The sequence below is a fragment of the Marmota monax genome, unplaced genomic scaffold (genome assembly GCF_021218885.2).
Source record: "Marmota monax isolate L192 unplaced genomic scaffold, Marmota_monax_Labrador192_F-V1.1 WCK01_AAM20220418_F8-fsc00145, whole genome shotgun sequence".
NCBI lineage: Eukaryota > Metazoa > Chordata > Mammalia > Rodentia > Sciuridae > Marmota > Marmota monax.
The window spans coordinates 3,980,292-4,041,239 of NW_026695201.1; the positions used below are offsets into that span (position 1 = coordinate 3,980,292).

At 41.8% G+C, this 60,948-nt stretch overlaps 1 protein-coding gene and 1 pseudogene across 1 annotated transcript in view; both read left to right on the forward strand.

Moving 5' to 3' along the window:
* LOC124082452 (intelectin-2-like) overlaps positions 1-12,999 on the forward strand; it is a 14,456-nt gene extending 1,457 nt beyond the window's left edge. The window contains exons 2-7 of the mRNA XM_046428849.2: positions 1-26; positions 1,665-1,912; positions 2,245-2,403; positions 8,076-8,196; positions 10,082-10,185; positions 12,827-12,999. The exon at positions 1-26 is cut by the window's left edge and continues 85 nt beyond it. Of these exons, the coding sequence (XP_046284805.1) occupies positions 1-26; positions 1,665-1,912; positions 2,245-2,403; positions 8,076-8,196; positions 10,082-10,185; positions 12,827-12,979 (811 nt within the window). The 3' untranslated portion in view covers positions 12,980-12,999. The remainder of the gene's footprint in view (positions 27-1,664; positions 1,913-2,244; positions 2,404-8,075; positions 8,197-10,081; positions 10,186-12,826) is intronic.
* Positions 13,000-22,791: 9,792 nt separating this feature from the next.
* On the forward strand, positions 22,792-57,871 carry LOC124082497 (intelectin-2-like; annotated as a pseudogene).
* The last annotated feature ends 3,077 nt before the right edge of the window (positions 57,872-60,948 follow it).

Below are 60,948 nucleotides of genomic sequence, written 5' to 3' on the forward strand. Positions count from 1 at the left end.
CAAAGAAACTTGCCAGAAAGCAAGAGGTAAGTAATGAACCAACCCAGCATTCTCTCTTTGAAGAACCTTTTTTAGTGCAACACAGCCTAGTCATGGAAATCAAGAGGAACAGAATCTGTTCTGGCTCCATTTTTCACCCCAAAGAGGTTTCCAGTGGGTCTTTCTTCCTTTCTGCACTGGGGATTGAGCCCAGAGGCACTCTTACTACTGAGCTAAAAATCCAGCTTTTTTAGTTTCTTCTATTTTGAGACAGGGTCTCACTAAGTTGCCCAAGCTAGCCTTGAACTTGTGATCCTCCTGCCTCAGCCTCTGGAATAGCTGAGATTATAGGTGTGCACCACTGTGACCAGACTCTGGTGGGAATTTGAGGTATTTGTGTTCCATGCAGCACATGATCTTCTGAACACAGGGAACATGCAGTTTGCCAGTGATCTTGGGTGGTGGCAAGAACTGTGATGACCTAAGATCCTCCTCTACTTGTAAACCATCGAGTTAGTCTGCTGCAGGTTCAGGGATGATGGCACAAAGCGTGAGATTCCAGAGGCTGAGACATAGAACTTCCTTAGTCCATCAAAGCAGAAGTCAGAGTATCAATATCTTCTTGTGCCTGGCCAGGTGACATCTCTACGTGTAGTTAGTTTGTCAAGCAGGCTGACAAATGTGGCCAGTAAAGAAACAAGCTGGTGGCGGTGGCACATGCCTATAACCCCAGTGACATGGGAGGCTGAGGAGGGAGAATCACAAGTTCAAGGCCCAAATAAGAAAGAAAAAACAAACAAATGAGCTCTTTGTAGAGTCAGGTAGTTTCTTACAGAAACAGCAAGATCAAGATTAGCAAAGGTGTCAGCTTTTCTGATTCCTTGTCCTGTGGGCCGAGGAGAAAGGGCCAGTTGACGATGTGACGTGGGTCACAGGGTGCTCTGTTGCTGAGGAGCCAATCTGTGTTGTAGCTAAGCAATCTCATGGGCTGTGACGGAACCCTAAGGGGCACAGGTAAGATGAAGCAGAAAGCCTCAGATCTCCTCAGAATCTGGGAGGCAATGAGAACTGTCCTGACAGCTGAGCAGCGACAGCTTCCATGGAAGTCAGGGGGGTAGGGAGGAATGACCACGTAGGAGCCCCTCACAAGCTTCCCAAGTTGCCATGGTTTGGGGGGGAATCATGGGCTTTCTGGTAAGATCTAAGTGAGCTGCCTCTGGGGCCAAGGGAGAAATGTGCCAGGTGCTCACAGCGACTAGCCTCCTGCAGGTTGTGGAGAAGAGACCCACTCTGAACTTGGGGAATCTGAGTCCTACATAAAGAGCAGAAGCCATTTGCTCTGAGAAGTCCAGGGGCCTCATTCTGATCTCTGCTGAGATGAGGCTTCATGAGGATTTCTGGCCTCTCCTGTCCAGAGGGTGGCTGTCTCTAAATGAAGGAACCATTTTTCTCTATGTGATTTATAAATTCTTTGAGAAGATAATACAGAACAATGGTGGTCAATACCTCTGCTTTAGAAGGGAAGAAACACAAGATACCCATGGAGGATTCTTATTCTCCCCATGGAGATAAGTGTGTGAGAACCTTCAGAATACACTTTTAGCTTCCCAGGGCATTCTGGTCTTAGGACTGAGATGGACCAGGAGCTCCCAGACAGGGAGGCTCAGGGCTGGTTCTCTCCACAGATGGCCTGTATTTCCTCCTGGCCAAGAATGGTGCCGTCTACCAGACCTTCTGTGACATGACCTCTGCGGGTGGTGGCTGGACCCTGGTGGCCAGTGTGCACGAGAACAACATGGCTGGGAAGTGCACAGTGGGCGATCGGTGGTCCAGCCAGCAGGGCAACAGAGCAGACTACCCAGAGGGGGACGGCAACTGGGCCAATTACAACACCTTCGGGTCTGCAGAGGCGGCCACCAGTGACGACTACAAGGTGGGTGCCACTGGGAAAGGGTGAGGACCTGAGTGTGGCTGCGCCACAGCATGCAGGAGGGAAGTTGGGAGGGGGGCTGCAGACATGGGGCTGGAGCAGAAGAGAGAAATAGTCACATGCCTCGCATCCTAGCTTCCTCCCACAGGGCCATTAGGCAGCAGGGTGGTGGTGGGGGCATGATCTGCTGGAGGTAGGTATGTGTGAGCATGGCTGGCCATCTGTCCCCCTGGAGCCCAGAGCTGTCAGCTTAGCTGAGGGAGCCCATGTGTGTGTGTCTTTTGCCCCTGTGGGACCTTCTGAGATGGTCAGTGTCAGTGTTGGTTGCTTTCCAGAACCCTGGCTACTATGACATCCAGGCTGCGGACCTGGGCATCTGGCATGTGCCCAACAAGAGTCCCATGGAGAACTGGCGGAACAGCTCTCTGCTGAGGTACCGCACCACGACTGGCTTCTTCCAGCATCTGGAACATAATCTGTTTGGCCTCTACCAGGTACACAGACAGGGCTGTTGGCTGGGGAGCACTTAAGTGTTCATGATGGGGGGACAAATCAGCTCTCTGGAACCATGTCCTGATTGAGTGGCTGGAAAAATCAAAATTGTCACATTGCTCACGACTAAAACACTCAGGGCTCACTCCAGGGGAACTGGGCTAACTGGGCTACACGAAATAACCACACAAGAGACAGAAATACCTTTTTCTTTGGGGGTGCTATGACAGCTCCTCTGACCTTAAGGGTCCACAGAAAGAGAGAGTGAGGGAGCACATGCTGACCCCTTTTATTGAGGAGAAACCATTCAAATGAGGCAAGGGGTCAGGTTTCAGGGGGCTGAGTGTAGCTTCATGATGTCTGACATCTAGGAAGGCCACACCCAAGGGCAGAGTAAGTGAAGGGGACACACAAAGGGAGTTCCCATGGAACATTCTACCCCATGGGACTGCAGGAAGGCACGCCTATGCATGAAGACACATTTGGTTGCATTATTTCTACCCTCAAGATTGGGGCTACCGTCTTCAGTTACTTAAAAGTGGCCAGACCACTGGAAGTGACCGACAATGCCTCAACCAATCAAGAGAGGAAAAACACTGGTCACATGACATGGCAGCCTCCCACATCTTCCCCCTTTCTTAATATAAAAAAGTAACTGGGGAATTCTATCTTTCATCACTGGATTCTTGGTTCGAGGTCATCATGATCTGCTATTGAAACACAAAAGGAATTAGTAGAAAACATATCATTTTAATAACACAATCAACTTGGAAGATCCAGGTTATTATTATTACTTCACCAAACACTCATCAGAAGATTCTTAATTTTTTCCCAATTTTATTGGGAGGCATTGCATTTAGCCACAGTAACATAAACACTTTCATTGGCATTTAAGCCTCTCCATAAACCATAGAGCAGAGGACTCATTCACATTATTTATTACATTGTCTGTTAGAGCATTATAATCCAGTTCTCATCCTTCTATCAGCACTTATCTATGAAGGATCTTGAAGTAATTTAAGTCAAACATTAAGAAAATCCATACATTGTAAGTTTTAAGCTATAGCCCAAAAGACTGTAATTGAAAAAGCAAGGAATAATATTTAAAGTAGTCACTTCAGGGATCATGAGACCAGCAGCTTGCCTAGGTCTGGTTAATTGGCATGCACCTGTTTCAAAGCCTGAACATTAACTTCAGCATATTATAGCTCTGAAATATTAGCTGTCAATAACTAATGATATAATTAGTTGTATTTTTATAAGCTACAGGATATTTATTATCCTTTCTCTTAATTGTCACATTTGAGGAATTAATTAGGTCTATCAGTAATGTAAATACTCTTGAAAAAGTCTATTTTAATAATCTTTCTGACAATTGTCCAGATATAGTCTTAATCACTAAAGACCAGCATAATTGGCTGGTTTAGGTTTCTCATACATTGTCTTTTTCTCAAAAGATACTCCTAGTCAGCCTGTTTCCCACAGGATCAACATATAACTGACCATTACAGTCAGTACAATTAATCTAGTTTCATGGGTGGACTTTCTGTAATGTACATTAAAGGTGGACCTGGGAAATGGGTCCATACAAGTCTTTTCATAATTTTTACTTACCTGACAAGCTTGTGAAGCTACATGGCTATAAACTCTGTAGCTGGAAATTTACCTTCTTGTTCTAGATTTCTCAGTCATTATCATAATAACTGGTTTAAATTCTCCTTTGAAATCTGATTTAATTTACTGAATCGTGTTCTATAACATTAAGACTCTCAATATTATAATTTAAGAAAAAATTTTAAAATATTTTGTAAGACCTAGTGTGGGTCTCTGGGGTCCTATTTTCCCCCTTTTCTTTATTTAATAAAATTGAGTAAAGGCTTGGCATAAGCCATAGTATCATCAGTTTAAGTTATAGATAATAGTACAAGTATTTAAATGATAAGAATATTTACCTTTTATTGATTATTATATTTTTAAATATAGATTAGTTGATCTATTCTAACAATTTTAAAAGAACTCTTGATATCTTCTTGAGGTCTTAAAATATTTTAGAATATTATCCTTTAAATAGGTATCTCTTAATTGTCTTTTTAAAAGTATGATTAAGGTTATTTCCCAGTGTAGGGAGCAATATATAAATCTTACCATATTTTTTTTATGGATAATAGGTCCAGTTATCAATGAGTTTTTGAAGTTTGTAACCTTTATTGTTCAAAATTAACATAAGACTTTAATTTAGAGTCCTAATAAACTATTCTCGAAAATCTCATAATTATCCAACAGTGTCTTTGAATCAATCAAATTTAGTCTCCAAGGACAATTGTCAAAATTGGGATCTAAGTCAGCAGTTTAATATATTTAGTGTTTAATCGAGGATATGAATTTATTCACCAAAATTAATCCTTGCCTTAAACAGTAAGAATCATTAGGCAATAAAGATCTTCCTTTGAGGAAATAAACTCAAGATTTTAATAAGTCTTTATCATGTCAAAATATGGACAAAATCTTAGCTCACATCAGTATAGTAAAATTAGGAAAATAGCCTGAAATATCCTTGAATTAATCAGTTAAAAATTTTATAATCTGGTACATATAAATCTCTTTGTTAATTGTTTTAACTTTCTATATCATCTGTTTAGGTAATGATATAAAGATCTTTCTATTTAGCAATATACTTTTATCATTAAAATCTAGAATATAAAGACCTTAGTTTACCCAAAGATTATTTATTTCTTCTTTTTAGGACCTCCAATGTGTGCTTCCTCTCTGTTGAAGCATCTTTTTCTTCTAAGATTTTTCATGGTTATAATTTGGAAAAATTTCTGAAAACCTTAGAATCTAAACAAATTATTGTACTTTGATAAGAGGAAATATCAATGAAAATATAGTTAAAGTCCTTAGATGTAATTATATCTTTTTATCATCTTAAAGTTTGTACAATAACTTTGAGAATTAGAAATTATTTGAATGTTGTATTCTCTTGAAAGCAAATTTATAGGAAAATACATTTATCTCAATATCTGTAACTAAAAGACAGCATCAGATAAATGAATGTATAAAACATATAAATTATGGGTTTCCTGTTGAAGAAAAACAATTAAACAAATATATATTAACTAAACAATTAGACATATGTTAATTATTGTATGGAGTAACAACTATAGGTTATCGAAATACCTAGTATATATATATATATATATATATATATATATATATATATATATATATATAAAATAAGGGCATATCATAATTGTATTAGCTTTATATAACCATGTGGTTCTTAGATATTTGGATCCATTTCAATTTATTTATAACTAGGAGTGCACTCTTATATGTGATGTCAAGTGATGTAGCTGAAATAAGATCCTTGTGTATACATTTATTTCTTTCTTATAATTATATACTCAGGAATGAGAATAAGGATTTTTTGTTCATCACAGGAATATTGCCAGCTTTTGTTCCTATGGCAAGCAAATACATCCCCATAACCTCCAAACTTAAAAGCAAAATATAAAGAAGCATGTTTAGTATGTCTCATCAATAGAACATTATTTAGTAACACAACTATAGAGAAAAGTTGGGTTATTTAACTCAAAACTAACAAATTTAGGGCTACAATGTATAAACCTGTGGAATTAGATTTTGCCTGAAAAAGGATATCTTTCGATGGCATTTACAGGTGAGCATTCTTTAAAAATGCAGGCTCTGAGCAGCTCTAGTAGTAGGTCTGAAACAGGAAGTACAGGTTAGGAAGGCGGGACCAGAAGTCTTGTCTGAGTGACTGTGGAAGAACCAATGGGAATCCGGAGAAAATGCCGGAGGCGGGACCAGGAAGCCCACTCCCTGGATAGGCGTGGCGGTTACCATGGTGAAAGAAACACCATGGAATCTGCTGTCCATTGTCCACAGCAAAGGTTCCCTTAGTTTTCCTAGCCAGTTGGATTTCTTTTGGTTTTGTCTGCATTCCCCCGCCTGGTCAGGATCCTAGGGCGAGTAGCAGCTTGCTTTGTCTCTGCAACCTGCGGTGGCAGCTTGTGTCCTCCCATATTTTCTACATTTTCTTGTAGCACCTGGGTGGGTGCTTTAAAAGTGAGTTTTAGCTGCAGATGCCCATGTTACTATCAGATCATAAGGGAGTCTGCGTTTGTCATCTAGGTCATATCATTTACGGGTTAAAAGCACTGCTGACCAGGGGTCTAGTTACAGACCCCATAGAGAGCAGCGCTAAAGTCTTTTGTCCCCAGCAGCTGCATTAACAGCCATTCTGATCCACAGAACAAGAATGTAGTAAAGAGGTTCAGCATAAACTTTCTGAGTATTCACAAAAACAATAGAAAAATAAAATTTACTTCTCTCCAGGTAAAGAATCCTTGGATTAGGTCTCATTATAACATTTGTTTTTTCTTTTATTCACTTTCCAAGAACAGACTTCTAATACATAAACCCAAAAAAAATCTTTATAAAGATTCACAAAAACCATCCAAAGAAGTACATAAAGGTGCTTTTCCCATGGGAGAGGACTCAACTCAAAAACATAGCCTCTTAATCATCTTAATAACTATTTACATTTATTTAGAGTCTCTAGAATTACAAAAATCATTTTTTTTCTTTCTAAAGACAAAATATTCCCCAATATTAAAAAGTTTAAAGTCATAGACTTTCCTTCTGTCTAACTCGCTTACTTTCTACAATTCAGGCCAGAATACTCTGCAATCCTAAACAAGCTTAACTTCTGAAGAGAAATTCCAAACTCACTAAACTTCTAAAATTTATCCTGGAGCCCACCCAGGGACATCACTTGTGGTGTTGCTCATGACTGAAATACTCAGGGGTCACTCCAGGGGAACTGGGCTACAAGAAATAACCACACAAGAGACAGATAACTTTTTCTCTAGGGGTGCTTTGATGACTCCTCTGACCTTAAAGTGTCTGCAGAAAGAGAGAGAGAGAGAGAGAGAGAGAGAGAGAGAGAGAGAGAATGTACTGACCCCTTTTATTGAGGAGAAACCATTCAAATGAGGCAAGGGGTCAGGTTTCAGGGGGCTGAGTGTAGCTTTATGATGTCTGCTGTCAGCAGGTTGACTGACACCTAGGAAGGCCACACCCAAAGGCAGAGCAAGAGAAGGGGACACACAAATGGTGTTTCCATGGAACATTCTATCCCAAACAGGACAAGGGGTAATACCACAAAGGAGCAGGTAAGCGTAGCTCTACCCATGGCGCTGCAGGAAGGCACGCCTACACATTTGGTTCCATTATTTCTACCCTCAAGATCAGGCTACCTCTTCAGCTACTTAAAAGTGGCCAGATCACTGGAAGTGACCGACAGTGCCTCAACCAATCAGGAGAGGAAAAACCTGGTCACATGACATGGCAGCCTCCCACACAAGGTCACTACTATTAGAGTGATATTTTAAAGAGTTCAGTGCAATGTCATGTGTATCCCAGAAACTCTGAGCCAGGCAAGGAAGAGGCCTAAGGGAGAGCAGAGTGGGAAGAAAGAGGAAGAGACAGAGGACTTGGGACTCTTGGGGAGATCCTGCTATGGGGAGAAGGAGTCGTCATTATTAAGACTGGTTTCTGAGTAATGACAGTTGACTGGAGGGATCCCTTTCCTGTCCAAAATGGCGGCAATCTACTGTCCTTACAAAACTTTTCTTTTTGGTTCCTGCAGAAATACCCAGTGAAGTATGGATTAGGGAAATGTTGGAATGACAATGGCCCAGCAATACCTGTGGTCTACGACTTTGGTGATGCTCAGAAAACTGCATCTTACTACTCACCTTATGGTCAAAGTGAGTGTTTGCTCCCAAAGTCCAATCAGAAGTCCTTTCTTGAACTCCTGGTAAAAGAGGGAAAGAGGGTAAATAACAATAATAAAGAACTTCTAGACAGGGTCAGAGGTGCATACTTGTCATCCCAGCTACTCTGGAGGCTTGAGGCAGGAGGATTGCAAGTTTGAGGCCAGCCTCAGTAACTTAGCAAGACCCTGTCTCAACATAAAATATAAAATGGGTTGGGGATGTGGCTCAGTGCCAGAGCACCCATGCATTCAATCTCCAGTACCACCACCAAAAAACCAAAAGCTAGAATTCACTAATTGAGCTGTTAAAATATGTCAGACTCATTCCTAGGAATTTGATGTGATTTTGTGTTATTACATCATGAGAAAACTATGAAATTAGGATTATAATTTTCTCCATTTTATGGAGCATAAACCCAGCCTTCCTCCCTGTGCAGCCTCTTATAATAATTAAGAAAAGGCGAAGGCTAATATTTACAGGAAAGGACTAGAAAAGTGGTGAGGAATATTTATTTTTATTTATGTATTTATTTATTTTGTTCCTGGTGATAGAACCCAGGGGTGCTCAACCACTGAGCCACATCTCAGCCCTTTGTTATATTTTATTTAGAGACAGAATCTTGCTGAGTTTCTTAGGGCCTTGCTTAGCTGCTGAGCCTGGCTTTGAACTTGTTATGCTTCTGCATTAGCCTCCCATGACACTGAGATTACAGACATGCTACCACATCTGGCCAATATTTATTTTTGTTTTGGTGGGTAGCTATTAATTTTCTTTAAAAAAGATCTTTTTCAGTACAATGAAACCATAGAAATGAAGTTTTGGACCAGAAAAATCAAGAGCCATGTGTTTTTGGTATTTGAATGAAAGCAGGAAAGCAAGTGATGCTGGGAAAACATCCCATGGTCACTGGCTGAGAGGGGTGTAAACAGCAACAGGTAGCTGCATCGGACATTGCTTACCCTGCTCATCTTTACATAGGGATTTTTCTTTTTTTTTTTTATTTGGTGGTATTGGGAATTGAGCCCGAGGGTACTCTACCACTGATCTACATCCCTAGCCCCTTTTTAAATTTTGTTTTAGGGTCTCACTAAGTGGCTGAGACTGGGTTAGAACTTGCAACTCTCCTGCCTCAGCCTCCTGAGTCACTGGCATTACAGGTCGCACTACTGTGGTGGGCCTAGTGAGCTTTCTGTCCAGTCTAATGTATCCTGCAATTTTTAGGAAAACAAGTCTTCTGTGAGTTCCAGCCTCTTACTTCAGATGAGAGAGCTACCCTCAAGGCCAAGTTCCGGTCTGGGATTCACCAACCACTGGCCACATGGTGTGGAGCTCCATCCCTATGGCTTGGATATTCGGCTGTAGGCTAAAGTCTTGGCTTAGGGCATCTTGTTCTGGTTAAAAAAGAAAATGCTTCTAGTTATTATTATTATTATTATTAGATACTGGGAATTGAACCCAGGAGCACTGTACTACTGACCTACTGCACCAGTATTTGTTGTTTTTTTTAATTAATTACCCCCCTTTTTTTGGATGGGCCTTTATTTATTTATTTGTTATTGATTTATTTACTTATATGCAGTGCCGCTAAGAATTGAACCCAGTGCCTCACATGCTAGGCAAGCACTCTATCACTGTGCTGCAACCCCAGCCCCCTGCCCCAGTCTTTTTTTTTAGTTTTCAATTTTGAGTCAGGATCTCTCTGATTTAGAATCAGGACCTTCTACTGAGGGTCTCAATAAATTGCTGAAGCTGGTCTTGAACTTGTGATCCTTCTTCCTCAGCCTCCTGAGTCACTGGGATTATAGGTGTGTGCCTCTGGTGTCCTGCTCTAGTCACTCTTTTAATACTTGGCTCTTGTTTGCATCTTCTTTTTCAGTGGAATTTGTTGCAGGGTTTGTCCAGTTCCGGGTGTTTAATAATGAGAGAGCAGCCAACGCTCTGTGTGCTGGGGTGAGAATCACTGGCTGCAACACGGAGCACGTGAGTTTCTGGGAGACAGCAGCAGGCACGCATGCGTGCGTGTGCGTATGTGTGTGCACTTGTGTGTGTGTGTGCCTGTGTCATTGTGCATCAAACTTGCTCTCTTCCCCCCTTATTCTCTTTACTCCCCTTTCCCATTTTTATTGGTATATTATACATACTAGTGGCCTTGTTGCTACATATTCCTACATGCACATGACATAATTTGATCACTTTCATTTTATAGTACCTCTTTCCCTCCCCTCCTCCATTCCTGGTCCTCTTCCTCTACTCTACTGGTCTCCCTTCTATTTTTGTGAGATGCCCTTCTTTCCCACTTTATCCTCTTAGCTTCTACATATCTCATTACTCTCTTGATGGTGTCATATGAACAGAATTTGAATGGAGTCCATTTTATCAATATTTTAATTTATGGGGAGTATTCTTGTGCCTGTTTTCTTCCTTCATTTCTTTCTTTATTTTCTTTTTTATTTTATACTGGGGATTGAATCCAGGGGTGCTCTATCACTGAGCTACATCCCCTTTTAACTTTTTGTTTTGAGACAGGGTCTTTCTAAGTTGCTGAGGCTGGCCTCAAACTTGCCCTCCTCGTGTCTCAGCCTCCTGAGTCACTGGAATTATATGCATGTGCCACCATGCCCACTCAGCTTGTGTTTTCTTTAAGAAGTACTTCCTGTATTGAGGTCATAAGGCTACTGCAAATATAATATTAATAAAATTGGGAAAATGTTAATATTAGCATCTAGAATACTCATCTTTATGTGAGCATGTGTTTGTGTATGAGAATGTGACTTCCTTTCTCCTTGCTGAGGCTCAGGGACCAGGACTGTGGGACCTCCTGTCCAGGCACAGACATCCTGTACTGTTTAGGACCAAAATCAAAGGTTGAAGTTTCCAATGCACCATTGTTGTATTCTCAGTCTTTGGGATTAAACATTCTATTATCTAGAGTTAGGGTGAGGATTATGTTCAGGGACAACCCATGAAAGCCTTTTGAAGCTGAGAGTGCTTGAGAAACATGAGGTGTTGTTACTCTCCACCTGAGCTTTAGCTGTCATAGTCAACCTTGGCCTTCCCACCCCTGTCCAGGGATTGCATGATGGACCATGTGTTGAGACGTTACCAGGAAATTCCTGGACATATTCTGCTAAGAACCTCACTCAGGCCATCCCAACTCCCTACCACAGGTACTTTCTCTGGCCAGAGGTCACCATGGGGACTGATTGCCAGAGCAGGACAAGGCAGCTTCACCATCAAGGAGGACCCTGGGGTTATGATGGGGAATTTTCAGTATGGAAACACTAAAGGAGCAGGTCTGTTGTAACTACCTGGCTCCCCTGGCACCTCGAAGCCATGGCTTCAGGCATGTGTAATGTAGTGTGCACATGTGCCAGCACACACCTGCTCTTACCTGCCCTGGGCACCTACACTGTACTAGAACAGGAGACACAACGGTGATATATTCCTTGCTCTCATCCAACAGAGCAGACTTTCACACAAAGGTTAAATTACTATCTGATGAACCCAAGGTCATAATAGAAATATAAACCAGGGGGTGGAAATGTAGATCAGTGGTTGAATGCTTACCCAGCTTTTGTGAGGCCCTTGGTTCATCCCTCAGCAACAAAAATAAGAGAAAACAAAACAAAACAACACGACAACAACAACAACAAATAACTAGGGGCTATAAGAACAGCTAACTCTGATGAGGTGTCAAGGAAATGATTTCAGGAAAGGGAACTTCTGTGCTGAGTCTTGAGAGCTGGAGAGATAGAACTTTATGAGTTCTCAATGCAATTTAGGAAATGAATAATGTGTTCAGAATCATCAGTGTTTCAGAGGGCATGTGGCATTCAGGGGGCAGCAAGCTGCTTTGCAGTTTTGGTGCATGAGATGTATGTGGGGGTAGTGACAGGAACTGGATTATAAGAGACTTCACATCACACCAATGATTTTGAACTTTATTCTATAGGTGATGGGAGTCAATAAAGCACTTGAAAGGGAAGATTGACTTGATCCTCTTTGTGATGATCATGTTGGTAGCACAGTGGTGACAGATTCTAGTGGGGCAAGATTAAAGACCAGGAGACCAATATTGAGGTGGTTCCCCATAGTCTAGATGAAGGCCTGAAACAGGGTATTGCCAAAAGGTATGAAAAGGGGGTACTGTGAATTCCAGAGATTCTAAATTTATGTCCAGTTGAACACAGATGATGGAGAGGCAAGAAGTCTAAAATAAACTCATGATTCTCATTGGGGTAAGGGAATATCTTTTATTACATCAGGGTGTCTGGATGATGAGCAGGTTTGGGGTCAACTAAGGACATACAGTCATATGCTGCTGCATAACAATGTTTTGATCAATGACATACTGCAAATATGATAAAGGTCCCAAGAGATCATACTACTTTGTGACATCATGGTCATCTTAGTTTGTGTAACTACACTATCATGTTCACACATGTCAAAATTGCCCAAAGATGCATTTCTCAGTAAGTGTCCCCATATTAAATGATGTCTGGATGTACTTAACTGTGTTTTGGTTGGGGGGGAGCTTGAAGTGCCTTCAGAGAGGTCATTAAGGTCTTTGGGCTCACCAGCAGACCTCTCATCACCACCTCCTCCTCTCCTTGTTTCCTAGCACTGCATTGGTGGAGGAGGATTCTTCCCAGAGGGTAATCCCATCCAGTGTGGAGACTTCTCTGCTTTTGACTGGAATGGATATGGAACTCATGTTGGTTACAGCAGCAGCCGGGAGATAACAGAGGCAGCTGTGCTTCTCTTCTATCGTTGAGAACTTCATTCTACAGGACCCAGAGCTCTTCTCCCAGGGATGTGGTCCCAAGAATAGAAAACCATTTGCTTAGGAACTAGAATGTTAGTTGCACAGGAAAAAAGAATAAATCATATTATTTTAGGAATTGGTGTTTTTGTTAGTCCGCTTCGCATCACTGTGACCAAAAATCTGTGGCAAGAATAACTTAGAGGAGGGAAAGTTTGTTGTGGCTCATGGTTTCAGAGATCCAGTCCATGGTGGATCAAGTCTGTTGCTCTGGGCACAAGTGAGGCAGAACATCACAGTGGAGGGGAGTGGTGGCTACTCCATGCATGACAGTCGGGGTGGGGGTGGGGAGGAAGCGAGAGAGATAAATAATATAGTGGGAAGAAGAAGTGAACTTCCCCAGTGACCCACCTCCTCCAGCCTTGCCTCACCTGCCTACAGTTACTGCCCAGTCAGTTTATACCAATTAGGATGGACTGGTTGGTTACAGTGCTCACAATCCAGTTACTTCACCTCTGAGTATTCCTGAATTAACACAGGATCTTTTTACATAGGGAGTAAAGCACTTCAGGAGATTCCAAAAGACTGTCTATTGCTCTGAACTATTCTACTTCCACCACTTCCGTGCTTGGACTGTTAGGGCTTAGGAATCCTGACAGGGGAATATGACATCCCCCAACACCCTTCAGGTAACCCTTTAAAATAGCCAGAGGAGTAAAGGGCAGGGAGGAGGCTTTTTGTCCTACTTCTTCTTACCTTACCCAAATGGACTGCTCAATTTGCATCCTCTACCTGAAACTCCTAAGGAAGAAAATAGTCTTTTTGTGTGGGGGATTGGATGGGTGACGAAGACACCCAATATCCATATCTGGTGTCTGACAGCCTTGGTGGTGGTATTCTCCTTAGGGAAGGATGGGGCTGGAAGGCCTCTGAGGATGACTCTTCTAGGGTAGTGGCTAACCCTCCTGGGATCCCATCTTCAGGGCCTTATTTAAAAGGGGCCAAGTGACCCAATCATCCCCACTGGATTATCAGTACAGGTGGGATGGGATGACATCAGTTTTGGCCCTTGGTTAAATATTGGGCATTTTATTGTGTTTTCCTCTAGAACGCCACCATGTTTATAATCAGCACTTCCTTATCTCCACTACTCTAAGTGGAATAATTGTATTCCTCTCTGACTGAGAGACATCCTTCTTGGGTTCAATAATTCGTGAGAGTGGGTCATGGAATCCAGGAAAATAGTTTAGTTATTCTTGGCAATTAATTACAAAGTCCACACCTCCTGATTTCAAAATGTACTACAAAACCGTATGCTACTGGCATAAAGACAGGCACAGAGACTAATGGAATCGACCAGAGAGCTCAGAAATGAGCCCTCACATTATGGTCAAATGACTTGGAACCAGGTTGCCAGGACCATTCAATGGGAAGAGGACCTTTTTTTGACCAATGGTGCTGGGAAAAGAGAATATCCACAGGCAAAAGAATGAAGCTAGACCCTTGCCTAACAGCACACACACAGAAATTCGCTCAAAGTGGATCCGTAATCTACATGAAGGACCGACAACTATAAAACTCTTAGATCAAAACAGGTCAAAGTCTTCATAGTAGTGAGTTTGGCAATGATTCCTCAGACTTGTCAACAATGACACAGGCAACTAAAGAAGGAAAGGACTAATCAGACTTCATGAGAATTAAACATTTTGTGCATCTGGCAGGGCGTGGTGCCACAAACCTGTAATCCCAGCAACTGGGGAGGTAGAGGCAGGAGGATCACAAGCTTGTGGCCAGCCTCAGAAACTTAGTGGGACCCTGTCTCAAAACAAAACAAAAAAGGACTGATAACTCAGTGGTAAAGTGCCCCTGGGTTCAATCCCTAGTACCCAAATATGTGTGTGTGTTTGTAATTTAGAAGCACTATCAACAGAGCAGAACAACCACAGAGTGGAGTAAATATTTGCATATCATATATGGACTCCTAAAATTCAACAATGCAACCCCAAACAACTCAACTCAAAACTTGGTAAAAGACTCAAACAGACATTTCTCCAAAGATGGAATACAAATGGCCAAAAAGCATATGAAAAGGTGCCAAGTACCACTAATCATTTTGGAAATGCACACCAAAGCTCTAGTGAGATACCACTTCATAACCCATGAGAATGGCTACTTTAAAACAAACAAAAATGAATCCAGATATAACAAGTGTTGGCCAGGATGCAGAGACATTGGGAGCCTTGTGCGCTGTTGGAAATGAAATGGCTTAGACACTGTGGGAAAGATTTTGGAGGCCAAGTTCATAGCTGGAACGTACCAACCACTGGCCACAGGGGTGTGGCCTCCATCCCTACAGCTTGGATGTTTGGCCTAAACTTTTGGCTTAGGGCATCCTGGTCTGGTTAAAAAAGAAGATGCTCTAGTTATCGTTGTTGTCTTGTTATTATTATTATTAGGCACTGGGAATTGAACCCTAGAGCACTTTACCACTGAGCTCCAGCTCCAGTCTTTTAATTTCTAATTTTGAGGCAGGATTTCACTAAGTTACTGAGGGTCTCACTAAATTGCTGAAGCTGGTCTTGAACTTGTGATCCTTCCTCCTCAGCCTCCTGAGTCACTGGGATTGCAGGTGTGTGCCACTGGGCCTGGCTATAGTCACTCTTTTTTTTTTTTTTTTTTTTGGTACTAGGGATTGAACCCAGAGGTACTTTACCACTGAGCTACATCCCCAGTCCTTTTTAAATTTTATTTGAAGGCAGAGCCTCACTAAATTGGGTAGGACCTCACTAAGTTGCTGGGGCTGCCCTCAAACTGTTGATCCTCCTGCCTCAACTTCCTGAGCTACTGGGATTAGAGATGTGAATCAGCTGTGTCCTGCTCTAGTCACTCTTTTTAGTACTTGGCTCTTGTTTGCATCTTCTTTTTCAAGAGAATTTGTTGCAGGGTTTGTCCAGTTCAGGGTGTTTAATAATAAGAGGGCAGTCAACGTTCTGTGTGTTGGGGTGAGAGTCACTGTCTGCAACACGGAGCGCTGAGTTTCTGGGAGACAGCAGCCTGCACACATGCGTGGGGCGGAGTGGGGGCAGGCTGGCCTGTGCAGGATGTGCCATGTGTATCTAAATTGCTCTCTTCCCCACTTGGTCTCTTTACTCCCTTTTCCATTTTTCTTGATGTATTATACACACTAGTTGCCTTGGTGCTACATATTCCGACACGCACATGACATATTCGGTCACTTTCACTTTACAGCACCTCTTTCCCTCCGCTCCTCCTTTCCCGGTCCTTCCTCTACTCCACTGGTCTCCCCTCTATTTTCATGAGACGCCCCACTTTCCTCTGTATTCTCTTTAGCTTCTACATATCTGGTTACTGTTTTGATGGTGAATTTGAATGGGGTCCATTTTATCAATGTTTTACTTTGTAGTTAGTATGACTTTGCTTTCTTTCTTCTTCCTTTCTTTTCTTTTTATAGAGGAGAGTGAATCCAGGGGTGCTCTATCACTGACCTACATCCCCTTTTTATTTTTTATTTTGAGACAGTGTCTTGCTGAGGCTGGCCTTGAACTTGCTATCCTCATGTCTCAGCCTCCTGAGTCACTGGAATCATATGCATGTGCCACCGTGTCCACTCAGTTTGTGTATCTTTAAGAAGTACTTCCTTGTGTTGTCCTCATCTATTGCCAAGATAACATCAGTATTGGAACAATTTTCATATTAACATCTAGAATACTAATCTTTATGTTTTAGGGGGTTTTGTCTTCAGTTTGGTAGAAGAGTGCACCATAGCTGTGGTGACCGAAGACTGTTTTGGGGGAGGTCTTGTGACTCCGAGGTAGGGAGAGATAGTCATCAAGAACAAGGACACTCACTCTTCCCTTCCCAAGTGGCTGAGGCATGAGGATCTCAAATTCAAGGCCAGCCTCAGCAATTTCCAGAAACCCTCAGCATTTGTGGTAAGACCCCATCTCAAAACAATAAAATAAAATAAAAAGGACTGGGGACGTGGCTCAGGGGTAAAGCACTCCTGGCTTTAACCTCTAGGGACAGACAGACAAAAAAACCAACAAGCACCACAACACCTATCGCCCACAATCCACGCTGGCGATGGAATCAGGGTCACTCTGCGTCACTCTGCGTGGTTTGGGCAGGTGATGAAAAGGCCACATGAACACGAAGGTCCCTTTTTCTCAATTGTGGGAGGCGGGGCGGCTCTGCAACCTCAGGGTCAGCTCCGAACTGGACACTGACCTGGGCAAGAGCACAAGAGAGAGCGCACCCCGAACCCCTCTATTTATTAGGACAAAGACATTTGATAGAATATTCCTCCCAAATAAGGCAGGGGATGATGTTTCAGAGGAGGGGCTGCCCAATCCCGCTGGGTGACACCCAAGCCCAGAGCAGAGGCACTTCCTTGCCCACTGAAGGGAAGGCCCATTGCTTCGCACAGTGTGCGATGCCAGTTCAATGTCCTCATTACTCAAAGTTGAGGGGGTGTGCCTAGCTCATGTGCAGGGCAGCCCCCGACAAATCCTCCTCAACAAACACACCCCCAAACCATCTTATATTGCAAAAGATATTCTCATCTCACAATAAGGAATGGTCTGACCTGCAATGTCCATAGTGCTGTGGTTGAGAAACAAAGGCCAGCTAACATAGTGAGACCATCTCAAAAAAAGAGACTGGGGATGTAGCTTGGGGTCGGATGGTAGAATGCATCTGAGTTCAGTCCCCAAAACTAAAAAAAAATCTCAAGGTCAAGGTATCCATTGTGCAATACCAGGCAGTCCTTCACCTATCACCCCTTGGTCAGGGATCCTTAATCAGAAGGAGGAAGGATGATCAATGTATTTTTCTGCATAATAATTTCATAATATATTTTTGGGTAAGCAGCAGATTTTATAATGGCAACATCAGGAGATAATTACAAGGCTTGTACAAGAGCATGTAAGTCTGATTCCAACTGGCTGAGCAGAGTGGATGAGTCTGATATCATTAGCACATAGGGACCAATATGAAGGGGGATGGAAGCAAGAATATCTTGTGTGTCATAGTCATTGAAATAGCTGGTAATGAATGAGGCATTTCAGAGAGGATGATGACTTTTGCCTTCCAGAGAGGACTTAAGTTTGCTCCTGGCAGGTGCTCAGAAGTGCTAGTACTTAGGGATCACCTTAATTCTATTTTAACATTAAGATGACTCAGAGGAAGCTGGGAATGTAGTTTAGTGGTGCAGTGTCTGCAGATCAGGCATCAAGACCTAGATTTAATCCTCAGCACCAAAACAAAAACAATAAAGTCTCTGGCTCTTCCTTAATTTATATTAGTCTTAAGAACAGGACATTTCTTCACTAAAACTAAAATTTTCAGTTTTTTATCATATTTTTCGGTTATTTGTTTAAAAATATGTCTTCTGCTGGGTGTGGTGGTACATGACTATAATCTTAGGGACTTGGGATGCTGAGACAGAGGGAATGAAAGTTCAAACCAGCCTCAGTAAGTTAGCAAGGGCCTAGGTAACTTAGCAAATCCTGTCTCAAAATAAAAAATAAAAATGGCTAGGCAATTCTGGTTAAGAAAAAAAGTGCCTTCTTTTTTATTATTTTGAACATACCAAACACTTAGTCTGTGTCTGATAACTCTGTTACCTGGATTCCTGTGTTTGTTACATCATCTGTTATTTCTCTTGGTTTCTGTCATTGTTTTTTCTGTACCTTTGGAAGGTGATTTGTGATTGGGTGCTTGCCTTAGTCTGTTCAGGCTGCTACAAAAGAATATCTTAGAATGGGTGGCTTAAAATCAACAGAGATTTCATTTCTCAGTTCTGGAGGCTCGGAAGCGTAAGGTGAAGGCACTGGAAGACTTGGGGTCTGGTGAGGGCTGCTTCTGCACAGCTCACTATCTTCTCTGTAAATTCCCCTGTGAAAAGTGTGAGGGACCTTCAGGACCTCTTTGATAAGTGCATGAATCCCACTCATGAGAGCTCTGCCCTCATGACCTCATCTCACCACGTCTCTACCTCCAAATACTCTCACATTGGGGATTAGGTGTCAACACATAAATTCTGAGAAGACACAAACATCAGGCCACAGCAGGCTGGACCCTGTGTATCTAAATTGCAGACACAGTTGGAGACCTAGGATGACGACTGCTGTTGGGGGCTCAATTGTGTTCCCTAAGAAGATATGTCGAAGTGCTAATGTCAGGTACCTATGAATATGACCTTATTTGGAAATAGGGCTTTGCACATGTAATTACTAAAGAAAGAGGAGTTATACCCAGTTAGGCCTGGCCCTAACTCTAATATGATTGGTGTCCTTATAAGAAAGAGAGAAGAGACAGAGACAGAAACCTACAGAGGGCAGACAGCCCTGTGAAGATGGAAGCAGGGAATGGAGTTATGTTGCCGCAGGTCAAGAAATGCCAGATGGTGACAGTTACCAGAGCCAATGCCAGTCCCCTCTGGAAGGCAGAGGACTCCATCCCCTCTGAAATGCCCCATTCATTACCAGCTCTTTCAATGACTAAGACACACACGAAATTCTTGCTTCCATTTCCCCTTCACTTTGGTCCCTAGGTGCTAATGTCAGACTCTTTCATTCTGCTCAACCAGTTGGAATCAGATAAAACAGAAAGAAACCATTTTTAGAATGCTTCGCTATCCCTCACATTCAGAATCAAAGGTAGATGTGCACACTGTAATGTCATGGCTTCAACAAGAATTGATGATCCCATCTAAAAGAAGCCAGGAGCTGGGTGTGGTGGGGCTCGCTCCTAATTCCAGTGGCTCAGGGAGGCTGAGGCAGGAGGATCGTGAGTTCAAAGCCAGCCTCAGAAACTTAGCGAGGCCCTAAGCAACTCAGCAAGACCCTATCTCAAAATAAAATACTAAAAAAGGGCTGGAGATGTGGCTCAGTAGTTATGCACCCATGGTTTCAATCCCCAGTACAACAACAACAAAAAGAAAGTAGAAAGAGTCAATAACCCCTTTTGAGACTCTTCAGAAAGAACATGGTCCTGAGGATACCTATATTTTGGACTTCAAATCTCCAGAATTGTGAGAGAATAACTTTCTGTTGTTTTAACCACACAAGTTGTGGTAATTTGTTTTAACAACCATGGAGAATTAATACAATTGTGTTTTTTGGTTCTCATTCTCTTTTGTTTAAATATTAAATATTTATTTGCAGTTCTGGTGATTAGACACACAGTGCTCTACTACTGAGCCATATCCTCAGCTCTTTTTTAAAAATCTTTTATATTTTAGTTGTACACAATACCTTTATTTTGTTTATTTATTTTTATGTGGTACTGAGGATGGGACCCAGGGCCTCACACGAGGTAGGTGAGGGCTCTACCACTGAGCCACAACCCCAGCCCCATCCTCAGCCCTTTTATATTTGATTTTGAGACAGAGTCTTTTTAAGTTGCTCATACTGGTTGGAACTTGATATCCTCTTGTCTCAGCCTCCCAAGTAGCTGGGATTACAGGCATGTGCCACCACACTTAGCTACAATTGTGTTTTATTATTTGTTTTCTTCTCTATATGAGCTTTAAAATTATGCACTTTGTTTCTATTCTTTTAGTGGTTACTGTAGAATTAAGAGCATATTTTATGAATGTCTTCTAATCATTCATTCATAAACTTCATTTTTTTCCTCTGGTGCTGGGAATTGAACCCAGGGATGCTCTACCATGATATTCCCAGCCCTTTTTATTTTTTATTTTGAGACAGGGTCTCACTAAACCCTGGCCTCAGACTTGCAATTCTGCCTCAGCCTCGCTAGTCACTGTATTAAAAGTGTGCCACCACGCCCAGATAAATTTCATTCTTTTTACAAGTATTAACCAAGAGCCAATTACATGCCAGGTCATGTTCTAGACACTGGGGATAGAGCAGCAAAACAGGTAAAACTTTCTGCCTCCCTGGGGATTGTGCTCTAGTCCTGGAAAGCATACAATATAAATAAAGTAAATGGAATGTCAAGCTTTGACAGGTATTTTAGAAAAAAGAGAGTAGAGCAGGGACTTGGATGTGTTGAGTGGTGGCTTGCAGTTTTGAGTAGATCCCTGTGAGGGGCTGAGCCATGAAGGGGTCTGGGGTAGCATGTCCCAGGAGGAGGGAGCAGCACAGGCAGTACACTTCAGGTGGAGGTGAGTCCGCTGTGTTCAGGGAGCAGAAGGAACCCGTGCAGCAGAAGCTGAATAAGCCTGGAGCAGAGTAGGAGGTGATGATGTTGGAAAGGTAAATGGAGGTAGGAAAGAAGGAATGAGAAATAGGGAGGAGACATAAAGGAAGGACGGGGGAAAAGATTTAAATTCAGAAGTTCCCCACACTTTTCCAGGTCTGTGACCTCCCCCCACCCCCACCGCCTGTCTTCCTTGCAGACCTGCCACCCAGTTTCTTGGGGAATCTGTAAATCTACCTGTGCACTGTTCATTAACTCCCCCAATAAACAGAGTAAGCAAAGAGAGATAGGATGCCTTGGGGAACCTATAATTTAGGGACTTTCCAGCGTTATCTATCATCAGATAATGAAGACCACAGCAGCTGGAGGATCCTGAGGCTGAACAGACCACCAGAGAGATCACCAGATTGATATCATCTCTACACACCATCTCATACTCACCCCTCCTCAAGTTTCCTTTGAAAGAAGAGCTCGGAATCCCCCAAACATGCCCTTCACTCTGGAGATGGGCCACATTCTCTCTTGAATGTGTATTTCTTGCTTGATCCCCAAAGGCATCTCTCTCTTGAAATTGTCCTCGTTCTCTCTTGTTTAAATATTTATCTACTTCCCTAAATTAATCTCTGTCTATTCCTCTGTGGGTGTGGGCTGAAATTCTTTTCTATCACTTGTATCAAGAACCCAGCTGGGGGGCTGGGGCTGGGACTCAGCGGTAGCACACTTGCCTGGCATATGTTGAACTGGGAACCCCCTTTTTTCACAAAAAATCCCTCTTCACCGTGTCTGATTTGGGGACTGTCAGCAAAAGAGTCTCTGCAAAAGAGTTCAATGTAGATAAACTTCCTATTTTCATGTTGCTGTATTTTACTCAGCCACTAGCTGGGAAGAAATCAGCACTCCAGGTGCTGGACACCCCCTTACTACTTTTTCACAAACATATCCAGTATAGTACTTTGAAGAAATATGTAAACAAGGCCTCTGTCCTTGAGCTGGGCTTCACAGAGATGTCTACATTTTTAAGATAAGTTACAAATGGGCTCCATGGTAACAGCTGGCAGGGGAGGAAAGAAAGGCGAGATGAAGCTCTCCCCTTCTCAGGTGTTGTCCTTGAAGAGTTAACTTGCCCAGAACAGTGAAAGAAAAAGCTGCTTTTATGTGAACTTCTGCAGACTGTGAACTTCTGAGTCCCTCCCCTTACATGCTGGGTATAAAATTCTGAAACTCCCTGAACTCAGGGTTCAGGGGTTTGATTGATTACAGCAAAAGCTGTACCCTCTGAACCTGGCTGCAGCCAAATAGAACTGTTTCCTGCTATCTTCGGTGCCTTGCCTCATCTGTCCCTACAACGGTGTGAGGCACTGTGTTTGATTCTCAGCACCACATATAAATAAATAAAATAAAAGTCTATCAACAAATTATATATATATATATATATATATATATATATATACAAAAAAAGAACCCTGATGGTCCTAAGTCAAGTTCCCTCTTCTCTCTGTACTCCTTGAGCCCTTCTTCAGAGACATGTTTTCTTTCTTGACATCTTGGGGTCAGATTGTGTAGGGTCTTGTGAGCTTTCTGGCCAAGGCTGGAAGACATTAGGAGGTTTGATAAGTAAATTAGCCTCATTTAGCAAAATGGCTTTGGTTCTTGAAGATGTGTTGGAGACAGTCACAAGCAGAAGCAGAGAGCAGAGGGGAGCTGATTGTGGTGAGCCTCGTGATGCCTGTGACTCAGACAAGGTGAGAACCAGGAAGGTGAGAGGAGGTGGAGACCAGGGTTAAGCCTCAGGGAGGGCTGACAGACTGGCTGCGGGCAGGGGTGAAAGAGAGGCATCAGTGAGATTTTTTCCATTTCCTAGGCATTTTCCCTTATTTTTGTTCCTCTTCATCGTAAAAAAATCACAATATACTGAAAAGGTATGTAGAGCACCGAATAATCCTCTCAAAATTGTCCACATTCTTATTCCAGGAACCCATGGATACATCATTTTAAATGGCAAAAGGGATTTTTCAGATGTGATTAAGTTAATAATCTTGAGGCAGATTATTCCAGATAATTTAAGTTTTCCCAATATAATCAGATGGGTCTGTTTGTGTGTGTGTGTGTGTGAGTGAGATATTGGGGATTGAATCCAGGGGTATTCTACCATGGAGCTGTATCCCCAGTCCTTTTCATTTTTTATTTTGAGACAGGGTCTTACTAAGTTGTCCAGGCTGGCCTTGAACTTGGGATCCTCCTGCTTTACTTTTCTAAATCCCTGGGATTACATGTGTGTGCCACCACTCCTAGTCTGGTTCCTTTGAAAGGCAACTAAAAGATTTAGACACATGTGAACAGGAGATGTGATGATGGACGCAGAGGTCAGATAGGCTTTGATGATGGAGGAAGGGGCCACAATCCAAAGACTGTGAGTGACCTTATAGAAATTAAAAAAAGTGGACTGGGATGTAGCTCAGAGGGAGAGCACTTGCCTAGCATGCATAGAGCCCCAACACTGAAAGAAAGAAAAGTTGAAAAAGAAAAGGGAAATGTTTATAACTAGAACCCTCAGAAGGAAGAGCTCCAAACCCTTTTAGGGATCCATAAGACTCACTTATAATTTCTTATTAACTGATTTTTTTTTTTGCAGTGCTGGGCATTGACCCAAAGGCCTAGTGGATATAAGCACTCTACCACTGAGCTGTATCCCCAATCTCCCCATTTTATTTTTCATTTTGAGACAAAGTCTTGCCAAATTGTCCAGGTTGGCCTTGAATTTGTGATCCTTCTGCCTCGGTCTCCCAAGTCACTGGGATTACAGGTAAGTGCCAGCATGCCTGGCTATACTTAGGAATTTTAGGCCTTTGTCCCTCTGTCAAAGGACTATTCTAGGATCATTGAGACGTCTGAAATCCCAGGCTGGGAAGATGGGCTAAAACTAAGGATGAGCTTCATCTTGTCCCTGTCACTGTGGCTAAATGGTAGAACCAGTTTTGTCAGGACACTGCTGTTCCACTGTCACCATCAACCTCCCCCAGGATGCTGTTGGACTTCTGGTACTGCCACTATAGAGGCACCCCCTCCTCCACAAAAAGGGCTTCTTAACTGGGCTTCTCCAGAAATCGTCACCATGGCTGATTTTAGGACTGTCAGCAAAAGAGTCTCTGCAAAAGAGTTCAATGTAGATAAACTCCTATTTTCATGTTGCCATATTTTACTTGGCCACTGGCTGGGGGAAAAAATCAGCATTCCAGGTGCTGGAGACCCCCTTACTAGTTTTTCACAAACATATCCAGTATAGTAGTTTGTGGAAATGCATAAAGAAGGACTCTGGCCTTGAGCTGGAGCTTCACAAAATGTCTTACATTTCTAAGATCAGAGAAGTTACCAATTGGGCTCCATGATAACAGCTGGCAAGGGGAGGAAAGAAAGGGGAGACTCAGGTGTTGTCCTTGAAGATTTAACTTGCCCAGAACAGTGAAAGAAAAGCTGCTTTTATGTGAACTTTTACAGACAGTGAACTTCTGAGCCCCTCCCCTTACATGCTGGGTATAAAACTCTGAAAATCCCTGAACTTGGGGTTCATGGGATTGACTGATTATAGCAAAAGCTGTGCCCTCTGAACCTGGCTTCTGCCAAATGAAACTGTTTCCTGCTATCTTTGGTGCCTTGCCTCGTCTGTCCCTACAACACCACTCACCTCCTGTAATCACCAAACTGAGTATATGACTTTGCTTCTCTATCTCAAGGTTCAGAATTCTGGGTTGCAACTTTCAATTAGCCAAACCTGGTCTATATGCCTGCATCAAGGACTGTCAGAGGGGTGTGAGGGAGAATCAAACTTCTTCAACTTCCTTAGAACTGGGACTCTGCCTCCTTCCAGTTCTTACAAAATTGGGTGTGTGGGAGACATTTCTCCAAAGTAGGAAAGGCGTCTTGCTCTGGGGTAGCCAGAAAAGTGGCAAAGGTTCACTATAGACAGTCCCCAAAGAGAAAGATTCAAGATATTCCACAAAGGAAGTAGTATTCTGAATTAATAGCACCTCTCAACCAGGAATCACTGGTAGTAGATGTGAGTGTGACTGGCTGGTGAACTGCAAGTGAGCAGACGCTGCGTTGCACTCTTCTACCAGTAAGAGGACTTTAAACAAGGAGAGTTCCCAAGATGATTTCAAACAGGAAAGGGTCGTAGCCAGAATGCTTGTAGCTAAAGGAAATGTTCTTTTATTCAAAGTGAAAACTGAATGCAGCATATAATTCATGGGAAATGTTTCAACCTGTATGTGATGAGGGTCTGAAAAATCAAAAGAAAATACTGCAGTGATGGAATTTTAGTTCTTACAAATAACAGAATCTCACAGAATGCCAAATGCTGGAAACTTCTGGTTGGATCACTATATCTGCAGCAGATTCTGGCTCTTGTGTATATATGTATATGTTCTCTACTTCATTCTCTGCTACTCAACATGATACCAAAAGTAACCACAGTGCAGTAGGCCAGAAAAAAGAATCAGAATGTGTGGAGATTGGCAAGCTGTTAGGCAGAAAATCTAAAATAATTTGCTGATACATGATCACAGTGGGTAAGAGAGAAGAGCATGTTTGCTGGATATGAAATCAACCTGCAAATCAGTTGTATTTCTCTATATAAACATTGAGCAATCAGAAAATAAAATTTTAAAATATAGCTTCAAAAAATGTAAGATACATTGGAAAACTATAATACAAAATATGCACTTCAGATAGAGCCCTAATATCCAGAGTATACAAAGAACTCTAAAAATTAGACAATAAGATAACAAATAACCCAATCAACAAATGGGCCAAGGACCTGAACAGACACTTCTCAGAGGAGGACATACAGTCAATCAACAAGTACATGAAAAAATGCTCACTATCTCTAGCAGTCAAAGAAATGCAAATCAAAATCACCCTAAGATACCATCTCATTCCAGTAAGATTGGCAGCCATTATGAAGTCAAACAACATCAAGTGCTGGCGAGGATGTGGGGAAAAGGGTACACTTGTACATTGCTGGTGGGACTGCAAATTGGTGCAGCCACTTTGGAAAGCAGTATGGAGATTCCTGGGAAAGCTGGGAATGGAACCACCATTTGACCCAGCTATTGCCCTTCTCGGACTATTCCCTGAAGACCTTAAAAGAGTGTACTATAGGGATACTGCTACATCGATGTTCATAGCAGCACAATTCACAATAGCTAGACTGTGGAACCAACCTAGATGCCCTTCAATAGATGAATGGATAAAAAAATGTGGCATTTATACACAATGGAGTATTACTCTGCACTAAAAAATGACAAAATCATGGAATTTGCAGGGAAATGGATGGCACTAGAGCAGATTATGCTAAGTGAAGCCAGCCAATCCCTAATTAACAAATGCCAAATGTCATCTTTGATATAAGGAGAGCAACTAAGAACAGAATAGGGAGGAATAGCATGAGAAGAAGATCACCATTAAACAGGGACAAGATGGGGGAGGGAAAGAGAGAGAGAAGGGAAATTGCACGGTAAAGGAAGGAGACCCTCATTGTTATACAAAATTACATATAAGAGGAAGTAAGGGGAAAAAACAAGAGAGAGAAATGAATTACAGTGGATGGGGTAGAGAGAGAAGATGGGAGGAGAGTGGAGGGGAAGGGAGGGGAGGGGGGATAGTAGAGGATAGGAAGGGCAGCAGAATACAACAGACACTAGTATGGCAGTATGTAAAAAAGTGGATGTGTAACCAATGTGAATCTGCAATATGTATACAGGGTAAAAATGGGAGTTCATAATCTGCTTGAATCAAATGTATGAAATATGATATGTCAAGAGCTTTGTAATGTTTTGAACAACTAATAATAAAAAATAATAATAATAATAATTAAAAAATTTTGTTCCCAGGATGTAGGCTCCCGATTTACCTCTCTTATTTTTTCTCTTGCATAGAAAAAATTTTTCAGTTTGAGTAAGTCCCATTTGTTGATTCTTGTTTTTAACTCTTGTGCTATGGGTGTCCTATTAAGGAATTTGGAGCCGGAACCCACAATATGTAGATCAGAGCCAACTTTTTCTTCTATCAGTTGCAGAGTCTCTGATTTGATATCAAGCTCCTTGATCCATTTTGAGTTAACTTTTGTGCATGGCGAGAGAAAGGGATTCAGTTTCATTTTGTTGCATATGGATTTCCAGTTTTCCCAGCACCATTTGTTGAAGATGCTATCCTTCCTCCATTGCATGCTTTTAGCCCCTTTATCAAATATAAGATAGTTGTAGTTTTGTGGATTGGTCTCTGTGTCCTCTATTCTGTACCATTGGTCCACCCGCCTGTTTTGGTACCAATACCATGCTGTTTTTGTTTCTATTGCTCTGTAGTATTGTTTGAAATCTGGTATTGCTATACTGCCTGATTCACACTTCTGCTTAGAATTGCTCTTGCTATTCTGGGTCTTTAACTTTTCCATATGAATTTCATGATTGCTTTATTGGCATTGCATTAAATCTATAGAGAACTTTTGGTAATATCGCCATTTTGATGATGTTAGTTCTGCCTATCCATGTACAGGGTACATTTTTCCATCTTCTAAGATCTTGCCGCTCCCGGCTGGCTGGGCCAAATAACCGGGGGGGGGGGGGGGGTGACGAACAACTAGTGTACGTTGATACAGCAGGAGTGGGAGCCGTTTATTGCAGGACAGGAGCAGTATTTATACATTCCACACAGCTTATCTAATTAGCATAAACTAGATACATCAGTCAACCAATAAGAGATCTCCACACTTAATGGCTCACTGGTGTTACTTCACAAACCACTCCCTCTGGCATTTTGCCAGGCGCCATCCAGACTTGTTTACAGACTCTAACAAGATCTTCTATTTCTCTCTTTAGGGTTCTGTAGTTTTCATTGTATAAATCTTTCACCTCTTTTGTTAGATTGATTCCCAAGTATTTTATTTTTTTTTGAGGATATTGTGAATGGGGTGGTTTCCCTCATTTCCATTTCATAAGATTTGTCGCTGATATACAGGAATGCTTTGATTTATGCATGTTGATTTTATATCCTGCCACTTTGCTGAATTCACTTATTAGCTCTAGTAGTTTCTTTGTAGACCCTTTTGGGTCTGCTAGGTATAAGATCATGTCATCTGTAAATAGTGATAATTTAAGTTCTTCTTTTCCTATCTTTATGCCTTTAATTTCTTTTGTCTGTCTAATTGCTCTGGCCAGTATTTGGAGAACTATAGTGAATAGAAGTGGTGAGAGAGGGCATCCCTGTCTTGTTCCAGATTTTAGAGGGAATGCCTTATTTGGTGCATACATATTGATAATTGTTATGTCTTGTTGGTGAATGGTTCCTTTTAACAGTATATAGTGTCCTTCTTTATCCCTTTTGATTAACTTAGGTTTGAAGTTGATTTTATTCGATATGAGTATGGCCACTCCTGCTTGTTTCCGAGGACCATATGAGTGGTATGATTTTTCCCAACCTTTCACCTTCAGCCTGTGTATGTCTTTTCCTGTCAGATGAGTCTCCTGAAGGCAGTGTATTGTTGGGTCTTTTTTTTAATCCAAGTTACTAGCCTATGTCGCTTGATTGGTGAGTTTAAGCCATTAACATTTAGGGTTACTATTGATATATGGTTTGTAGTTCCAGTCAAGTTTATTTATTTATTTATTTATTTTAATTTGGCTTGTTTTTCCTCTTTGGTTATTTCCCCCCCCCTTTACTGAGTTACCTCCCACTGTTAGTTTTGGGTGCTGTTTTTTCATTTCCTCTTCTTGTAGTGTTTTGCTCAAAATGCTTTGCAGTGCTGGTTATCTGGCTACGAATTCTTTTAACTTTTGTTTATCATGAAAGATTTTAATTTCATTGTCAAACATGAAGCTTAATTTTGCTGGATACAATATTCTTGGTTGGAATCCATTATTTTTCAGCATTTAAAATACGTTGTTCCAGGATCTTCTCACTTTCAACGTCTGTGATGAAAAATCAGCTGTTAACCTAATTGGTTTACCCCTGAATGTAATCTGCCTCCTTCTCTTGTAGCTTTTAATATTCTCTCCTTGTTCTGTATGTTGGGTATCTTCATAATAATGTGTCTTGGAGTTGGTCTATTATGGTTTTGTATGTTTGGGGTCCTGTAGGCTTCCAGAATTTGGCAGTTCATTCCATCTTTCATTTCTGGAAAGTTTTCTAAGATTATTTCATTCAATAGGTTGCTCATTCCTTTGTTATGGACCTCTATACCTTCTTCTATCCCAATGACTCTCAAGTTTGGTTTTTTTACGGCATCCCATAACTCTTGGATGGATTGCTCATGATTTCTTAGGATCCTTTCTGTGTTGACTATATTCTTTTCAAGTTGATAAACTTTGTCTTCATTATCTGATGTTCTGACGGCCCCCTATTGTTTTTTTTTTTTTTTTTTTAAACTTTAATATTTATTTTTTAGTTTTCGGCAGACACAACATCTTTGTACGTGGTGCTGAGGATTGAACCCGGGCCGCACGCTTGCCAGGCGAGCGCGCTACTGCTTGAGCCACATCCCCAGCCCCCCCTATTGTTTTGATTCCCTCCGATAGCCACTCCTCCGGGAGCTGGCAAGACAGGTTTTGTTTTCACAGCTGGTGGGATGGGGGAGTTGGAGGTCAGGTGCCTTTACCTTTCCCCACGCCTCTATTCATGCTCACTCCGATAATCACGCCCCCGGAAATCCGGGGAGAGATTTTATGCGATTTCCCTGCTGTATGGGAGAAGGGCTAAATGTCACACACCTGTTCTATTGCTGAACTAGCTGCGATGGGGTCGGATCTGTCAGAAACTGGCGATGGTGACGTCAGCTCTCCAAGATGGTGGCCACTGGCTTCCTTGGTGGGGTGTCTGGTGTGGAGGGCAGATCTGGACTGTTTCTCTCCCCCATCTCAAACCCAGAACTCAGCCTGGAGCACTGTGAGGGCACAGTTGGCAGGACCCCAAGAATCCATAGCACCGTTTCTCTGCATTGCTGGCACGTCAGCGCACAGGCTCTGGCTACGGGGCGGGCCGCTGATCAATCAGCCTGAATCTCCAGGTGCACGGTTCAATCGCGATTGAGCCGCAGTAACTGATCCTCGGGTGTTGAAATCCTTCCTCTAGGTTTCAGTGCACCCAAATTTTGCTGGAAATTCCTAACAAGATAGCTTCTTGCCATTCTAAACTCACTAATCACCTGTGCAGTGACGTGGTACAGTGGGGGGGATGCACTCTATTCACCGCCATTTTCAAGCAGGTCCTACTTTAAAATTTTTTTAAATTTTCAGACAGAGTCTCATGAGGTTGCCCAGATTGGCCTCCAACTTGAACTCCTACTGCCTTGTCTACCTCAGTAGTTTTGATTACATAAGGTGTGTGCTACCATGCCTGGCTATAAATCTATAATATCTTTCACAGTATGGTGAGGGTTCAGAATCTGATTGTCAAAAGAATTAGGCACATGATTATTTTAAGGTGGAAGGGAGAGGTTTTTATAATCTGGAAGGAGCATATGGGAAGCTCCTGGGGTACTGACAGTTTTATTTCTTGACCAGAATAATATGATACAGGTATTTGCTTTTTTGTAATTCATTAGGTTCTATATTTCTCTCTCTCTCTCTCTCTCTCTCTCTCTCTCTCTCTCTCTCTGTGTGTGTGTGTGTGTGTGTGTGTTGTGTGTGTGTGTGTAGAAAAGCTTACTTTTTTAAAAATAAGAAAGTATAACCAAGTCACTAGAGACAGATGCTGGGCTGGAGTGAGGTGGGGTGGAGCTTCTCTCTTGGTGGACACACATACTGTCAATTTCCTGTCTCAGGTACATTTTGAATTGTTTTGACATTCACTGGCCAATGATGATGAATCTAAGTTCACCAAAAGCAATATTCTATTAAAACAGTCATCTTTTCTTCTTTGTTTTTGTAGTGCTGGGAATTGAACCCAGGGCCTTGTGCATGCTTAGGCAAATACTTGAAGTCTTTCCTATACCTACCAGCACTCCCTCACCTCCCAATAACTTTCAGCTTGTCACTGCAGCTGAGAGCTTGGATAATTCTGTGTTCTGCCTCAGTCAGTAGGTTGTGTTATTCAAACTTGGGGGTGTTCCACTACACCCAGGGATGCATAGTGACAGGACTCAGGAGAGGAGCCCATAGGCCATGTTTCTAGTTCCCAGAGCTGTCCTGGTCATGGCACTGAGATGGCATGAGCTCCCAGATAGGGAGGCTCTGGGCTGGTTCTCTCCACAAATGGCCTATATTTCCTCCGGGCCAAGAATGGTGTCATCTACCAGACCTTCTGTGACATGACCTCTGCGGGTGGTGGCTGGACCCTGGTGGCCAGTGTGCACGAGAACAACATGGCTGGGAAGTGCACGGTGGGTGATCGGTGGTCCATCCAGCAGGGCAACAGAGCCAACTACCCAGAGGGGGACGGCAACTGGGCCATTACAACACCTTCGGGTCTGCAGAGGCAGCCACCAGTGACTACTACAAGGTGGGTGCCACTGGGAAAGGGTGAGGACCTGAGTGTGGCTGGGCACAGCATGCAGGAGGGAGGTTGGGAGGCAGGGTGAGGACATGGGGCTGGAGCAGAAGAGAGAAATAGTCACATGCCTTGCATACCAGCTTCCTCCCACAAGGCCATTAGGCAGTGGGGTGGTGGTGGGGGCATGATCTGCTGGAGATGGCTGTGTGTAAGCACGGCTGGCCATCTGTCCTCCTGGAGCCCAGAGCTGTCAGCTCAGCTGAGAAAGCCCATGTGTGTCTTTTGCCCCTGTGGGATCTTCTGGGATGGTCAGTCTCAGTGTTGTTTGCTTTCCAGAACCCTGGCTACTATGACATCCAGGCTGCGGACCTGGGCATCTGGCATGTGCCCAACAAGAGCCCCATGGAGAACTGGCAAAACAGCTCTCTGGTGAGGTACCACACCACAAATGGCTTCTTCCAGCATCTGGAACATAATCTGTTTGGCCTCTACCAGGTACACAGGGCTGTTGGCTGGAGAGCACTTAAATGTTTGGGATGGAGGGACAAATCAGCTCTCTGGAGCCATGTCATGATTGAGTGGCTGGAAAAATCAAAGTTGTCTCATTGCTCACTACTAAAACAGTCAGTAGTCACTCCAAGGGAACTGGGCTGCATGAAATAACCACAAGAGACAGAAATACCTTTTTCTTTGGGGGTGCTATGACAGCTCCTCTGACCTTAAGGGTCCACAGAAAGAGGGAGTGAGGGAGCATGTGGTGACCCCTTTTATTGAAGAGAAACCATTCAAATGACGCAAGGGGTAAGGTTTCAAAGGGCTGAGTGTAGCTTCATGATGTCTGCTGTCAGCAAGTTGACTGCCATTTAGGAAGGCCACACACAAGGGCAGAGTAAGGGAAGGGGACTCACAAAAGGAGTTTCCATGGAACATTCTATCCTAAACAGGGCAAGGGGTAATAACACAAAGGAACAGGTGAGCATAGCTTGACCCATGGGGCTGCAGGAAGGCACACCTACCTGAAGAGACATTTGGTTACATTATTTCTACCCTCAAGATTGGGGCTACCATCTTCAGTTACTTAAAAGTGGCCACATCACTGAAAGTGACTGACAGTGCCTCAACCAATCAGGAGAGGAAAAACACTGGTCACATGACATGGCAGCCTCCCACATATTCCCTCTTTCTTAATATAAAAAAGTAACTGGGGAATTCTATCTTTCAGTCACTGGATTCTTGGTCCGAGTTCATCATGATCTGCTATTGAAACCCAAAAGGAACTAGTAGAAAACATTTTAATAACACAATCAACTTGGAAGATCCAGGTTATTATTATTATTATTATTATTATTATTATTATTATTATTATTTTGCCAAAAATTTATCAGAATATTCTTAATCTTTTCCCAATTTTATTGGGAAGCATTGCGTTTGGCCATAATAACATAGACACTTTCATTGGCATGGCATTTAAGCCTCTCCATAAACCATACAGCAAAGGGCTCATTCAAATTATTTATTTCATTGTCTTCTAGAGCATTATAATCTAGTTCTCATCCTTCAATCAGCACTTATCTGACTATGAAGGATCTTGGAAGTAATTTAAGTCAAACATTAAGAAAACCTGTACGTTGTAAGTTTTAAGATATAGCCACAAAGACTGTAATTGAAAAAGCAAGGAATAATATTTAAAGTAGTCACTTCAGGGATCATGAGACCCAAAGCTTGCCTAGGTCTGGTTAATTGACATACACCTGTTTCAAAGCCTGAATATTGACTTCAGCATATTATAGCTCTGAAATATTAGCTGGTAATAACTAATAATACAGTAAGTTATATTTTTATAGGCTACAGCATATTTATTATCCTTTCTCTTAATTCTCACATTTAAGGAATTAATTAGGTCTTTCAGTAATGTAAATACTCTTGGAAAAGTCTATTTTAATAATCTTTCCTGCAATTGTCCAGATATAGTCTTAATCACTAAAGACTAGCATAATTAGCTGGTTTAGATTCCTCATCTGTTATCTTCTTCTCAAAAGATACTCCTAGACAGCCTGTTTCCCATAGGATCAACATATGACTGACCATTACAGTCAGTACAATTAATCTAGTTTCATGGGTGGACTTTCTGTAATGTACATTAAAGGTGGACCTGGGAAATGGGTCCATACAAATCTTTTCATAATTTTTACTTACCTGACAAGCTCATGAAGCTACGTGGCTATAAACTCTGTAGCTGGAAATTTACCTTCTTGTGCTAGATTTCTTAGTCTTTATCATGATGACTGGTTTAAATTCTCCTTTGAAATCTGATTTAATTTACTGAATCGTGTTCTGTAACATTAAGACTCTCAATAAAACAATTTAAGAAAAAATTTTAAAATATTTTGTAAGACCTAGTGTGTGTCTCTGGAGTCCTATTCTCCCCCTTTTCTTTATTTAATAAAATTGAGTAAAGTCTTGTCATAAACCATAGTATCATCAGTTTAAGTTATAGATACTAGTATAAGTAATTAAATGATAAGAATAGATTTACCTTTTATTGATTATTGTATTGTTTAATATAGATTAGTTGATCCATTCTAACAATTTAATAGAGCTCTTGATCTCTTTTTGAGGTCTTAAAATATTTTAGAATATTATCCTTTAAATAGGTATCTCTTAATTGTCTTTTAGAAAATATGATTAAGGTTATTTCCCAGTGTAGGGAGCAGTATATAAATCTTACCATATTTTTATAGATAATAGGTCCAGTCAGAGAACTTATATAATATCAATGAGTTTTTGAAGTTTGTAACCTTTATTGTTCAAAATTAACATACAACTTTAATTTGGAGAACCTCAGTCCTAATAAAATATTCTCCCAAATTTTAATTGTTTTAACTTTCCATAAATCTCATAATTATCCAACAAACAAAATACGAAAGAATCAACAGTGTCTTTGAATCAATCAAATTTAGTCTCCAAGAACAATTGTCAAAATTGGTATCAAAGTCAGTAGTTTAATATATTTAGTGTTTAATCGAGGATGTGAATTTATTCACCAAAATTAATCCTTGCCTTAAAAAGTAAGAATCATTAGGCAATAAAAACCTTCCTTTAAGAAAATAAACTTAAGATTTTAATAGGTCTTTATCATGTCAAAATATGGACAAAATCTTAGCTTACATCAGTATAGTAAAATTAGGAAAATAGCCTGAAATATCCTTCAATTAATCAGTTAAGGCCAAGCAGCAGGAAGAACAAAGAGATCGAAAAGGAGACGCTTGGCTCCTGGACACTTTGCCGCTCAGAGTCTCGGGCACTTTGCTCCCATCTGCTTCCTCTTTCGCTTCGCTCTGGGCAGAGAAGCTGAATGTGTAATCAGCAGTGGATTGTAAGTACCCGAAGCAAAGAAAGCTCAGTGCGCCACAACTTTTTTTTTTTTTTGAATATTTTTTATACAGGGAGAGTTTGTGGATTGGGATTGTTGGCTGGGCTGCGGTTTCTGGGCCGAAAATCCACTCCGCGGGAGCCGCCATTTGCTCTCTGCTTGCTGTCTTGATGGCTATATCTACACTGTCCGGCAGCCGCACCTAGAGGTTGGAGCTGGGCTGCGTGCCGAGCCCTGTCCTCCGAAGGCTGGACCGCAGCCTTGAGCACCTGGGTCACCTGTTCGCCGCTGCACCTTCGGGCAGAGCCTGCTCTGGGGTCATTCTGTATCCCCCTGCGAGGGGACCTGTGCTCCAGAGGAGGGGGCCTGAGAGCCACGGAGGCAGCCGCTTGGGCCCCAGGGGCCGGGCACCGGGCGGCGGCGCAGCTACAGTCGCAGATGAGCGCGGCGCCCCTGAGCGTGGCCCTGGGGAAGAAGCGACGGCGGCAGGGTTTAATTTCTAGAAATCTGGAATGGAAACAGAAGCAGCAGTTTGTATAATCCCAAGAACTTGCTTATGCCAGGAAGCTGTAAGGGTAACATGAATATCATTGAGGAGATCTAACATGGCAGCGGGCGGGGAGAGATCAAGTCTCTGACCTCTTCAACTGCGTGGGCATAGGGAGATATAAATTGTATAAATGCTGATTGCTCAGGATCACTAGGCAATGCTGAGCTGACGTGGATCTGGGGCGTACAGTCTGGGCCCCTCAGAACACACACACTGAGCCTGGATCGGCTGCATTCAAGCTCCGGTTCACCTGCTTCTCATGACTCAGCACTAATGATCCTGCTGAAATAACTGGTTGGCCCTTATGAACTTACAGAGGTAAAAGCCAACCGAACCTTCATAGGCAGTGGCCACAGGATTGAAATGGGGATTGGGAGAGACAGTCAGGACCCACCCATTGCATTGGTCACCGGGCAAAGGGAACGAATGGTCACCATTTGCATGGGATACCACGTTAGCAGAGAACTGACATCATGGGCGGAGGAGATAACTGCATTGAAACCAGCACGACAGGGCTCCCAGGAGCAGCAGACCTGGCTGCTGTATTGTGGTGAGCGTCACAGGTGAGCGCGGCCTGGCTTGAGGAAACACAAGAGAAGGCCCTAGGCACTCAGGATTGGAGACCCGCCCAGTCTGTGAGGAAGAGCTGCTGCACAGTGATTGGTTCCCACCTATTGAGAGGAGAAGCTTGACCCAGTGGGCACAGCTCCACCTACTGGAAGAGAAATTAATCGAACTCTATGACTGCATTTATTATTATTATCATTTTTTTTCTTTTTCTTTTTTTTTCTTTCTTTCATTTTCAATTTTTTTTGTTGTTGTTCTTTAACTTTTTAAATGTTTTTAATTTTTTAATTTTTGTATTTTATTATAATTATTATTTTTTTTAATTTTAATTTTCATTATTTTATTATCATTATTATTTTTGTAAAACATTTTTTTTCTTTTCTTTCTTTCTTTATTTTCTAACTTTTTTGTGTGCGTTTTGTTTCTGTTTCTTTTGTCTTTTCATTTCTTTTCAATTTTCTTATTCCCCCTTCCTTGAATTCTACCTGCCTACTCTCATTCTCTTTAGTGACTTCTTCCCTTCCCTTCTAATATCTTTCCTCCCAAGCATCAAATAAATTTATAAGAGTAAACAGTAACTCAGCAGTCAAACAGAACAAGAAGTAACATGAGCAGCATAAAAAAGCAAGGAAGAAAAGGAGTACAAACAATGAAGGACAGCCTAAATATTCAGGAGGACCTAGAGTCAGCAGAAAAATGGTCATATAAAGAACTCAAGGAATACCTTAGACAGATGTAATGGAACCTTAAAGAGGATACGAGACAGCAAATCCAAACAGTGAAAGAACACTTTGAAAATGAATTACATAAACAGATAAAAGAAGAAGTTAAGCATCTTTATCAGGAGATAGAGATTATTAAAAAAAAATCAAACAATAATTCTAGAAATGAAGGAAATGATAAACCAAATTAAAAACTCAATTGAGAGTATCACTAACAGAGTGGAGCAAGTAGAAACCAGAACGTCAGATAATGAAGACAAAATATATCATCTTGAAAAGAGCCTAGCCAACTCAGAAAGGCTGGTTAAAAATCACGAGAGAAACATCCAAGAGATATGGGATAACATAAAAAAACCAAACCTATGAGTCATCGGGATAGAAGAAGGTACAGAGATTCAAACCAAGGGAATGAGTAGCCTGTTGAATGAAATAATTACAGAAAACTTTCCAGAAATAAAAGAGGAAACAGATATACAAATTGTAGATGCATACAGGACACCGAGCCCACAAAATCACAGTAGACCAACACCAAGACACATTGTTATGAAGATATCCAATATACAGAACAAAGAGAAAATATTAAAAGCTACAAGAGAAAGGAGGCAGATTACATTCAGGGGTAAACCAATAAGGTTAACAACGGATTTTTCATCACAGACGCTGAAAGCGAGAAGATCCTGGAACAACGTATTTCAAACACTGAAAGACAATGGATGCCAACCAAGAATTCTGTATCCAGCAAAATTAAGCTTCAGGTACGACAACGAAATAAAAATCTTTCATGATAAACAAAAGCTAAAAGAATTTGCAGCCAGAAAACCAGCATTGCAAAGCATCTTGAGCAAAACACTACACGAGGAAGAAATGAAAAACAATAACCAAAACCATCAGTGGGAAGTGCCTCTATAAAAACAGAGGATGGGGGGGGAAAGCTAACCATGGAGAAACAAACTAAATTAAATTACAAAAAAGAAGATAAATAATCAAACATGGCTGGAAGTACAAACCATATATCAATAGTAACTCTAAACCTTAATGGCTTAAACTCTCCAATAAAGCGACATAGGCTGGTAACATGGATTAAAAAAACAAATCCAACAATATGCTGCCTCCAGGAGACACATCTGATTGGAAAATACATACACAGGCTGAAGGTGAAAGGTTGGGAAAAAATATACCACACACACGGTCCTCATAAGCAAGCAGGGGTGGCCATCCTCATATCGAATAAAATCGACTTCAAGACTAAGTTAATCAAAAGGGATAAGGAAGGACATTATATACTGTTAAAAGGAACCATTCACCAACAAGACATAACAATTATCAATATTTATGCACCAAATAATGGTGCTGCGATGTTCATAAAACAAATTCTCCTCAAGTTCAAGAATCAAATAGACCACAACACAATAATTATGGGTGACTTCAACACACCTCTCTCACCATTTGACAGATCCTCCAAACAAAAGTTGAATAAAGAAACTATAGAACTCAATATCACAATCAACAACCTAGACTTAACTGACATATATAGAATATATCAACCATCATCAAGTGGACATACTTTTTTCTCAGCAGCACATGGATCCTTCTCAAAAATAGACCATATATTATGCCATAGGGCAACCCTCAGTAAATATACAGGGGTGGAGATAATCCCATGCATTTTATCTGATCATAATGGAATGAAACTGGAAATCAATGATAAAAGACGGAAGGAAAAATCCTACATCACATGGAAAATGAACAATATGTTACTGAATGATCAATGGGTTACAGAAGACATAAAGGAGGAAATCAAAAAATTCTTAGAGATAAATGAAAATACAGACACAACATATCGGAATCTATGGGACACAATGAAAGCAGTTTTAAGAGGGAAATTCATCGCCTGGAGGTCATTCCTCAAAAAAAGGAAAAACCAACAAATAAATGAGCTCACACTTCATCTCAAAGCCCTAGAAGGAAGAGCAAAACAAAAGCAAATGTAGCAGAAGGCAAGAAATAATTAAAATCAGAGTGGAAATCAACGAAATTGAAACAAAAGAAACTATTGAAAAAAATAACAAAACTAAAAGTTGGTTCTTTGAAAAAATAAATAAGATCGACAGACCCTTAGCCATGCTAACGAAGAGAAGAAGAGAGAGAACTCAAATTACTAACATACGGGATGAAAAAGGCAATATCACAACAGACGCTACAGAAATACAGAAGACAATTAGAAATTAATTTGAAAACCTATATTCCAATAAAATAGAAGATAGTGAAGACATTGATAAATTCCTTAAGTCATATGATTTGCCCAGAATGAGTCAGGAGGATACTCACAACTTAAACAGACCAATATCAATAGATGAAATAGAAGAAGCAATCAAAAGACTTCCAACCAAGAAAAGCCCAGGACCAGATGGGTATACAGCGGAGTTTTACAAAACCTTTAAGGAAGAATTAATACCAATACTTTTCAAGCTATTTCAGGAAATAGAAAAAGAGGGAGCTCTGCCAAATTCATTATATGAGGCCAACATCACCCTGATTCCGAAACCAGACAAAGACACCTCAAAGAAAGAAAACTACAGACCAATATCTCTGATGAACCTAGATGCAAAAATCCTCAATAAAATTCTGGCGAATCGGATACAAAGGCACCTCAAAAAAATTGTGCACCATGATCAAGTAGGATTCATCCATGGGATGCAAGGCTGGTTCAATATACAGAAATCAATAAATGTTATTCACCACATCAATAGACTTAAAGATAAGAACGATATGATCATCTCAATAGACGCAGAAAAAGCATTCGACAAAGTACAGCATCCCTTTATGTTCAAAACATTAGAAAAACTAGGGATAACAGGAACTTACCTCAACATTGTAAAAGCTATCTATGCTAAGCCTCAGGCTAGCATCATTCTCAATGGAGAAAAATTGAAGGCATTCCCCCTAAAATCTGGAACAAGACAGGGATGCCCTCTATCACCACTTCTATTCAATATAGTTCTGGAAACACTGGCCAGAGCAATTAGGCGAAAGAAATTAAAGGCATAAAAATAGGAAAGGAAGAACTTAAATTATCACTATTTGCGGATGACATGATTCTATACCTAGAAGACCCAAAAGGGTCTACAAAAAAACTACTAGAACTAATAAATGAATTCAGCAAAGTGGCAGGATATAAAATCAACACGCATAAATCAAAGGCATTTCTGTATATCAGCGACAAAACTTCTGAAATGGAAATGAGGAAAAACACTCCATTCACAATATCCTCAAAAAAAAATAAAATACTTGGGAATCAACCTAACAAAAGAGGTGAAGGATTTATACAATGTAAACTACAAAACCCTAAAAAGAGAAGTAGAAGAAGATCTTAGAAGATGGAAAAATATACCCTGTTCATGGATAGGCAGAACTAACATCATCAAAATGGCGATATTACCAAAAGTTCTCTATAGGTTTAATGCAATGCCAATCAAAATCCCAATGGCATTTCTTGTAGAAATAGAGAAAGCAATCATGAAATTCATATGGAAAAATAAAAGACCCAGAATAGCAAAAGCAATTCTAAGCAGGAAGTGTGAATCAGGTAGTAGAGCGATACCGGATTTAAAACTATATTACAGAGCAATAGTAACAAAAACAGCATGGTACTGGTACCAAAACAGGCGGGTGGACCAATGGTACAGAATAGAGGACACAGAGACTAATCCACAAAACTACAACTATCTTATATTTGATAAAGGAGCTAAAAGCATGCAATGGAGGAAGGAGAGCATGTTCAACAAATGGTGTTGGGAAAACTGGAAATCCATATGCAACAAAATGAAACTGAATCCCTTTCTCTCGCCATGCACAAAAGTTAACTCAAAGTGGATCAAGGAGCTAGATATCAAATCAGAGACACGCCGTCTGATAGAAGAAAAAGTTGGCTCCGATCTACATATTGTGGGGTCAGGCTCCAAATTCCTTAATAGGACACCCATAGCACAAAAGTTAATAACAAGAATCAACAAATGGGACTTACTTAAACTGAAAAGTTTTTTCTCAGCAAGAGAAACACTAAGAGAGGTAAATAGGGAGCGTACATCATGGGAACAAATTTTTACTCCTCACACTTCAGATAGAGCCCTAATATCCAGAGTATACAAAGAACTCAAAAAATTAGACAATAAGAGAACAAACAACCCAATCAACAAATGGGCCAAGGACCTGAACAGACACTTCTCAGAGGAGGACATACAGTCAATCAACAAGTACATGAAAAAATGCTCACCATCTCTAGCAGTCAGAGAAATGCAAATCAAAACCACCCTAAGATACCATCTCACTCCAGTAAGATTGGCAGCCATTAGGAAGTCAAACAACAACAAGTGCTGGCGAGGATGTGGGGAAAAGGGTACACTTGTACATTGCTGGTGGGACTGCAGATTGGTGCAGCCAATTTGGAAAGCAGTATGGAGATTTCTTGGAAAGCTGGGAATGGAGCCACCATTTGACCCAGCTATTCCCCTTCTTGGTCTATTCCCTAAAGACCTAAAAAGAGCATGCTACAGGGACACTGCTACATCGATGTTCATAGCAGCACAGTTCACAATTGCTAGACTGTGGAACCAACCCAGATGCCCTTCAATAGATGAATGGATAAAAAAAATGTGGCATTTATACACAAAGGAGTATTATACAGCACTAAAAATGACAAAATCATGGAATTTGCAGGGAAATGGATGGCACTAGAGCAGATTATGTTAAGTGAAGCTAGCCAATCCCTAAAAAACAAATACCAAATGTCTTCTTTGATATAATGAGAGCAACTAAGAACAAAGCAGGGAGGAAGAACAGGAAGAAAATATTAACATTAAACAGATACATGAGGTGGAGGGAAAGGGAGAGAAAAGGGAAATTGCATGGTAATGGAGGGAGACCCGCATGGTTTTACAACATTACATATAAGAGGTTGTGAGGGGAATGGGAAACTAAACAAGGAGAGAAATGAATTACAGTAGATGGGGTAGAGAGAGAAGATGGGAGGGGAGGGGAGGGGAGATAGTAGAGGATAGGAAAGGTAGCAGAATACAACAGTTACTAATAGGGCATTATGCAAAAATGCGGATGTGTAACCGATGTGATTCTGCAATCTGTATTTGGGGTAAAATTGGGAGTTCAAAACCCACTTAAATCAAATGTATGAAATATGATATGTCAAGAGCTTTGTAATGTTTTGAACAACCAATAAAAAAAAATAATTGGAAAAAAAATCAGTTAAAATTTTTATAGTTATTCTGGTACATATAAATATCTTTTTTTAAATTGTTTTAACTTTCAACATCGTCTGTTTAGGTAATGATATAAAGATCTTTCTACTTAGAAAAATACTTTTATCATTAAAATCTAGAATATGAAGACCTTATTTTACCCAAAGATTATTTCTTTCTTCTTTTTGGGACATCCAATGTGTGCTTACTCTCTGTTGAAACATATTTTTCTTCTAGAATTTTTCCTGGTTATGCTTTGGAACAATTTCTAAAAACCTTAGAATCTAAACAAATTATTGTATTTTGAGAAGAAGAAATATCAATGAAAATATAGTTAAAATCCTTATATATAATTATATCTGTTTATCATCTTAAAGTTTGTACAATAACTTTGAGAATTAGAAATTACTTGAAGGTTGTATTCTCTCTTGAAAGCAAATTTATAGGAAAATACATTTATCTCAGATATCTGTAACTAAAAGACAGCATCAGATAAATGTATGTATAAAACATATAAATTATGGGTTTCCTGTTGAAGAAAAACAAACAAATACATATCAACTAAACAATTAGGCATATGTTAATTATTATATTGATTAACAACTATAGGTTATCAAAATACCTAGAAAAAAAATATATATATATTTTTTTTAATTTTTTATTGTGGGTTGTTCAAAACATTACAAATTTCTTGACATATCATATTCCACACTTTGATTCAAGTGGGTTATGAACTCCCACCTTCACCCCATACACAGATTGCAGAATCACATCAGTTACACATCCATTGATTTACAAATTGCCATACTAGTGTCTGTTGTGCTCCGCTGCCTTTCCCATCATCCACCCTCCCCCCTCCCCACCTCTCCCCTCCCCTCCCCTCCTCTCTCTCTACCTCCTCCACTGTATAACCCTGAGGGTCTCCTTCCATTACCATGCAATTTCCCATCTCTCTCCCTTTCCCTCCCACCTCTCATCCCTGTTAAATGTTAATCTTCTTCTCCTGCTCTTCGTCCCTACTCTGTTCTTAGTTACTCTCCTTATATCAAAGAAGACATTTGGCATTTGTTTTTTAGGGGTTGGCTAGCTTCACTTAGCATAATCTGCTCTAATGCCATCCATTTCCCTGCAAATTCTATGATTTTGTCATTTTTTAATGCAGAGTAATACTCCATTGTGTATAAATGCCACATTTTTTTTTATCCATTCATCTATTGAAGGGCATCTAGGTTGGTTCCACAGTCTTGCTATTGTGAACTGTGCTGCTATGAACATCGATGTAGCAGTGTCCCTGTAGTATGCTCTTTTTAGGTCTTTAGGGAATAGACCAAGAAGGGGAATAGCTGGGTCAAATGGTGGTTCCATTCCCAGCTTTCCAAGAAATCTCCATACTGCTTTCCAAATTGGCTGCACCAATCTGCAGTCCCACCAGCAATGTACAAGTGTACCCTTTTCCCCACATCCTCGCCAGCACTTGTTGTTGTTTGACTTCCTAATGGCTGCCAATCTTACTGGAGTGAGATGGTATCTTAGGGTGGTTTTGATTTGCATTTCTCTGACTGCTAGAGATGGTGATCATTTTTTCATGTACTTGTTGATTGATTGTATGTCCTCCTCTGAGAAGTGTCTGTTCAGGTCCTTGGCCCATTTGTTGATTGGGTTGTTTGTTATCTTATTGTCTAATTTTTGGAGTTCTTTGTATACTCTGGATATTAGGGCTCTATCTGAAGTGTGAGGAGTAAAAATTTGTTCCCAGGGTGTAGGCTCCCTATTTACCTCTCTTATTGTTTCTTTTGCTGAGAAAAAACTTTTTAGTTTGAGTAAGTCCCATTTGTTGATTCTAGTTATTAACTTTTGTGCTATGGGTGTCCTATTGAGGAATTTGGAGCCCGACCCCACCGTATGTAGATCGGAGCCAACTTTTTCTTCTATCAGACGGCGTGTCTCTGATTTGATATCAAGCTCCTTGATCCATTTTGAATTCACTTTTGTGCATGGCGAGAGAAAGGGATTCAGTTTCATTTTGTTGCATATGGATTTCCAGTTTTCCCAGCACCATTTGTTGAAGATGCTATCCTTCCTCCATTGCATGCTTTTAGCCCCTTTATCAAATATAAGATAGTTGTCGTTTTGTGGACTGGTTTCTGTGTCCTCTATTCTGTACCATTGGTCCACCCGCCTGTTTTGGTACCAGGACCATGCTGTTTTTGTTACTATTGCTCTGTAGTATAGTTTGAAGTCTGGTATCGCTATACCGCCTGATTCACACTTCTTGCTTACCATTGTTTTTGCTATTCTGGGTCTTTTATTTTTCCATATGAATTTCATGATTGCTTTCTCTATTTCTACAAGAAATGCCGTTGGGATTTTGATTGGCATTGCATTAAACCTATAGAGAACTTTTGGTAATATCGCCATTTTGATGATGTTAGTTCTGCCTATCCATGAACAGGGTATATTTTTCCATCTTCTAAGATCTTCTTCTATTTCTCTCTTTAGGGTTCTGTAGTTTTCATTGTATAAGTCTTTCACCTCTTTTGTTAGGTTGATTCCCAAGTATTTTATTTTTTTTGAAGATATTGTGAATGGAGTGGTTGTCCTCATTTCCATTTCAGAGGATTTGTCGCTGATATACAGGAATGCCTTTGATTTATGCGTGTTGATTTTATATCCTGCCACTTTGCTGAATTCATTTATTAGCTCTAATAGTTTCTTTGTAGAGCCTTTTGGGTCTGCTAGGTATAGAATCATATCATCTGCAAATAGTGATAATTTAAGTTCTTCTTTTCCTATTTTGATGCCTTTAATTTCTTTCGTCTGTCTAATTGCTCTGGCCAGTGTTTCGAGAACTATGTTGAAGAGAAGTGGAGAAAGAGGGCATCCCTGTCTTGTTCCAGATTTTAGAGGGAATGCCTTTAGTTTTTCTCCATTCAGAATGATGCTAGCCTGAGGCTTAGCATAGATTGCTTTTACAATATTGAGGTATGTTCCTGTTATCCCTAGTTTTTCTAGAGTTTTGAACATAAAGGGATGCTGTACTTTGTTGAATGCTTTTTCCGCATCTATCGAGATGATCATATGGTTCTTATTTTTAAGTCTATTGATGTGGTGAATAACATTTATTGATTTCCGTATATTGAACCAGCCTTGCATCCCAGGGATGAATCCTACTTGATCATGGTGTACAATTTTTTTGATATGTTTTTGTATCCGATTCGCCAGAATTTTATTGAGGATTTTTGCATCTAGGTTCATTAGAGATATTAGTCTGTAGTTTTATTTCTTTGAAGTGTCTTTGTCTGGTTTAGGTATCAGGGTGATGTTGGCCTCATAGAATGAATTTGGAAGTTCTCCCTCCTTTTCTATTTCCTGAAGTATCTTGAAAAGTATTGGTATTTGTTCTTCTTTAAAGGTTTTGTAAAATTCTGCTGTATACCCATCCGGACCTGGGCTTTTCTTTGTTGGTAGTCTTTTTATGGTTTCTTCTATTTCCTCAATTGATATTGGTCTGTTTAGGTTTTCTATATCCTCCTGACTCAATCTGGGCAGATCATATGACTTAAGAAATTTATCGATGCCTTCACTATCTTCTAATTTATTGGAGTATAAGGATTCAAAATAGTTTTTGATTATCTTCTGTATTTCTGAAGTGTCTGTTGTGATATTGCCTTTTTCATCCCGTATGCTAGTAATTTGAGTTCTCTCTCTTCTTCTCTTCGCTAGCATCGCTAAGGGTCTGTCAATTTTGTTTATTTTTTCAAAGAACCAACTTTTAGTTTTGTCAATTTTTTCAATTGTTTCTTTTGTTTCGATTTCATTAATTTCAGCTCTGATTTTAATTATTTCTTGCCTTCTACTTCTTTTGCTGTTGTTTTGCTCTTCTTTTTCAAGGACTTTGAGATGAAGTATGAGATCATTTATTTGTTGGTTTTTTCTTTTTTTAAGGAATGAACTCCAAACAATGAATTTTCCTCTTAGAACTGCTTTCAATGTGTCCCATAGATTCCGATATGTTGTGTCTGTGTTTTCATTTATCTCTAAGAATTTTTTAATTTCCTCCTTGATGTCTTCTATAACCCATTGATCATTCAGTAACCTATTGTTCATTCTCCAAGTGATGTATGCTTTTTCTTTCCTTCTTTTATCGTTGATTTTCAGTTTCATTCCATTATGATCAGATAGGATGCATGGTATTATCTCTACTCCTTTATATTGTCTAAGAGTTGCCCTGTGACATAATATATGATCTATTTTTGAGAAGGATCCATGTGCTGCTGAGAAAAAAGTGTAACTGCTTGATGTTGGGTGGTATACTCTATATATGTCAATTAGGTCTAGGTTATTAATAGTGTTATTGAGTTCTATAGTTTCCTTATTCAACTTTTGTTTGGAAGATCTGTCCAGTGCCGAGAGAGGTGTGTTGAAGTCTCCCATGATTATGGTATGGTGGTCTATTAGACTCTTGAACTTGAGAAGAGTTTGTTTGACGAACATAGCTGCACCATTTTTTGGGGCATAAATATTTATGATTGTTATGTCTTGTTGGTGTATGGTTCCCTTAAGCAGTATGTAGTGTCCCTCTTTATCTCTTTTGATTAACTTTGGCTTGAAATCTATTTTATTTGATATGAGTATGGACACTCCTGCTTGTTTCCGAAGTCCATATGAGTGATATGATTTTTCCCAACCTTTCACCTTCAGCCTATGTATGTCTTTTCCTATCAAATGCGTCTCCTGTAGGCAGCATATTGTTGGGTCTTGTTTTGTGATCCATTCTAGTAGCCTGTGTCTCTTAATTGGTGAGTTTAAGCCATTAACATTTAGGGTTATTATTGAGATATGGGTTGTTCTTCCAGCCATATTTGTTTATTTCTGTTACTAAACATGGTTTGTTTTCCTCTTTGATTATTCCCCCCCCCCTTTACTGTCCTACCTCCCACTGTTGGTTTTCATTGTTATTTTCCATTTCCTCTTCCTGTAATGCTTTGGCGAGGATGTTTTGAAGAGATGGTTTTCTAGCTGCAAATTCTTTTAACTTTTGTTTATCATGGAAGGTTTTAATTTCATCCTCCATCCTGAAGCTTAATTTCGCTGGATACACAATTCTTGGTTGGAACCCATTTCCTTTCAGTGTTTGAAATATGTTATTCCAGGATCTTCTAGCTTTCAGAGTCTGTGTTGAAAGATCAGCTGTTATCCTGATTGGCTTACCCCTAAATGTAATCTGCTTCCTTTCTCTTGTAGCTTTTAAAATTCTCTCCTTATTCTGTATGTTGGGCATCTTCATTATAATATGTCTAGGTGTGGATCTCTTATGATTTTGCACATTCGGCGTCCTGTAGGCTTCTAGGATTTGGGATTCTGTCTCATTCTTCAAGTCTGGGAAGTTTTCTCGTATTATTTCATTGAATAGACTGCTCATTCCTTTGGTTTGGAGCTCTGTACCTTCCTGTATCCCAATGACTCTTAAGTTTGGTCTCTTAATGTTATCCCATATTTCTTGGATTTTCTGCTCATGGTTTCTTAACAGTCTTGCTGAGCTGTCCATGTTCTTTTCCAGTTGAAATACTTTGTCTTCATTGTCTGATGTTCTATCTTCTAAGTGTTCTACTCTGCTGGTAGTATTCTCCATTGAGTTTTTAAGTTGGTTTATTGCTTCCTGCATTTCTAGGATTTCTGATTGCTTGTTTTTTATAACCTCTATCTCCCTGTATAGTTGATCCTTTGCTTCCTGGATTTGTTTGCATAATTCGTTGTCGAAGTGATCTTTCATTGTCTGATTTTGCTTTTTAATGTCTTCCTTGATACTCCAGATCATCTGAAGCATGTATATCCTGAATTCTTTATCTGACATTCCATCTGCTGCAGCTGTTACCTCTTCTAACGTTGCGTTGACCTGCATTGCTTGTGGTCCTTTCTTTCCTTGTCTTTTCATACTGCTTGCGTATCTTTCCTGCAGGTGCGGGCGGCGGCTCTTCTCTCTCCTCATTGCAATTGGGGTGTCGTGGCTACCACGCCGGCAGGTCACTGGGCCTGTTCTGGGAGCTGGCGGCGGCTCTGTTCTGCCCCTACTCCAATTGGGGTGACGAGTGTACCGTGCCGGCAGGCCACCGGGCCTGATCCGCCGGTCGGTTGCAGGTTTGCCTACCCTGCAGGCGCGGGCGGCGGCTCTACTCTGCCCCTACTCCAAATGGGGTGATGTGTCTGTCCTACCGGCAGGCCACTGGGCCTGTCCCGCTGGTCGGTCGCAGATCTGCCCACCTTTCGGGCACGGGTGGAGGCTCTGCTCTGCCCCTACTCCAATTGGGGTGTCGTGACTACCCCGCCTGCAGGACGCTGGGCCTGTTCCTGGCACGGGCGGTGACTCTGCTCTGCCCCTACTCCAATTAGGGTGGTGTTTGTACCACGCCGGCAGGCTCCTGGGCCTTATCCGCCGGTCTGTTGTAGGTCTGCCTACCTTGGAGGCGCGGGCGGCGGATCTGCCCTGCCCCTCCTACCACGCCTGCGGACCCCTGGGCCTGATCTGCAGGTTGATCACTGGTCTGCTCACCCTGCGGGCACGGGTGGCGGTTCCGCTCCGCCCCCACTCCAATTGGGTTCACGTGACCACCACACTGGCAGGGCCTGATCCGGGCGTGGGAGAAGGATCTGCTCTGCCCCTACTCCAGTTGGGGTGACGTGTGTACCACACTGGCAGGCCACTGGGCCTGACCCGCCAGGCTGTCACAGGTCTGTTTACCTTGCAAGCGTGAACGGCGGCTCTGCCCTGCCCCTCCTACCACGCCCATGTACCACTGGGTCGTGGGTCTGCCCACCTTGCGGGTGCGGGTGGCGGCTCCGCTCCGCCCCCTCTCCAATTGGGGTCACGCGGTCACCATGCTGGCGAGCCGCTGGGCCTGCTCCGGGCACTGGCGGCGGCCCGGCTCCTCCCCTCTGGCTCGAGGACAAATTGAGGAGACTCGGGTGACTGTGCCTCACCCCCCCCACCAGGAGACCAACTGCTTATGTTGCCGCTGGTATTGATGAAGTTCTCTCCTCCGCCACTTTCTGCTGACATCAGATCTCTGCCATGTTGGTATCCTATGTGAATGGCAGCATTTCGTTCCCCTTGCCGGGCAACCAAAGCAACGGGTGAGTCCTGACCGGCCCTCAGCAGGACCCGGACCGAGACGCAGTTTCCGTGGGCTCCTAGCCCCGGGCCAGGGAAGTTCCGGGAGCCGGAACTCAGCTGCCCCGCGCTCGGTGTTCGCTCCAATAAGATCAGATTCTAAGAAGCACCCAGGCGCTGAACCCTAGCAATCTGTCTGCAAGCCGCAGGCGAATTGCAGCCTGAAATTACCTGTTCTATGGCTGAATGAGCTGCAGTCAGTCTAAAACAGGGAAGGTGACGTCAGCTCTCCAACATGGTGGCTGCTGGCCTCCTCTGTGGTCTGACCGGTGTGGAGAACCGAGATGGACCGCTTCCTTCCCCCGTCTCGAACCCAGAATTCAGCCCTGAGTACGGTGCTTGCGCGGCTGGCAGAAACTGCAGCGCTGTAACCCTGCGTCTCTATCCCAGCGCGTGCTGCAGACTCTAGCCGCGGGGTGATTTGCTGAATAAGCAGTGTTACCCTCCATGCGACAAACCTCTCGCGTTTGAGTCCCCGTAGCCGATCCTCGTGCGATGGAAATCCTTCCTCCAGGTTCCGGAGCACCCCACTATTGCTGGAAATTCCTAACAAGATATCCTTTAGGCGTCCTGACTTGTCATACTCCCACACAGTGAGGCAGCACACGGGGGCAATGCACTCCCCTCGCCGCCATCTTCCTCCCAGTCCGAAAAATATATATATTAAGAATAAGGGCATAACATAATTGTATTAACTTTATGAAACCATGTGGTTCTTAGATATTTGTATCCATTCCAATATACTTTTAATTAGGAGTGTACTCTTACATGTGACATCATGTGATATAGCAGAAATAAGATCCTTGTGTATACCTTTATTTCTTTCTTATAATTATATAGTCAGGAAAGAGAATAAGGATTTTTTGTTCATCACAGGAACATTGCTGGCTTTTGTTCCTGTGGCGAGCAAATGCATCCCCATAACCTCCAAAATTAAAAGCAAAATATAAAGAAGCATGTTTAGTATCTATAATCAATAGGATATTATTTAGTAACACAACTATAGAGAAAAGTTGGGTTATTTAACTCAAAACTAACTTAAATTTAGGGCTGCAATATAGAAACCTGTGGAATTAGATTTTGCCTGAAAAAGGATATCTTTCGATGGCATTTACAGGTGAGCTTTCTTTAAAAATGCAGGCTCTGAGCAGCTCTGGTAGCGGGTCTGAAACACAAAGTACAGGTTAGGAAGGCGGGACCAGAAGTCCTGTCTGAGTGACTGTGGAAGAACCAATGGGAAGCCCGAGAAAAGGCAGGAGGTGGGACCAGGAAGCCCACTCCAAGGTTAAGGGTGGCGGTTACCATGGTGAAGGAAACACATGGAACCTGCTGTCCATTTTAGGCAGCAAAGGTTCCCTGAATTTTCCTAGCCGGTTGGATTTCATTTGGTTTTGTCTGCATTTCCCCGCCTGGTCAGGATCCCATGGAGCGTAGCAGCTTGCCTTGTCTCTGTGGTTGCAGCTTGTGTCCTCCCATATTTTCTACTTTCTCTTGTAGCACCTGGGTGCTTTAAAACTGAGTTTTAGAGGCAGACACCAGGGTTACTATCAGATCCGGAGTCTGCATTTGGCATCTAGGTCAGATCATTTAAGGGTTAAAAGTACTGCTGACCACAGGTCTAGATACAGACCCCATAGGGAGCATCAGCTAAAGTCTTTTGTCCCCAGCAGCTGCATTAACAACCATTCTGATCCACAGAACAAGAATGTAGTAAAGAGGTTCAATATAAACTTTCTGAGTTTTCACAAAAACAATAGAAAAATAAAATTTACTTCTCTCCAGGTAAAGAATCCTTGGATTAGGTCTCATTATAACATTTGTTTTTTCTTTTATTCACTTTCCAAGAACAGACTTCTAATACATAAACCCAAAAAAATCTTTATAAAGATTCACAAAAACCATCCAAAGAAGTCCATAAAGGTGCTTTTCCCATGGGAGAGGACTCAACTCAGCAACATAGCATCTTAATCATTTTAATAGCTCTTTACATTTATTTAGAGTCTCTAGAATTATAAAAGTAATTTTTTTCTTTCTAAAGACAAAATATTCCCCAATATTAAAAAGTTTAAAGTCACAGACTTTCCTTCTGTCTAATTTACTTACTTTCTACAATTCAGGCCACAATACTCTGCAATCCTAAGCAAGCTTAACTTCTGGAGAGAAATTCCAAACACACTAAACTTCTAAAATTTATCCTGGAGCCCACTCAGGGACACCATTTGTCATGTTGCTTGTGACTAAAACACTCAGGCGTCACTCCAGGGGAACTGGGCTACAAGAAATAACCACACAAGAGCACAAGAGACAGAAATACCTTTTTCTTTGGGGGTGCTGTGATAGCTCCTCTGACCTTAAGGGTCCACAGAAAAAGAGAGAGAGAGAGAGAGAGAGAGAGAGAGAGAGAGAGAGAAAGCATGTGCTTTTATCAAGGAGAAGGCATTCAAATGAGGCAAGGGGTCAGGTTTCGGGGGGCTGAGCCTAGCTTCCTGATGTCTGCTGTCAGCAGGTTGACTGACATCTAGGAAGGCCATACCCAAGGGCAGAGAAAGAGAAGGGGACACACAAAGGGCATGTCCATGGAACATTCTATCCCAAACAGGGCAAGGGGTAATATCACAAAGGAACAGGTGAGCGTAGCTTGACCTATGGGGCTGCAAGAAGGCACGCCTACCCATGAAGACACATTTGGTTGCATTATTTCTACCCTCAAGATTGGGGCTACCATATGCAGCTACTTAAAAGTGGCCAGATCACTGAAAGTGCCTCAACCAATCAGGAGAGAAAAAACGCTGGTCACATGATATGGTGACCTCCCACACTAAGTCACTACTATTAGAGTGATATTTTAATCAGTTCACTGCTTTGTCATGTGTATCCCAGAAACTCTGAGCCAGGCAAGGGAAGAGCCCTAAGGGAGAGCAGAGTGGGAAGAAAGAGGAAGAGACAGGACTTGGGAATCTTGGGGAGATCCTGCTATGGGGAGAAGGAGTCATCATTACTAAGACTGGTTTCTGAGTAATGACAGTTGACTTGAAGGGATCCCTTTCCTGTCCAAAATGGTGGCATATCTATTGTCCTTACAAAACTTTTCTTTTTGGTTCCTGCAGAAATATCCAGTGAAGTATGGGTTAGGGAAGTGTTTGAATGACAATGGCCCAGCAATACCTGTGGTCTACGACTTTAGTGATGCTCAGAAAACCTCATCTTACTACTCACCTATTGGTCGAAGTGAGTGTTTGCTCCCAAAGTCCAATCAGAAGTCCTTTCTTGAACTCTTGGTGAAAGAGGGAAAGAGGGTAATAACAATAATAAAGAACTGCTAGACAGGGTCAGAGGTGCATTCTTGTCATCCCAGCTACTCTGGAGGCTTGAGGCAGGAGGATTGCAAGTTTGAGGCCAGCCTCAATAACCTAGAAAGACCCTGTCTCAACATAAATAATAAAATGGGTTGGGGATGTGGCTCAGTGCCAGAGCACCCCTGCATTCAATCCCCAGTACCATCATTAAAAAAAAAACAAAAGCTATTATTCCCTTATTGAGCTGTTAAAATATGTCAGCTCATTCCTAGGAATTTGATGTGATTTTTTGAAATCACATCATGAGAAAACTATTAGGATTATAATTTTCTCCATTTTACAGGGCATAAACCCAGCCTTCCTCCCTGTGCAGCCTCTTATAATAACTAAGAAAAGGTTAAGGATAATATTTACAGGAAAGAACTAGCAAAGTGGTGAGGAAGATTTATTTTTATTTATCTATTTATTTATTTTGGTCCTGGGTATTGAACCCAGTGGTGCTTAACCACTGAGCCACATCTCAGCCCTTTTTTATATTTTATTTAGAGAGAGGATCTTGCTGAGTTGCTTAGGGCCTTGCTTAGCTGCTGAGCCTGGCTTTGAACTTGTGATACTTCTGCCTTAGCTTCCCATGACACTGAGATTACAGACGTGCTACCCCATCTGGCCAATATTTTTGCTTGTTTGTTTTGATGGATAGCTATTGGTTTTCTTTAAAGAGACATTTTTCAGTACAATGAAACCATAGAAATGAAGTTTTGGGTCAGAAAAATCAAGAGCCATGTGCTTTTGTTATTTGAATGAAAGCAGGAAAGCGAGTGATGCTGCTTTGGTCACTGGCTGAGATGTGTGTAAAACAGGTAGCTGCATCGGACATTGCTTACCCTGCTCATCTTTACATAGGGGTCTTTCTTTCTATTTGGTGGTATTGGGGATTGAGCCCAAGAGTACTCTACCACTGATCTACATCCCTAGCCCTTTTTTTTTTAGGGTCTCACTAAGTGGCCGAGACTGGATTAGAACTAGCAATTCTCCTGCCTCAGCCTCCCGAGTCACTGACATTACAGGTTGCACCACTGGGGTGGGCATAGTGAGCTTTCTGTCCAGTCTAATGTCTCCTGCAATCTTCTGTGAGTTCCAGCCTCTTACTTCAGATGAGAGCTTCTCTCAAGGCCAAGTTCAGGCCTGGGATTCACCACCCACTGGCCACACTGTGTGGAGCTCCATCCCTATGGCTTGGATGTTCGGCTGTAGGCTAAACTCTTGGCTTAGGGCATCTTGTTCTGGTTAAAAAGGAAAATGATTCTAGTTATTATTATTATCATTATTAGATACTGGGAATTGGACCCAGGAGCACTTTACTATTGAGCTACTGCACCAGTATTTGTTGTTTGTTTGTTTGTTTGTTTAATTAATTAATTACCCCCCCCCCCCCGTTTCTTGGATGGGCTATTTATTTATTTATTTGCAGTGCCGCTTATAATTGAACCCAGTGCCTCACATGCTAGGCAAGCACTCTATCACTGTGCTGCAACCCCTGCCCCCTGCCCCAGTCTTTTTTTTTTTAGTTTTCAATTTTGAGTCAGGATCTCTCTAAGTTACTGAGGGTCTCAATAAATTGCTAAAGCTGGTCTTGAACTTGTGATCCTTCTTCCTCAGCCTCCTGAGACACTGGGATTATAGGTGTGTGCCTCTGGTGTCCTGCTCTAGTCACTCTTTTAATACTTGGCTCTTGTTTGCATCTTCTTTTTCAGGAGAATTTATTGCAGGGTTTGTCCAGTTCAGGGTGTTTAATAATGAGAGAGCAGCCAACGCTCTGTGTGCTGGGAAGAGAGTTACTGGCTGCAACACGGAGCATGTGAGTATCTGGGGAGACAGCAACAGGCACGCATGTGTGTGTGTGCGTATGTGTGTGCACATGTGTGTGTGCCTGTGTCATTGTGCATCAAACTTGCCCTCTTCCCCCCGTATTCTCTTTACTCCCTTTTCCCATTTTTCTTGATGTATTATACATAGCATTTGGCCTTGTTGCTACATATTCCTACACGCACATGACATAATCTGATCACTTTCATTTTACAGTACCTCTTTCCCTCCCCTCCTCCTTTCCTGGTCCTCTTCCTCTACTCTACTGGTCTCCCTTCTATTTTTGTGAGATGCCCTTCTTTCCCACTTTATCCTCTTAGCTTCTACATATCTCATTACTCTCTTGATGGTGTCATATGAACAGAATTTGAATGGAGTCCATTTTATCAATATTTTAATTTATGGGGAGTATTTTTGTGCCTGTTTTCTTCCTTCATTTCTTTCTTTCTTTTCTTTTTATTTTATACTGGGGATTGAATCCAGGGGTGCTCTATCACTGAGATACATCCCCTTTTTATTTATTTTTTTTATTTTGAGACAAGGTCTTTCTAAGTTGCAGAGGCTGACCTCAAACTTGCCATCCTCATGTCTCAGCCTCCTGAGTCATGTGCCACCGTGCATATATGCATGTGCCACCGTGCATATATGCATGTGCCACCATGCCCACTCAGCTTGTGTTTTCTTTAAGAAGTACTTCCTGTATTGAGGTCATAAGGCTACTGCAAGTATAACATTAATATTGGAAAATTTTTAATATTAACATCTAGAATACTCATCTTTATGTGAGCATGTGTACGTGTATGAGAATGTGACTTCCTTTCTCCTTGCTGAGGCTCAGGGACCAGGACTGTGGGACCTCCTGTCCAGGCACAGACATCCTGTACTGTTTAGGACCAAAATCAAGGGTTGAGGTTTCAAATGCACCATTTGAAAATACAACAATGCACCATTGTTGTATTCTCAGCCTTTGGGATTAAATATTCTGTTACCTAGAGTTAGAGGGAGGATTATGTTCAGGAATTTTAGCCCACAGCCAGCACAGACTTCATAAATGAAGGTTCAGCTATGTGAGAAATCCTTAGGGAGTTTGAATTAAGGAGACCAGACTCTGATTACCTTTAAACCAGCTCCAGGATGGCTCCTCCTACCTCCAGGCTCCAGCCACCTATTATGGTATCGAGGTTTACTGAAGAGGCTAGCGAGAGAGAGAGAACACGCCAGGGAGTGGACTTTTATTGGGGAACAAAAAGTTCTGGGGAAAATCCCATCCAATAAAGATTAAGGGGGGCAGTGTCCCAAGGTCAGGGGCAACAATGGGTCTTTGGGGTAGTGGCAAGACACACCTCCACACGGATGAGCCCTTGGACCTGAGAAGGGTGGGGAAAGCTCTGGACACAAGAATGTGTCTAAGCGCCTCTCGCCCAGCCAGGGAGGTAACTCAAATCACATGGGAGGATGGTCTCCCACAAGGAACAACCCATGAAAGCCTTTGAAGCTGAGAGTGCTTGAGAAACATGAGGTGTTGTTATTCTCCACCTGAGCTTTAGCTGTCAGAGTCAAACTTGGCCTTCCCACCCCTATTCAGGGATTGCATGGATGGACCATGTATGAGACGTTACCAGGAAAGTCCTGGACATGGTTATGATGGGGAATTTTCAAAATGGAAACACTAAACGAGCAAATCTTTTGTGACTACCTGACTCCCCTGGCACTTTGAAGCCATGGCTTCAGGCATGTGTAATGTAGTGTGCACATGTGCCAACAAACACCTGCTCTTACCTGCACTGGGCACCTACACTGTACTAGAACAGGAGACACAACGGTGATATATTTCTTGCTCTCATCCAACGGGGCAGACTTTCCACACAAAGGTGAAATTACTATCTGATGAACCCAAGGTCTTAATAGAAATATAAACCAGGGAGGTGCGAATGTAGCTCAGTGTTGAATGCTTACCCAGCATATGTGAGGTCCTTGGTTCAACCCTCAGCAACAAAAATAAGCAAAACAAAACAACACAACAACAACAACAAATAACTAAGGGCTATAAGAACACCTAACTCTGATGAGAGTGTCAAGGAAGTGATTTCAGGAAAGGGAACTTCTGTGCTGAGTCTTGAGAGCTGGAGAGATAGAACTTTATGAGTTCTCAATGCAATTTAGGAAATGAATAATGTGTTCAGAATCATCAGTTTTTCAGAGGGCATGTGGCATTCAGGGGGCAGCAAGCTGCTTTGCCGTTTTGGTGCATGAGATGTATGTGGGGTAGTGAAAGGAGCTGGATTAGGAAGAGACCTCACATCACACCAATGATTTTGAACTTTATTCTATAGTTGATGGACTTGATCCTCTTTGTGATGATCATGTTGGTAGCACAGTGGTGACAGATTCTACTGGGGCAAGATTGCAGACTAGGAGACCAATATTGAGGTGGTTCCCCATAGTCTAGATGAAGGCCTGAAACAGGGTATTGCCAAAAGGGATGAAAAGGGGGTACTGTGAATTCCAGAGATTCTAAATTTATGTCCAGTTTAACATTTATGATGGAAAGGCAACAAGTCTACATTGGGGTAAGGGAATATCTTTTATTATATCAAGGTGTCTGGATGATGAGCAGGTTTAAGGTAAACTAAGGACATATAGTCATATGCTGCTGCATAACAATATTTTGATCAATGACAGACTGCAAGTATGACAGAGGTCCCAGGAGATCATATCACCTTGTAACATCATGGTCATCTTAGTTTGTGTAACTACACTATCATGTTCACACAGTGTCAAAATTGCCCAATGATGTATTTCTCAGTAAGTGTCCCCATGTTAAATAATGTCTGGATGTAATTAACTGTGTTTCAGTTAAGGGGAGCCTGAAGCGCCTTCAGAGAGGTCCCAGTGATAGAGTTTGAGGTCTTCATCCCAAGAAACAAATGGACTGGAGATAGAGCTTTGGGGCCATCAGTGAGTTGTTACTAACTCTACCCAAAGAGGATCAGACAATCTATATGGGAGAGGGAGATGTGTCCCCTCCTAGGGAGCAGCACTTAAGGAATTCATGAAGGAAGAGTCCAGTCAGGGAATCCAAGAAGGAATATTCAGAAAAGTTGAAGGAAAGTCAGGAGGAGATGGTGTGTAACTAAAGCTAGGGGTAGAGAAGTTTTTATCAGAGACACAGATCAACACTGCCCATGGAGAATTGATGAGTACCGAAGATTCCTCTGTATTTGGTCATTAAGGTCTTTGGGCTCACCAGCAGACCTCTCATCACCACCTCTTCCTCTCCTTGTTTCCTAGCACTGCATTGGTGGAGAAGGATTCTTCCCAGAGAGTAATCCCAAGCAGTGTGGAGACTTCTCTGCTTTTGATGCAGATGGACAAGGAACTCAGGTGCATTTCAGCAACAGCCGGGAGATAACAGAGGCAGCTGTGCTTCTCTTCTATCGTTGAGAACTTCAGACTATGGGACCCAGAGCTCTTCTCCCAGGGATGCGGTCCCAAGGATGGACAACTACTTGCCCAGGAACTAGAATGTTAGTAGTAGAGGAATGAAGAATAAATCATACTAATTCAGGGATTGGTGTTTGTGTTATTTGACTTTGCATCCCTGCGACCAAAATATCTGTCAAGAACAACTTAGAGGAGAAAAAGGTTATTTTGGCTCATGGTTTCACAGATTCAGTCCCTGGTGGATCAAGTCCATTGCTTTGGGCCCAAGGTGAGGTAGAACATCATGATGGAAGGTGTGGTGGAGGGAAGTTACTCCACTTATGGCAAAAGGGGGGAGAGACAGAGATGGGGGGGAGACACACGTGTGAGAGCAAATAGAGTAGGAAGGGGCCTCTGGGAAGAAGATCCTTCTAGGGTCACTAGACCCCAGTGACCCACCTCCTCCAGCCATGCCCCACCTGCCTATAGTTGTTGAAAGCCACAGCTGAAGGGGCCCCAGCAAACTTCCAGCTGCCAGCAAAAACTTCCAGCTGCCAGCAAACTTCTAGCTGCCAGCTGATGATTGGCTCACAGCGGCCCCAGCAAACTTCTAGCTGCCAACTGATTGGCTCCTCTGTGGTGATGCTCATTGGGCTGTTTCCCCACCCTTCAGACCACGGAGCTGCTCATTTGGGGACTTTTTTTTGGCTCTGCCCACAGGACCCAGCCAATCAGCCTCAAGAGCAGGAGTAGTGGGGGAGGTTGAGAGGCTTGTGGGAAGCCGGTGGTGGCAGTTGGGCTCTGAAGGTTTTCCCGAAGAGCTGTTTTATTGACGTGTGTGATTCTAAAAATAAAGTTTGTTTCTTTTGACAAGTGGCTCCTGAATTGTGCCCAGCCAGACTGCGGCATTTGGTGGGCCGCACAGGGAACGACTGAGGGTAAGTGATAAGGTAAACTGCTTGCCCCTGAGGGCAGGGCTAGAGGATGGGTAGCCATTTTAAGATTCTTCTTTTGTTTTGCTTCACTTTTGTTTTAAGTTGCCTGTCGCTAGAGATGTGTAATATGGAAGAAAAACCACTCACATCTGAGGAACAGATAGGGAGAAAGGATGGATGGACATTTCAGGAGGATAGAAAGGCTATTATAATGATTTTCTGTTGTTCCACTTTTGTTTCATTCTGTTTCAGTTTTGTTTGGCGTTATCTTCTTGGGTTGTATTATAGTTATAGTAGAAATATTCAAGTAAAAGAGAAGGTCTCTAGAGCTAGTCAGACAGAGAAAAAAATTTAAGTAAAAAAGAAGGTCTCTCAAGCTAGTCAGACAGAGGAAAAAATTCAATTAAAAGAGAAGGTCTCTTAAACGAGTCAGACAGAGGAAAAAATTCAAGTAAAAGAGAAGGCCTCTCAAGTTAGTCAGACAGAGAGAGAAAGTGTAAAGCAGAAAAAGCTATCAGGGGGAAAGTTACAACAGGAGACTGCTACTAACACCTTTCTATCACCAGAGGATGTAAGTGTCCAACTAACAAGGCCACCTCCATATGCTGGGAGGCCCCCAAACCCCACAGTTGATAGTTGGGACCCTGAGACAGGATCTCACATATTAACATGCCCTGTATTTGAGGCAGGAGGGCAGCGAATTCACCATGCTTTAAATTTCAAAACAGTGAAGCAGCTAAAAGAGGCTGTAACAACTTATGGTCCTCAAGCACCCTTCACTGTAAGCACGGTCGAATCCATAAACAACTTGAACATGACACCAGCAGATTGGGCTAATATGTGTAAAGCTGTGCTAAATGGAGGACAATACCTGTTATGGAAGGTTGCCAATGAGGAATTTTGCAAGGAGATGGCTAGGCAAAATGCAGCAGCTGGTTATCCTCAGAGAAATCTAGATATGTTGTTAGGAAAGGGACCTTATGAGGATCAGCAGCAACAAATTGCATATGATCTTGGTGTATACGCACAAATTGCTAAAGATGCAGTTAAGGCATGGAAGACTTTACAAGGACATGGAGGTTTACAAGGTCAATTATCTAAGGTAATACAAGGAGCTAATGAACCTTATGCTGAATTTGTAGATAGGCTTATTCAAACAGCTACCAGAGTTTTGGGGAATACAGAACAAGCAATGCCATTACTAAAACAACTGGCTTATGAGCAAGCGAATTGTTGGTGCAGAGAAGTCATTAGACCATGGAAACATGAAGATTTAAACACATATATTAAATTATGTAGAGACATTAATGAACAAGAGCAAGTCGTGGCAGCTGCAGTAAAACAGGCTTTAGAACAAGGGCAAGTCATGGCAGCTGCAGTAAAACAGGCTTTAGATGCCAGGCCAAGAACATGCTACAATTGTGAACAAACAGGACATTTTAAAAGGATTGCCCCATAGGAGGAGGGTTTAACAAAACTAGGTATCAAAGGAGTAGAATACCGGGTATTTGCCCATGATGCCATAGAGGGAGACATTGGGCTATTGAATGCCGTTCTCAAACCACCATAGAGGGTACTCCATTATCAAAAAACGAACAAGGACCAGGTGTTTATCCACAATATCGTGGAGAAAGGCATCGGGCTCCGTTGCCAAAAAATGGACAGGGGGGCCCAATGCTCCAGGGCCCAAAACCACAAATATACGGAGCACTGGAGGAACCCAGCAACCCCATCAGGGTAGTGCCCAGGACACATTGTCCATCAGATCCCTTATCAGACAAACCAGAGGGAGCACAGGGTTGGACATGTGCGCCTCCGCCAGAGCAGTACTAACTCCAGAGATGGGAGTTCAAATCATTCCCACAGGGGTAAAAGGACCTCTTCCCAAAGGAACAGTAGGCTTATTATTGGGACGCAGCTCTTCTACTCTAAAAGGACTTATGATAAGTCCTGGGGTAATTGATCCCAATTATGAAGGTGAAATAAAAATTATAGCCAGTTCTCCAAAAGGTATATCAGTAATTTCACCAGGAGATAGAATAGCACAGTTACTAATAATACCCAGCCTACATGATAAATTTTCCAGTCGTACTGTAGAAAGAGGTTCCAAGGGATTAGGCTCCACAGGTGTAGATTGGGCTATGCTTTCTTTAAATTTAGATT